This window comes from Folsomia candida, unplaced genomic scaffold (genome assembly GCF_002217175.1).
Source record: "Folsomia candida strain VU population unplaced genomic scaffold, ASM221717v1 Fcan01_Sc001, whole genome shotgun sequence".
In the NCBI taxonomy this organism is placed as follows: Eukaryota; Metazoa; Arthropoda; class Collembola; order Entomobryomorpha; family Isotomidae; genus Folsomia; species Folsomia candida.
Genome location: NW_019091193.1, coordinates 17,273,574 through 17,333,923, shown reverse-complemented (window position 1 = coordinate 17,333,923; position 60,350 = coordinate 17,273,574). Strand labels below are relative to the sequence as shown.

At 37.7% G+C, this 60,350-nt stretch overlaps 5 protein-coding genes and 2 long non-coding RNA genes across 12 annotated transcripts; 4 read left to right on the top strand and 3 right to left on the bottom strand.

Moving 5' to 3' along the window:
• Positions 1-504: 504 nt before the first annotated feature.
• On the top strand, positions 505-14,106 carry LOC118434010. Its single transcript, XR_004833711.1, has 3 exons — positions 505-659; positions 13,282-13,499; positions 13,580-14,106. It is a non-coding gene; the product is annotated as an uncharacterized LOC118434010 (long non-coding RNA).
• Positions 5,811-11,174, bottom strand: LOC118434002. 3 transcript variants are annotated; one of them, XM_035846610.1, is made up of 9 exons: positions 9,379-11,174; positions 9,205-9,282; positions 7,546-9,088; positions 7,333-7,473; positions 7,098-7,271; positions 6,804-7,026; positions 6,706-6,723; positions 6,330-6,645; positions 5,811-6,267 (listed from the first exon to the last, which is right to left on the bottom strand). In XM_035846610.1, the coding sequence occupies exons 3-9, from the start codon at positions 8,999-9,001 to the stop codon at positions 6,076-6,078; spliced, it is 2,520 nt and encodes an 839-aa protein (XP_035702503.1). In that variant the 5' UTR covers positions 9,002-9,088; positions 9,205-9,282; positions 9,379-11,174; the 3' UTR covers positions 5,811-6,075. The 3 variants fall into 3 exon arrangements, with proteins under 3 accessions (XP_035702503.1, XP_035702511.1, XP_035702500.1); XM_035846618.1 differs by having other exon boundaries at positions 6,330-6,420; positions 6,487-6,645; positions 7,546-11,174; XM_035846607.1 differs by having other exon boundaries at positions 9,205-11,174.
• A 261-nt stretch (positions 14,107-14,367) lies between the features above and the next one.
• Positions 14,368-59,942, bottom strand: LOC110843332 (sodium channel protein 60E). 4 transcript variants are annotated; one of them, XM_035846590.1, is made up of 42 exons: positions 59,667-59,942; positions 55,432-59,537; positions 36,412-36,677; positions 36,175-36,319; positions 32,921-33,014; positions 32,643-32,844; positions 31,757-31,843; positions 31,128-31,183; positions 30,977-31,065; positions 29,710-29,844; positions 28,276-28,299; positions 27,268-28,195; positions 26,893-27,009; positions 26,632-26,775; positions 26,452-26,504; positions 26,203-26,376; positions 25,922-26,127; positions 25,800-25,836; positions 25,647-25,730; positions 25,432-25,551; positions 24,859-25,311; positions 24,580-24,753; positions 24,291-24,506; positions 24,034-24,195; positions 23,788-23,946; positions 23,604-23,720; positions 23,311-23,502; positions 23,104-23,207; positions 22,988-23,038; positions 22,691-22,824; positions 22,490-22,609; positions 22,335-22,408; positions 22,116-22,229; positions 21,958-22,046; positions 21,754-21,881; positions 21,384-21,540; positions 21,250-21,290; positions 21,032-21,106; positions 20,814-20,917; positions 20,494-20,716; positions 16,829-16,929; positions 14,368-16,560 (listed from the first exon to the last, which is right to left on the bottom strand). In XM_035846590.1, exons 2-42 carry the CDS (start codon positions 55,798-55,800, stop codon positions 16,195-16,197), a joined length of 6,684 nt encoding a protein of 2,227 aa, XP_035702483.1. In that variant the 5' UTR covers positions 55,801-59,537; positions 59,667-59,942; the 3' UTR covers positions 14,368-16,194. The 4 variants fall into 4 exon arrangements, with proteins under 4 accessions (XP_035702483.1, XP_035702487.1, XP_035702490.1 ...); XM_035846594.1 differs by having other exon boundaries at positions 20,503-20,716; XM_035846597.1 differs by having other exon boundaries at positions 27,421-28,195.
• LOC118434008 lies at positions 16,928-18,180 on the top strand. Its single transcript, XM_035846636.1, has 4 exons — positions 16,928-17,293; positions 17,386-17,638; positions 17,744-17,930; positions 18,007-18,180. The coding sequence occupies exons 1-4, from the start codon at positions 17,256-17,258 to the stop codon at positions 18,069-18,071; spliced, it is 543 nt and encodes a 180-aa protein (XP_035702529.1). The 5' UTR covers positions 16,928-17,255; the 3' UTR covers positions 18,072-18,180.
• Positions 19,213-20,450, top strand: LOC118434006. The gene is made up of 3 exons (XM_035846630.1): positions 19,213-19,264; positions 19,336-19,802; positions 19,880-20,450. The coding sequence occupies exons 2-3, from the start codon at positions 19,341-19,343 to the stop codon at positions 20,282-20,284; spliced, it is 867 nt and encodes a 288-aa protein (XP_035702523.1). The 5' UTR covers positions 19,213-19,264; positions 19,336-19,340; the 3' UTR covers positions 20,285-20,450.
• Positions 33,009-35,371, bottom strand: LOC118434005 (OTU domain-containing protein 3-like). The gene is made up of 7 exons (XM_035846626.1): positions 35,215-35,371; positions 34,801-35,151; positions 34,572-34,726; positions 34,411-34,513; positions 34,025-34,346; positions 33,571-33,967; positions 33,009-33,484 (listed from the first exon to the last, which is right to left on the bottom strand). Coding segments are annotated over exons 1-7 (1,461 nt in total). The 5' UTR covers positions 35,347-35,371; the 3' UTR covers positions 33,009-33,483.
• LOC118434012 lies at positions 38,464-39,407 on the top strand. Its single transcript, XR_004833713.1, has 3 exons — positions 38,464-38,839; positions 38,943-39,212; positions 39,310-39,407. It is a non-coding gene; the product is annotated as an uncharacterized LOC118434012 (long non-coding RNA).
• Positions 59,943-60,350: the final 408 nt, after the last annotated feature.

Below are 60,350 nucleotides of genomic sequence, written 5' to 3'. Positions count from 1 at the left end.
CACAGGTCTAAAAATCTGAACATATTTACGCATTTCTCCGTTCTGGGAATTTATTTTTAAATTCCATCAGATCCATTTGTAGACCAGATCAGTACCAATTTATTAAAAATATGTACTCTAGATTTTGACAAGTTTTGAAGGAGGAGACCCAAAAAGAGTGAACACCTTCAGAAAAATTTGATCTCCTCCTTCAAAACTTGTCAAAATCTAGAGTACATATTTTTAATAAATTGGTACTGATCTGGCCTACAAATGGATCTGATGGAATTTAAAAATAAATTCCCAGAACGGAGAAATGCGTAAAAATGTTAAGATTTTTAGACCTGTGACGATGAGTCACCTAATCCTACGTTAACTCGACGGAATGATCATTCATCTGTGTACTTGAGTGTATGTATGTACCTGCAAATCCTGCTACTCAATAGTATATCAGGGCCAACTAAATCTGCCTTGCTTTAGTTTTTGCAAGGTGCAGAAAGGTATGCAGGTGGACGAAGGTAATCCCATTCGAAAGGCAGCTCAATCTCCCCAAAGCAAAACTAAGTTGGTCTGAGTTCGTCAGTATCAATCAGGTTGCATTTCAGTTGCAATCTCTTCCTCAAACTCTCCAAAAAAGTGACCAACTCGCAGTCGAATTAGGACTTTCTCCAGCCACACCGGTAAGCTAATTTCTCACTATTTTTAAATTGGCTTAAAAGTGACTGGGATGGTTGACATCTTATAATTGATTAATATTCGCATGATAAATAATCAAGATATTTAATTTTGATTTAATGCTAATTGATCTACCTTTATAAGTAATCCCATATTGCTTATTAGATATGTATTTTAGACACGTGTCAATTCGCGTTCAATTTTTGTGTGCCCTTGTCAAAAATTATTGCATACAATAGGCAAATTAGTAAATAAGACGATCTAAAATTTTGTGACGATTGGTGAATGACAGGAAAGAAAAGCAGAAAGCAATTCCCGATTAAACTATTGTCTCATGAAAAATATTTAAACTAATGTCACACATAAATCCAACTTCCAACAGAAGAAGCAACCTTACCAAACCCTGATAATTGATCTTGACTATTTGCATTTATCATTATTGCTTGATTCTTATAATTACGTAGCATAGTATAATATGCATACACATGGCATTCTACAATATTCAACCTTTGACTTGACATTGACTTTCCATTTAGTGAAATCCTACGAACCTCAATGATAATTAACTGCATTATTTATGACCTGGGTCACTTATAATAAAGCATTTCCTTATACAACAGAAATGCAATGCTGAATTTAAATATTGATTCTAAAGAACCTGTATTCAGTCATTCGAGTCAGTCGTCGGCCAGAGAGTGAGACGTGTGGAAATCATGCATTGTTTTCACTTTTCCCTGCAGGATTTAAAAATTACTTTGTCGAAAGCCCATTCATTCTGCTTTTATTTGGATAATTGTGCTGTGTGTCGTGCAAAAGTAAACAAGGTTTGCAATCCCTTCAACAGTCAAGGCAAATAAATATGTATGTACGTGGGCAACATGTAGCTATTAAATTCAATCAAGCATTCTTCTTATTGTTACGCCATGATAATCTCGTTCCATCATCTGCCCAAAATTAGGCATTAAGATGTGCAATAAATGCAATGGCCGTAAGAAAGTTTCACATATGCATTCCATCAAGTCAATCATCCAAGTAAAAAATCCAACAATAATTTATTTTATTTTGTAAACCTAGAATATTTGAATTTGTAGAAACTTATTCACAAAAATAAGTATTTATGCACACATTGAGACAAACTCAATTAGTTTTCCTTAATTAAAAATGCAAACCGACTGAACTGAGGATGAGTGTGCTGTTTAAACTTTTATATTTCGCCTATATTCTGGAGATATGTAGGTACCTCAGTTTCGCAGTGCAACAACCTTAAGCGTTGTTGTTCAGCAGTTTAAAATTTTGACCCATTAGCTACACTTTTTTAAGAATGTCTATTTCTCATCTGTTGAAGTGTAGGCGAGAATTGCATTTCCAGTTCCACACAATGTAAGATGCAGCGGATCACAAATTTTGACTAATGGCAGCAGCACAAAAAGTGTGCATGCATTGCACATCGTTTTCACCATCATATTCACAATCAAACCATTATTATCATTCCCAACAAAAAGGGTTTAAATTGTGTAACACTGCCATTTTACAAAGAAACATTGTTCAACAATGTGATTATCCCATGTATGTAAAATAGCACAAAATCTTTTACAGAAATAAATATACATATTAACTACAATCACAATAGTTGCTATAAAATGTCACCCACACCTTTATAATTTCTTCGCCATTATTGTTGATGTAATTATACGACTGATGAAGTTATGTATGTCTTCTCGATTAGCGATACATACACATCACAAACATATGTATGCAAGTTGTTTGCAACGAGGAGCAATCATCGAAATACACTAGATAACTAAAGTAGAATGGTGAGAACTAGCTGTAGTTCCCATGTTATCAAAATACATCTGATTGCATGGACTGGCCGAGATTGAAAGTGTCCTTCAAAATAGTTTAGATCACATTGACCCAATGCGATTTTAAACATAAATTCAAAACAGTTAAAATGAGATTCACATTTTCAGATGTCATATTTATAATAATATCATTTTATTTCTGTAGGTTTGGCAGATGCATTATTAAGAATTTCTATATTTATTGCGCAATTTTGGCAACTTTGAAAAACCACCTCGAATTTGTTGTTCTGTAAGGTATTTATTGAGACAAAGTTTTGTTAAAATTTAGAATAAAAATAGGTGTAAAAACAGTCGAATCATCGACCCGTAGTAAATACTTTATCCTGCGTTATTCATAAATGTATGTACAGCACTAGCTAATTTACCATTGTTTGCTGAATTTAAATATTTTTACCACAAGAATCACAAGAGTCGAATTATTTCATATGCCAAGACTGGGATAACATTTTACACGGCAAGAAGTTGAACAGACTTTTTAAAAGTAAAATAGTTGCATGATTTCATTGCATTTCTTAAAAACACTCTGCAAGCTTTGCATGCACTACTGTTCTTTCTGACTGAATGAATGACTCAAGTACAGTAATTAATAGAACTACACGGTTCAATCTGACTATAAGCGGACGGAATATTTGTTGGGTTGAAGTGGCTACAGCTTTTGTGACACATTTTAAATGATAAGAAGTTGAAGGTTAATATTCAATTGTATTGCAATTTAATGATTTGTGTGTGCTTGATTTTGCCCTGAGATAGTTCAGTTTGCTCTACGTCTCATGCCTATACTTGAAAACTAAGACTTGTCTGTCTGCCCTTCATCTTGCTTAGTTTGGAAGCAAAAAATGATTATGCATCCTGATTGTAAAACGACGTTCTGTCTGCTTCGTTAATCTGGTGCAAATACCTTGATTCGACCGTAACATTGTGTTTTTTGATACGACTCTATCTTAGCAAGCTATCGACCAGTCTCAATCATACTTATGTTATCTTGCAAAGTAGATGAATGTCTGCTAATTAAAAGTGCATAAGCTGGTTACTATTTATTTAATGACCGAACCTGAATCCCTACAAGTCGAACTAAACCGCAGTATAATTTGAGCCGATTATTTACATATTGGCTTGATTGATTAACCTTCCTTGGCGTAATAGATTTTAAATAATGAATCATTGACCTAGCTCTGCCTTATCTGGTTATTATGGTCGTCCAAGTGGGAAAATAAAATCAAATGGATTTGTACCCATAAACTTATACTACAAGATGGCCGTAACGATAATCTCATCAAAAGCATAAGTTCAATGAAAGGGGTTGTGAGATCTATGTAACTATGTAACTATGTAACTATGTGGCTCATCTGAGCATTGTGGGTTCCTTGCACCTAATTGAACATTGCAAATTTAAAGTTTGCAGTTTCCATTTTCAATTTCATTGCTCATGCAGCATGCTCATTCACGCTGTGCAGACGCTAAAATTGAAACTTATTCTGAAATCGTTGTAATAGTTGTTTGAGGTCATTGGAGAAGGGAATAAATGCATCGCCATTGGTGAGATTTACGCATATCTGCAGCAGAACATAATGCAGTTGCACTTGTTCAGCCTTACTAGCAAAATTCTTTTTTTGCGTGTGAATGAAACTGAATTTAACTTAAAGTAGGCCGACGTTAAATTCAAGTTCCTCTCAAGCAAACGCTACCATTTTTCATATTTTTGTAAATATTTTCCTGAATATGCCGTTCCATATGTATACGATATACTTTAAAATAATTCTAGTGGAATCTTTTCTGAAATTTAGGCGAAGATATTTTGCTACTACGATAAGATAAGTATTGTTGTGTTTATAATCATATTTGCTATACAAATAATTTTAAAGCCTTTCGTCGTATTAAGAACACTACCCGAGTCAGATATTAACTACAATGACACCAATGCATTGTATGCTCATTGTTCATCCGTAAAGAAACTTTGTCATAAGTAAGTACATAATCAACTTAAGACTGCCACTTTGATAGGAAAGAGAGCCAAATTCCGACAGATATGTAGGACGACAGCTTTTTACAACAAAAGCAATTTTTAGAAATATGAGGTGAGGGCCATCTTTTCGTTGAGTCGTGTTGTCGAGGGTCCAATTTCACGCAATTCTTTACACGAATCGAATAACGAGCTATCTAAATAAGAGCCGGTTGTTGTTTGGTTTTATCATGTAGTTTCTTGGTTTATACATATTATACGAAGAGAAGTACACTTTTTACCATAGAGCTTTTTACTCATGGTCGTGATTACTTATTGTACCAAAAAGAGTCGTTCGTCCAACAGATGCTATAATTTCGGGGATCAATAATTTTAATTTTGAAAGTACTATGAGCTCAAAACTCAATGTCTAATGACAGTAATTTGAGCCTCTTAAACTATATTTATACGATCTATTAATTTTATTTAACAAATATGTTATCCACAAAAACATTTAATTACATGGCATGTTTATCTGGAAATAATATGTTATACAATATATTAAACCAATCAATTTGTATGCCGAGTAAAGAGTCCACCTTGAAACAAAAATTATTATTGTAGCTCTCTCTCTCTGACTATCCTATGTCAAGGTTAAGGTCTAATAGTAACTCAATTTTATTATTTACCTATGTACAACTTTTTAACTCCAGTTTACTGTGGATGAAGTTCTAACCCTGCAGACTTATTACACCGCTTTGTAGCATTAATTTCACGACGTCACCGGTCAAAAAAATTTTTTCCTCCAAACTGGTCCAAAATAAAAGTCTAGCATGGGAATAGTATAGAAAAATTATTTTTAGCGTTCTATGACCCCTGGGTCATGAATTAAGGGCCCCTGAAGGGTCAAATAGCGTTCCCTGATAACCCCATGCAAATGGAGTATCAAATTAATCCCCTGGACCAGGGGAACCAGAAAAATATTTTTATAAATTTTTATGACCCTTGAGTCGTGAACTAGGAGCCCTTGAAGGGTTAAATATCATTCCCTCACAACTAAAGGCAAGTGGGGTATCAAATTAATCCCCTGGACAAGGGGAACCCAAAAAATATTTTTCTGGATTTTTTTGACCCTCAGGTCAAGAGTTAAGGGCCCCCGAAGGGTCAAAATAGTAACCATGGTAACCCCATGCAAGTGGGGTATCAAATTAATCCCCTGGCAAAGGGCAAGCATAAAAATATTTTCCTGAATTTTTTTGACCTATCGGGCAACAGTTAAGGGTCCCTGAAGGGTCAACATAGTAACCATGGTAACTAAGGTGAATGGGGTATCAAATTAATCCCCTGGACCAGGGGAATCAGAAAAATATTTTTTGGTTTTTGTGACGTATAGGTCAAGAGTTAAGGGCCCCTGAAGGGTCAAATAATAACTTATTGTATTTTACTAAACGGGACATTATTTTAAAGTTTTCAGTTTTGCAAGAATGTTAAGTAGAGAGGGGTAGGCATATTTTTGAAAATTTCGTACAAATTTAATGAATAATAATTCTTAACACTATGTACAAATCGGATTCACTATTTATAATATTTATTATGTATTGAATCCATTGAAGTTAAAATCTAGGTTGATTCTGGTGGGAAGGTTAATCTCCTCCTAGAAGTTGCACATTCTTCTTCAGGCAAGTCTTCTTCTTCCCCAGCCTGTGAGTATTCAATATCATTGTGTATTTGCATTCGGAATCTATCAACTACTTCGTCAACATCGTCAGGGTCCTCATCTTCGTCGTCAGACACATCATCTGCTGCTGTAATCTGTATATTATGTATAAGTTATGTATTTTTTTACTAATAGTTTACTGTCACCAAGAACTCACTCGAATGGGGTTGGCTGAAGCTACACGTGTTTGGAAGTCATCAAGGAAGTCATCAAAATGTCCATCATTTTTCCAATACTCGTCCTCCAATCTATTTACAATAATAATGTAGAAATTGCGAATTATTCCCATAATAGCGAATCTTGGTTTTACGAACCGGTGCACATGTTTGATGTGTTTCTGCCATTGTTCCTTTGTGTATGTTGTCATAATTCTCTCAGCCTCAGCTTGTGCAAACTCAGCGGTCCCCTGTGTGTTTGCAGCCCTAACTGCGTGCTTGATGTCTTTCCACACGTACTCAATTGGGTTCAAGTCGCTAAAAATAGTTATTACATGAATATTCTTATTACCGTTACCTATGATTACCAGTTCTTACCAGTTATATGGGGGTAATCTGGAAAATACGTAAATACAGTGTTTAAATAAATATTACAAATTATTAGTAAATTACCCATGAATAGAAAATAACTTTACCGGACAACAGTGTTTCCATATTTCAATGCCTCCTTATCCACAATGTAATATTCATTTCCGTTTTTAAGGTCTTGAACCATTTTCCATAATTCAGGTCGTCTCATTTGCTTTACAGGTTTTAGTTTCAGCTTTTCAGGGCCCTCTAAATTATCATTCAGCCAGTCGTATAGCTCTTGTTTTCGGGATGTAGATTTTGGGGCTTCCTTGGTGCTGTGATACGGAGCTGACAAATTTAAATAAATGAAATTCAAATTAAAATGGAATTTACAAATACAAATTATTGGATGATATTACCGTTATCAATAACAATTATGCATGGACCATAATTATCTTTTATCTTTTGATTAAGATCCTTCCACCAAGCCATGTAAGCGACACCGTTAACGTTTGCGTGGTAATCCATCTGGACTTTCTTCTTTGATACTGGATATACCTTCATAGCGCCAGGTACGAATCCATCCTCTCCACCTGTGAAGATAATTATTATTTTGAAATAATTTCCTATTTAATGTGGATAGTTGAACTGCACCTGCATGCATCACAATGATACGTGGTCCTCTAGAAATTTTCGGGTTTTGGAAGAAGTATAAAGCCGCTTCATGAAATGACTTTGGTGAATTAATAACCCAGCCTTTTCCAGTTCTAGCATAACTATCGACCCACGTTTCATCTGAATAAATATAATGCATTAATAATTATATTAAATTAAATTAAAACATTTTTGATATTTAATCAGCCAAACCTGTGTAGACAACACATTTTGGGTTCTCGGACTGACGATTTTTAATCATTACGGACAGATATTCATATCGCTTCTGCACGATGTCTGATCTCATGAGGATAACTGCTCGCTTATCAACAGTTTTGAATCTAAATCCTAATTGCTTAATGAGTTTTCTTAACGTCCACTTGGAACATTTGAACGCTGTAAGAGTTTCTCCTCGGGCTATCCGACCATCTTCTTCTTCCTTGACTTCCTCCATCAGTTTTGTGTATACGTTATGCATTGTTGGTGCTTGATTATTAGCATAGAATTGATGAATGATTCGTTTAACGTGCTCAGTTCGGAAGTCGTCAAACTGATCCATCACTGGCGTTGGTCTAATACGTTTCTTACCAGGTGTTTTTATACTATTCGTTTTGTAATTCTCCATTGTCTGATAAACTGTTCTCTCTCCAATTCCTAGAATCTGGCTAGTTTTGGTGACAGAGTTTCCTGTTAGTATTTCACACTGTACCTGGTTACTGTCAAAGAATACTTTGGCGTTGACAATTAACTTTTGAGCTGTCGCCTGTAGTGAAACACCAAGTAGTTGGAATGGGAGTTTAGTATTTGGTTGTTTACAGTCGTTTTTCGCTTTCGGTGTTGCTTTCTCAATTTCAAAGGCTAATTGTTGCATAGGAAAACTCGTAGGACTGCACCTCGAAAGACTAAGGTAAGGTTTGGTTCCATCATTCCGTCTAGGAACATCAGATAAAGGAATTCGCATTTCACCTTCCCCCAATACCTGTTCTTTAGCTCTGAGAAGGGAATAGAAATATCCACACTCAGAATCCGGACAAGGAGGACCAACAATTAGGACATCTTGAATGAACTCGTTTATAAGGTTCATCTTTTCGTCGTTTATGGGGGTTGGGAGATAGCCTACCGTGTCACTGCCGGGTGGAACATTTTGGATTAGTGAAAAAGATTGAACTGCTTGATGAAATTGCCCTTGATTGTGTCCGAAGTGAAGTAAAATTATGCAGTACGTCAATGACTCGGCAGGTAAGATTCCTTCGAGATGGTCACTAGTAATCTGGCTGTCAGAAAACAACATATCTGGTGCAACTTGTTTCGATCCGAGGACAAAGTAGAAATTTTTTATTTTGCGTTGCGTAGTTTGTTTCTCTTGTATGATTGAGAAGATCTTGTTCTGGAAAGATGCGTACATTACTTGGTGGATAGTCATCCCGCCCACAAGGATTATTTCAACGAATCCGTTAAGTGAATTAGTTTTTGGAGGACGAGCGCCTTTTGGGCAAATACGAACATGTTCAATAAACGAAATCTGGTTATCATCATTCTTGGTTGCAAATTCGTTCAAAATCATCCTACATCCCCCTTTGTAAGGGGCCGTTGGGTAAATGTCTGTTCCCACACATGTATCTTCACCTTCTGTACTCTTGGATGCATACTCTGTATTTGAAGTGTCCATTGGTGATTAACCGCCAGGAGCTGACCCTTCCCCTAACTCTTCACGTTGTCCACAGTGCCCACGTTCATCATCTCCATCACCATCCTCCTGTATTGATCAGAACAAAAACGTACATGAGCTTGTTACTACAATAACAATTTCACGATGTCCCCCACAACATCCGCGGTCGCTGCTATTTATAAATATGTTGCAATATTTCTCACAAGTGCGTCTGCATTGGTGTCCATTTCATCCACATTTGAGCATGGCATGACGAGGGAATTCATGTCAGACTGTTTTTGCTAAAAGTGATAAACTTGTATGAAATGCGTCTGTGCTCTCAGACAATAAATCGATGAATCTGAGCTAGCATTAATAGTGCAAAAATATAATCTTACATCGATATGCGGTGGATTTACATTAGTTTCTGGATCCACCGTGTAGCAGCTCCCTAGCCAAATATTTTGCAGAATACTTATCCACTTTGACTCCTGAGCTTGGCCTTCCCAGATGGCACGAGCAGTTGTTAGTGTTCCTGCTGAAGTTTTATCGTACACCGTTTCATGTGCAAAATGCAAAGTTAAACTGGGATAAAATCCTGCTGGGTAGAAATATAAGAAGGATGTATAGGACCCTCCAATTTGACTTTCGAAATATTTTTTGGCACTCATTGCGGCCGCAAAAAGTGGGAACAGATCTTTTCGATGTAATTGCACAGTAGTTAGAAGTGCCTCGTCTGCCTCTGATGGTAGAACCCCTAGCAAATAATCGACGTCATGTTTGCGGCATGCTGCATCTGTGAATAATATCAACACAAAAATTATAAAATTAATTTTCACAAATTTGACTTGGTTAGTGCATGAGCATAAATTGGGCAACAATTACCAATAGCATTTATTGGGCCACCGAGATCATCCTGCTTCTCAATATCGGTGGCAGGCCCGCAATATCTTAATTAATACCAATAATAAAATTATGTTAATAAAGAATCATTTCATAAAGATTCCAATCGCAACTTCAAAAATAAAAAAACTCATCCAAAATAACCAATTACCTATATCCAGGGAGATTGAAAGGTAATCCGCTTGGCGCCTTTTTAACTTTAGCTTTCTCCAAGGAAAGTATAATACCACGTAGGCGTCGGAGAGATCCAGGATGGAAAAATGCATCTTGACGAAGATGAAAGCAAGATGGCAATTTACCTTCGTTGGTAGGAATAAACGTGTGCTTTCTGGCAAAGAAGGCTGAATGCAGGAGACTTGTGTAGTTGAACCTGATGCATGATATTTGGTTGCACAGAATTAGAACTGTGCATGCAGAAGGAAGAGGAGTAGTGCCTTGAATAGCTTTAGTTACTGCTTGCTTGGTGGTACAGTTCTTCGTTTCAGCCGCTATATTACAATAAGTGTCACTAATTTTTTCCTGAGTTAAGTCGGATAGTTTATTGGATGGAAATGTGTGGTTGGCGTTTGAAATTGTGATGTTATTTAGTAGATAACGGCTGGCATCCACGAAACTTTTAAAATAAAAAGTTACATAGCTTTCACTTCCCCATATCCGTATCTTTTTATTTTCATACTCTACTTCTTCAATTTTGATAGTGTCACTGAAGAACATAACAGTTTCATTAATTTCCATACACATCGTTTGATTACATATCAGAAATCCACTGCAATTGGATGGTAATGTCTCCTTGAACCAGATAACCAATCCACCCAGGTCATCCGTCTCATCACACACAACTTTAACCTGTTTATCTATTTCTATTTTATCGACATTCGCGCAACTTTTACCACAAACACAATGAACTATATATAACACATACAGTGTTCCATAAATTAAGTTATGCAACGTCATCTTCAATTTTAAAAATTAATAATTGAGCGGATACCAGTAAGTACAAACTCCAAAACTTAAATTTCAAAATGTCGACTGGAGAAGCCAGCAAGGATAAGGGGTCTCCCATCACCTCATATATTTATAATGCATCAGTTTTTAGGGGATATTCATCACCCCAACCATTAACCCAATCCTTCCCCAAACAAGATGGTGCATAAAGATATGTATATGAGAAAGGGACCAGTTTATACAAACATAAGTATGCTGCCTGAGACAGGATATGAAGCCTGGTTACCATGGTTACTATGTTGACCCTTCAGGGACCCTTAACTGTTGCCCGATAGGTCAAAAAAATTCAGGAAAATATTTTTATGCTTGCCCTTTGCCAGGGGATTAATTTGATACCCCACTTGCATGGGGTTACCATGGTTACTATTTTGACCCTTCGGGGGCCCTTAACTCTTGACCTGAGGGTCAAAAAAATCCAGAAAAATATTTTTTGGGTTCCCCTTGTCCAGGGGATTAATTTGATACCCCACTTGCCTTTAGTTGTGAGGGAATGATATTTAACCCTTCAAGGGCTCCTAGTTCACGACTCAAGGGTCATAAAAATTTATAAAAATATTTTTCTGGTTCCCCTGGTCCAGGGGATTAATTTGATACCCCATTTGCATGGGGTTATCAGGGAACGCTATTTGACCCTTCAGGGGCCCTTAATTCATGACCCAGGGGTCATAGAACGCTAAAAATAATTTTTCTATACTATTCCCATGCTAGACTTTTATTTTGGACCAGTTTGGAGGAAAAAATTTTTTTGACCGGTGACGTCGTGAAATTAATGCTACAAAGCGGTGTAATAAGTCTGCAGGGTTAGAACTTCATCCACAGTACGTGTTATTGAGTTTGATGCAATAAGATTACATAATAGAAATTTAGTACCAACTAAGCACTCAAATTTTGGAGTAAATAATCTTTGCTTGCACAGTATGCATATATTTTTAGTAAGTATCAACAAATGATTTTTTTCTTGGCAATTAAGCACTTCAATTAGCATTAAAATATTAAAATGTGTAGTCCACAAACATTAAAGAAACTGCAAAGTCATAACTTTAGTCCAACAGAAAAGTCAGCCACTCATCAGACCAAAGCAAGCATTTGTTTTTCTATATTTGGACAATCAAAATTCAGAAAGTCATGAACACACAGTTCAAATGATGATTGAATTAGTAAATAGTCTACGAACGAGCTAAAGCACATTTGGCTACGTTTCAGCTATTCATATCTCATTGATTTTATTTGCCATATAATCCTTGGATTGGAATAGTATCGACCAACAAAGTCAAAATACCTCTCAACGTTGTAGTTGTCAATATTGTTTCAAATTGCAATAATAATTACGTTAGGAATAGGAAAATCGAAAACACGGAGAAAACATGATAAATTGTTAGGAGAGAACATCGAGAACTTACTGGTGCTATACATTTACATGCACTTGTATGTATGTATGGAAAATCTAGTGGTATTCAAATTTGTCACGATTTCCTGCATACTTTTTTTGTCTAATGAAAGTCAGGTCATGTCTCTCAAGGTATTAATGTTATACATGCTCACTACTTGTCATGTCATGTCCGGTTTTTGTTGTAGACTTATTTAAAAAAAACATAAGAAATTGCATTGCTAATATACATTTGCCTTTCTTGACTTCCGGGTGCTTTTCGGTCAACAATCATAATGCCAAGTTCACTGTCCTGTTCTGTACGAAATATATTCCTAAATTGCAAAACCGTCCTTAATGTTTGGACATTATTGATAATCATCTAGTATTAAGGACTATTTTGTGCTTTGCATACAATTCCTGCGCCACAAAGAAGAATATGTAAAGTTCAGACCAATTTGCGTCCAAAAACTGAGAATGTCTTTCATCCAACCCGCCTGATACCGTGTTAAAATGTAACATATAACATGAAATTTATCGGGGGAGTGACATTTGAGATTTGTTACTAGACTTTCTTCACATACTTAGTGCGCACTTTGTTCCTAGACATACTTTAGTTGGTCGAGTAGGTGTGTGGTAACGTAAATAGTTATGACGAAAAGTGTTGATCTGTTTGTTACCGGTTGTGACATTCATGCAAATATAATAGTTGGCAATAAAAGTTTACTCTTGCTTTCAATGCTAGAGATACATGAATACTTATATTCGAATTACTTGAATCTGCAATGCTCAGACTGAACCTTAAGCAATGAATGCATTCACGACTGTTCTAGTTTTCAATAATTTGAATCTCTAATATGTGTTTAGAAATTTCGTGGAATTTATTAAAGTTGAGAAATGGTTAGAAGCAATAATTGCGTCGCTGCTCTATATTTGTAGTTGGACTTGCTACTGCGCTAACAAGTGCATGTGTGTACCAGCAAGTAATTTCAACATAAATCAACTTTTCTTGTGTCACATTTCATAGAGACGAACGTCAACCAAGCGACTAGATCACAATCATGATGAAAATGCGTCTTGTTCTTGTTGTGGGGATGGTGGCCTTGATCTGCCTCTCCTCCCCCTCCGTGAAGGCCGAGGATCCCAAGGCAGAGCCCGAAGCAGCCGCTGAACCAGAGCCTGCAGCCGAACCAGAATCCACCCACGACGCCAAGCACGCAGGATCCTCAAAGAGCGAGACAAAAGGTAACGTATTACACTAATAATTTTGATTATTACAAAAAAACGAAGGTTGATGTCTGACCCTTTTTTAAATACGATTTTAGCTGCATCAAAAAATCCAGCGTCGATGCCTTCAGCAGCCTTCAGCGTTCCTGCCATCCTCTCATTGACACTGGTGGCCAAGTTCATTTTGTAACTTGAAGATTAGATTATCAGAGTATTACCAGACAGACGCTTGTCATCAGTCTGAGCTGACAAACTTAAATTATCACAGCATACAACATATATCAATGTAAATAAATGTGGCATAGGTTACAAGCATTTATATTCATTATTTTGCATTGAAATCCAACACGCCATGGCTCGTGGGTGACATAAAATTCTTGATATGAGCAAGTCAATTGTACTTATCAGTTGTTTTTAATTACCTTGATTGGAAACGTTGTCAAATTTGAAAGAAAAATTCCATAAATGCAGAACTGGAACTACCTTAAAAGTATTGTACGAAGCAGTGCCGTAATATTTCATTGTGTGTAGTGTGTAAATAGTTGCGAGTTTTAAGAAATAAAGTCATACATAACAACAAATAGGTCAGTCTTACTTAATAAATTGATTTTGATTTAAAAAATAATGCTCTGATGTCATTGCGTTTCTCCATGTCATGCATAGTAAGTAACTGAATTTCAATAATTTATCCGTATTCAGAAGTACATATACGTTATCAAAAGGAAGTTATCAATTATTTCGATATTCATATTTTTATGCATCGTCATTATTAATCCATGATGAAACCAAAAGGGATAATTTTGTACCTCATCTCGTCATCATTGAGGCCTTATCAAGCGTTGAAATGAAGTATGAAGGAAAGGATTCATCAAGACAGCAAAAGCACTTGACTTAACGTGGAAGGAAGACTCTTTATTATTCTTTTCTTAATTTTTATTTTTATTAATCTGACAATGAGTAACTGTAATAACGTTGATATTCGATTAGTTTTAGGATTGAATTCAGACAGTTCAATCAAATTTTACATTATTTATTTTACAAGGTTACGTATATAATCAATGCACAACAATGCATCCTCAGCAGCTTCGCAATGATAAGTTCTACTTACATTTTTTATTTATCTTAAAACCGAAACTGTATTGTGCTGTTGCATGGTTGTTGCATACCATCGACAATACATTTTACTAACTACCCAACTAAGGACTAAATTTGTTAAGTTGTGACATTGTTAAAAGGGGTTCGCCCACATTGGGAAGTAAAATTTGTATGTGTGTAAGGTGGTGAGCTAATGTGTAGTAATTTAATGTAGCAATGAATGTGAAAGGTGTTTATACAGATTTGATACAAGGTAGACGTAGGTACAATGTGTTTAAAAGCGTAATTAGAGTGTCTCTTACAAGTTCAAGGATAATTTCGTTTGATTCCTGTGACTTTTAAAAACGAACCGAAATGATTGTGACCATTAAGTAATGGTGCTGAAATTTCAATGTTAGGTATCACAATAATTTACCCATAAAAGCAATGACGATAACGAGTGCGTATTATGGTTTGTTGGGTAATAAGTAAGTATATTGATATAGAAAAAGTATACTTTTGGCTTCATCCACTAACGGGCAATACGATTGAATGATCTAAATACGAGTACAAACTGTATAAAAGGGTTCTACACATATTAAATTCTAGTAATTACATAGATTCAGAAACCTACAACTAACAAAACTCCTAGAGTTTTAGTAATTTTTCAATAAAGTGTAGAGGATGAGGAAGGAGATGATTGTATATAAGACTGTGAGCACGAGTCACAATTTTACCTTCAAGTCGTTAGGCCTAAGGTCAAGGCATGGATAGGTTAGCCACATGAGGAATTATTTGACTTTGTAGTCTACATATTTAGTAGTATTTTTATTAATTGTTATTGTTTATCAGTATAGCTAAGGTTAGAGTGATTTAAAGGTACTTATCAAAGTTACGGATAATATCGAGTTGTAATAATGTTATATAAATGTCGCTGAAGATGTACTTATATGAATATTAGGAATGGTAAAGATTTCATAAGAACTATAATTGTATTGTATTGTATCCAGACCTGAGTAAATATATGTCGTAGCCTGCTTTAAACCTTCTCAGGGAATATGATAATGATATTCAAGGGGACCGTTCATTTCCTTCGCGGTATTTAAGTAAATATTTAATAGTGAACATTCTTTTCCATCGTTCAGATAATTAATAAGGGGAAACTCATTACATACGTAAATACGATCGCGAGATCCATTTCAAAGCGTAGAGTGATTCCCTACTCAAAGTTTTGTTTTCTTGAAATGTCATACAATCAATGTACTTTTTATCACCTGTAATTGACGATGAGCTGTACTCAACAATTATGTATGTAATCAACATGTCTGCTCCACATGGATATTATTAAACCTCTGGCTACATAATTTTTCTAGTAAGTAATTCATAATTGAATAGTGACTTTTTAAAGCTAACTATTAACTTCACAGGGGAATGATCAACCACTTCTACATGGGAAACATTTGCTTATTCTTTGTCTTTTAAGTCGCAGATTATACATTTAGTTAAGAGATTTTCGAATGACGGTTATTACGTAAACGACCTATGTACACATATCCTAATGCATAAACGATTTAAACAAATGGCTATAGTATGATTTTGTCATTAACATATGCGCACGCAAGATGATTGCCGAAAATAATCATTGGAAATGATGCACTTGAACTGTGACATTGCTCGCGGACTCATCCGCTTCTGCTAAAGAGGACGGTGTGGTAGGACACGAGGGTAAAGGAGACGGACAATTGTTGGCTGTATTTGCATTTCGTATCACTGACAACTGATTACCAAAATTAACGGCAACATCAAAACTCCCCCCACTCAAACGGGATGGGGACAGTCGTCTTCCTCTGTTGCCATTCCCCCCCGAAGTCGCTCCATCCCCCGAACTACCCCTCCCAAAAATTAAACCACTACTTGTATCTACACGTGTTAACGGACTTGATGATGATATACTACTTTCACTGTTGCGTTGCTGTTCTTTGTGTTGACTCCTCTTGCTACGAATCTGTGGAAAACACAAAATATTTATACGCATTGTACGACACTGTTGTAATAAGACGAAAATATGTGCCTGACTATCACAGGAATTGGTCATTCTTTGCTCAAAAGAAAATGATTTGATCTAACCCAGCTCAGGTCATATTTTGAGCGTGTGGGCGTGCAGTGCAATGTGCAAGCGCGTGAGGTTTGGTTGGTGGAGTCCATGCGACACACAGAAGGGAAGAAGAGAGGAAGCCGAGGTTATGCAATGTTAGGTAAATGCCGTTACTTACGGAGCCCCTATTTGGCTGGTCTCGCAAGGCGATGGACTCACGACGACCTTTTCTCTCTTTTTGATCATGACTACCCCCGATTATTTTCCTCCACAGTTTATCTGAATTGTAAAAATTAATTTTTGGTTCAAAGAAAAATGAATTAAACTTAGCCAAGTCGTAAAATAAATAAATGAATGAAAATTTGAGACTAGCGGTAATAAACTTAATGATATTTGAGTATGCATGATAACAATGAGACAGTCCGCAAAACTGACTGAAACCGTCTCAATGTTGTTTGCTAAACAAGTTGAGACTTGTTACGCTCAAACAACGGCAAAGGAGAAGAACTTTCCGATCATTCTCAACTGGTACAGTTGAAAGTTGTAATTCAAAATACGTCTGTATTAAAAAAAATTATTATCGTTTTAAAAACAATTCCCACCACATGGAGTCGGACAGTACATCCTCTGGTTCCAATGATTGGTAAGTTAAACCTCACAGTCCAATTAATTAAGCTGTGCGAGCTTGACCGGTCAAGTTAACGTTCCTATTAATTAATAATGTTGTTTAAATAGTGATCCAGATTACGAAGGAGAAAACTATTCAGATTATATGGAGTCAGACGAAGATGTCGAGCAAGATGTGATGACGGTGAAGAGCCGAAAAAGGAAGATGTGTGCCATTGATTCTGATGAATCGGACATTGAGGAAGGAAATAAAGTTGATAATTTAGACCGGTCTAATGATGACCCTCAACCTGGGTCCTCTACTAATATTGCCGCAGATTGGAATCAACCAGAGAATTTCCATCTACGGCGTTACAAGAAGGTAGATGTAGTTATTATTCTACTTAGTACTTGACCGACCATGAATCATTGTAAATAATACAAAAAATATTCAATTGGAGCGGTCCAACATTTGTCTATATTCTAGTTGTCCGACAACCTCCTAGAACAAGAACGTCGGGAACAACTAATTGATTGGTTAAAGGAAGTTGAGAACGACCCATCAGCTGGTCGAAAAGATCTAGATCCACGGCGGAAGGACCTCGAGACTGCAGCCAACTGGGGTCAAAAAGATCAGGAGCATCTGGAAATTCGGTTCGATAAACGCATCCCTGGTTAGAATGGATAATTCTATTCACTCAATTTTCCTTGAATGCTTTTGAATCGGTTCAACATATTTATGTATTTAAGGTTCACCAGTTAAAGGATATTACATCATTAACAGCAATGGTTTACGGAATAGGCTGTCGTCATAAAGGGTGTTAATAAAGTCCGATCCCATGCATTTTTTGGAGCGTGGTTGTTACAAATTCAGCTGGAACTTTTGAACCAGTGAAGTTATTTATTTCAAATTTTTACCATGGGAGGAACAACTAAACGTGTAAGTCATGAGCATCTTAGAGTTGAGATACAAACATTGCATCAGCAGGGGCTTAAACCTACAGAAATTGTGCAAAAATTGGGCTGCAGCCGCAGAACTGTTTGGAAATGGAAGAATAAAAATTTTGTCCACGACAAAAAGCGACCAGGACGACCCAGAAAGGTGTCACCTACCACAAAAAGAATGATTAAAAACAGACTTTGCAAGAAAACCGGTAGTTCATTACGTAATTGAGCAAGGGAGTTAAATGACTCAAAACGCTATAAAGAGAAGAAGAAGCAAATTAACTGTGTGACCGTGCAAAAATTTGTGAAAACTACGAAGTGGGGTCACACAGCTTACAAACTAACCAAAAAAACCTCTCATGTCACAAAAATATATCGATGACCGTCTGAAATTTGAAGAACTCCTTCAGAAAAGTGCCCATTTGAGTGAAAAAAGACTTGGTGAAGAATTGCGCAGTCACATCCTTTGGACTGACGAATCTATTATTGAACTATATCCAAAATTGAACCAACAAAATGTTCGTTACAGGACAGAAAACAAATCGGATGTACCATCAAGAGCGATCCCAAAATTCGGGCTTAAAGTTATGGTAGCGGGTGGATTTTGTGCACGTTGCGTGACCCCTCTACATATCATACCAAAAGGCAAATCAGTCAATGCAAAGCATTATATGGAAAAAATATTACCTATCTATTTCGATAGCATGGGGAACAAGGAAATATTTCCGAATAAAAGAAAAATAGTTTTCATGCAGGATGGTGCTATAGCCCATACAGCAAAAGCGAGTTTGAGTCTCATCAAGACGCAAGTTTCAACGGTCTGGAGCAAGGGGGTGTGGGCCGCTAACGGCCCAGATTTGAATCCCCTGAAGAACCAGTGGTCCATACTTAAGGAAAATGTATACAAAGAGCCACAACCCCGGACGAGGGAAGAGCTAGTAAAAAAAAGTTCAAGATGTATGGAATTCGATTTCCAGAGGCACATTGGAAAAATTAGCACAGAGCCTTAAACAAAGAGTTGAGGGCATGGTTAAAGTAAATGGTAACAAGACCAAATACTAAGGTAAATATGTCGAACATTTTTTGTAAGTATCACGGGTAGTTTTTTTTATACTAGCCTTCACTTTTTTACAGGAAAAATGGGATCGGACTTTATTAACACCCTGTATTATGCCGCTCAAATGAGATCTACCGGTTCAGTATCAAAAGCAAATAAGAACGCTCAATACAGAGATCCTGAGCACCCCCTTTATCAAGTCATACAAGACAGTAAGAAGGCATCCAAGGAAGCCACACCCCCCATGGATATAATCTACATTGCATCGTTGATTAAACCTGAAATCATGAATGAAAACCTGGTTGAAACAATGAAGCTGATTGAACCGGTTCAAAGTGGGGACGGATTACAAGATTATATCGGAAAATACTCCGGACATAATGGTCAGTTCACAATGAGACCAGACAATTTTTATTTAAGAACAGGCAACCAGGTCATTTACAACAGAACATATGGTAGCGACAAACCAAGATGTTGTGTCGAAAAGCGGGTTGTTTTATGTGACTCCACATACACAAAAGAAATTGGGGAAGGATTTCTCATGGTAATGATTATAGATTAAAGATTTCACTACGAATCCTATTAGACCGGTCTAAATAAACATTAATTCTTTAATTCCAGTCATTTGGCCAAGAATACAACAGAGTCCATGAATGTGAGCGTTACCCTATCACGGAAGCTTCAACCCCACCAGCAGACATCATCAAGAAAGCTCACAAATACGTCAACGACAAGGTCCCGATGTTCGAATTCGTGGAAGATCTGGACCGGTGCAACCCACCGCTTTGGGCTACTGTTGACCAAGTCACCACCCTGCCGTACACTTTCTGTAAAAAGGATCTCATAATGCGATATGACCCACAATTTCCGGATGACAAAAGGCACTACAAGACTTTCAAAACTTTTGCTAAAATGGTGGAAGAATTTGGAGACCCTCCACCGAATTATTTCATCACAAAAGACCATTCAAGAGACGAGCTCCTACTTCAATTTGAGGACATTGTACGGCAACGTGGCAATAATTAATAATTATGAATGTTATCCCTGGACGTAGTCGGATAAGCTTGACTAGTAATAATTTTAATAACCTCTATAGTTAGTTATATTTTTGAACCGTTTCAACTTATTTAGTTTGTACCTGCTGAGAATTTACAACAAAATAAATGGGATAAATTAACTTTTTTATAATCTACCCCCGATATGTAATAAGTTGCCCATTTTATTTAACATATTACCAACTCCACCTTGATGACTCGAAGTAATTCCGACTTTGACTGTTTGAGTAGACTTTTGCTTCTCAGGAGGAGGGTGTTTGCGAAGTATGTACTTGCGCCATGTTCGCTGAATTATTATGGCCGAGTTGTGCTGAATCTTCCAAGTCCTCGTGGACGAAACAACGTCCAAAAGTTTGCGTGTGGGGAACTGTTTTTGAAACTTTCGTTCCATTTGATCTTGAAGCTGAAGGAAAAAAAGAAAAGAAAATTCTTTAGTCAATTACTTAAATTTATTAAATATATTTATTGTATGCATTTTAATTCTGCCTGTTTATATTTACCTTTCTAAATTCCTCGGAATCATCAATTTGACCCAAAACGTGTTTTACTAATGAGTGGAGTATATCCAAGCAATGAATCTTGTTTCCTCGAGCGATGGGAAGATCTATCATATTTAACAAAGTAACGGTTATTACCATGCCCGAGCTCTTTAATGATTTCAATATGTAATTAGAAAAGAGAAATCGATATTCATAGTTTTCTTCGTTCTTTCACTTACTAAATGCAACAATGGCCACAAGATTAGGCTTTGGCAAAGTTAAAGGTGGATCCAGGCTGGACAAAAAATCTGATACTAGAAAGAAAAGCATGGGAAAGAAAGTTAAAGCTTTTGTTTTGAAAAATTTGAACAAATTGTAAATTCTTTGTTTTTGCGAGATGTTTATAGTATAATACCCTGTAAGATAGATAATTGGAATGCAATGTTTTAGTTATTACCTTGATCAAAGTTAATAAACTGAGTGGCTTGCGGATCATAACTGTTAATAAATAAGAAATAGGTTTTAAAAATATTTTGCATTTGGACATATATTTGTAGACAAAATATGTATGTAGACTAGATGTGAGTATACCGTGACCAACGAACGTAGAACATTTCCAGATCGTCCTCCACAATTCCAACTTCTTCCTCTCGATTGGCCTCCACAAAATTTTCCAAAATTATTGCAATGTACATGTTAATCACAATAAGGAAGCTGATGATGATGTAAGTGACAATGTAGGCAACGGCTGTAATAAACATATTATTTGTACAGTAGATATTTATGAACCAATATGTAAGCATTAATTAATCGTTGTAAACGTATTCCATGATTTTCCATATGTTAATTTGAACGGAATACTTTCGAACAAGAAAATCTATGATGTCGATACTTTTGACTTTTCAGCTAATATAGTCTTAAGCTAATTAAAATAATACTCATCAATTAGTACTAAAATTACCGTATCCACGATTTGGGCACTCTGGCTCGTCATCTCGTCCGCAAATAATTTTTCTATAACTTCCGCATGTTGGTTCTTCATTGGTCAAGGCGTCCAGTACATCATTCCAACCAGCCGCAGTCATGAGTCTAAAATCACAGATTGCACTTCAAGTAACCCACTTGATGATATCAAAATGCATAAATGTATCAACAGAAGGAATACCTGAACAGCATTAAACCACTATTTACAAAGGTTTCAAAGTTAAATACGTCATCAATTGAATTGTACTTTGGAGCATCTTTGAACAAAGCCTAATAAGGAATTAAGAAATGTACATAAAAACTGATTTCTGACTTTTGAACTGCTTTTTGTAAACTTACCATTCCCAATATTGCATAAATAAATGTAATCAATCCCAAAAGTGCCCCAATATTAAAGAGAGCCGGTAGTGATACCACTAGAGCAAATAGCAGTTTCCGAATACCTTTGGCAGCCTAAAGTAGATTATTCAGATATTTAGAACAAATGACAAAATTTCACACCACAATAACCTGTGCAAAACACATCCAAAAAAGATTTAGTGCTTATAAGTCATTTACTTTAACGAGTCGAAGTACTCGACCAATACGGAAGACGCGAACAATCCTAAGCATTGTTGGTGGGATTGGAAATTCTGTTGGAAGAACAACATGTATAACCCTCTAAGATTTCTGGTGTGGGGGTTGTGCGAAAATTTTTTATCAGGACAACTCACCAACGGTCAGGTCTCCAACCATCAAATCCACAATGGACGCAAGAACGAGAACGAAGTCGAACACATTCCATGGCACGGTAAAATAGTAGTGTCTCAGTCCTATGATTTTGACTATGGCTTCTATAATTCAAAAACAGACAAAGGCTGAAATCTGAGCAACAAATTGCGTACATATAATTTAGTAAATTATAAAGTGCTAACCCAATGCGTATATTGTGGTAAAGAATGAATTGAAGCCGGCAAGAAGATGCACAAATATTTGCCGCTGACCGTAATGCTCGAATGCCATTACTACCATATTAATGAAGATCATGATGAATATTGCTATTTCAAACCTGCAATAAAAATGGGAATGAAAGAATTATCGTATACGTTATGACATCAGACCCAAAATATATTAAACAGTGTTTCGTGACATTCCAAGTGACTTTTGTTGATTTTATACTACTGTCATCCATGAAATTCAGTTTTTAGTTATCGAGCAAAACAATTACGTACCGGCGTGACATAGAGAGGTCATAGAATGGCGAAATAAAATTATTGCTTGGCCTGTGGAATAATAAAATGATGATTATTAGAGAAGGCATCGATTGAAAATGTTTGTTTATTTATACCGTTTTATAACTTTGCGAGGCTTTTTTCTTCCCAATTTTTTCATTGCTGTGTAATAATGACGCTGACTCGGTGTTAATAATACTTCGAGAAGATTGCCTTCATACTGGAGTAGATAATTTTAAATAACACATTACAAAATGATATTGGGACAATTATTTAGCTATGAGGAAGAGGAAATTAGATACACATATTGATATTTTAAATACCTTCTTTTTTAGCATGTTGAAATTATCAATGATAACACCAATGAAGAGGTTGAGGGTGAAGAAAGACCCAAATACGATGAATATTACAAAAAATATATAGTACACCAGCCCATTGTCCCGCATGGGTTGCCGACCTACTTCCGTGGAGTCCACTGCAGATCTCATCAGCTCCATCCATCCCTCAAACGTGGCCTGCAGAAACACACAGCAGTGAAGACACGACCAAACATAAATTTAAACAATGTTCCAATAAAGGCTTAATGATAATGAGTAAAGATTTGTAAAACCCGTACAATTTGAAATAATGCGAGATATCCCTCAAGGACGTTGTCAAAATTTGGGGTAGTATTTATCCAAGAATAATTCGCAATGGAGCTTTTTTCACAGCAAACCTCTCGAGTCGGAACAAGCTACGAATAATATTAGTATTGAATTGTGTATTATTGTCCATTCCAAAATTCGTCAAAATAAACTTACCTCAGCATCAAGCACTTTACCAAATGTGTCAACACATTTGTAAAATTTTCCCTTGAAGAATTGTACACCCATGATTGAAAACACCAACCAGAACAGCAAGCAGACAAGCAAGACGTTGAAAATAGAGGGGATCGCGTACATGAGTGCATTCACCACAATCTACAAGTAATTAACAAATTTGCAATGTACTCATTTATAATTTAATGTTTTCACGTAAGGCTCAAAATAGGTATACAGGTGACATACCTTCATTCCCTGCCATCTCGATATGGCTCGAAGTGGACGCATTGCACGTAACGTTCGTAAAGCTTTAAATGCCCCAATGCTATTTGACTTTCCGGCTTGTGCACCGTTTGTGGCCGCCTGTTGAAGGGCTTCAATTTCATAGTAGATGGAAATTAGGCTTATCTGAAAATTAGCCAAAATGTTGCATCGTCATACTCTGTGTGCATACATGCTATTTTCATAATACATGTATATGTATTACGACAAAAAGGACTTACAACAACAATGAAGGCATCTAAAATTGTCCAAATGTTTGTAAAATATCCCCACAATCCCATCGCCAACCATTTCAGCAGCATTTCAATGACAAATATAATTGTGAAAATTAGGTTGAGCCAAAATAGGGCAGCTTTTAAATCCGGCTTGCTATCCAAATGCTTATCCTCGAAGGCCAGAGTAATGCTGGATGCAAAGATCAAGGTGAGAATCATCCACTGGAAAAGAGTAAGAAACACAATCAACATTACAAAATCAATATCTGAAATAGAAAAGAAAATCTTTACTGACCTCGAACGTGGGGTTGCCAACAATTGTCACAGAAAACTGTCGTATTTTATCCCATGTTGTCCAATCCCATCCCCGTATCGCTTCACAGCAGCTGCAACTGGCATTCCAACATTTTTTGGGGATACAGTCGCCAGGAGCCACCATTCTATTGCTGTCCGTTAAGGTTGGAGTATTCTAGAGAAAATAATTAAACAAAAATATGCCATGAAAAACTCCTACGACTTGTAATAGTTAATTTCATAATTTTGTAAAATGTTTAAAGGCAAGTAGAGTACAAACCTCAGAGTTTAGACCATACATGCTCCCACGTCTGTTTTCCGTGGGTTTTAAAAGAAATCCAGCACGGGCATGTCGTTCTTCTAAATAGTCCTTGGCATTATCTATAGCTCGAAGTGCAATTTGCTTCCGATTGTGGAGAATGACTTTTCTCGCGCAATGTCTAAAGCGAGCTCTCGCAGGAGGAATTGGTGTAAGCTCTGATTCCGTGGAAGTTTGACGAGAATCACCAGCGTCCTGGTTTACAATAATGGATTGGTCTGGCGGTTTTGAGTCTGAGGGCGAAGATGCTGTCGGACTATTTGGGGCTGAGATAACAGAAACCTTTGGAATCGTTTTTCTTGCATCACCAGAATCGGTTGGGACACGGGATTGCTTATTTTTCTGGTCTTTTTTTAATAACATTCCGACAATTGTTTTTAAATTGTCCGACCTTCCCGTCGCTTCAATTTCTTTCTAAAATGGCATGAATTGAACACAATGTTTTAAATTGGAGTAAATAGACATGAAAACACAAACACATTCCATGCTTGGTGTTTTTACGGTACACGCAAAATCGGAATTATGACGACTTACATCCCTTTGCGCCTTGAGCTCTTCCGTATTGAAGCTATTGAGAAGCAAAGCCAAGAAGAGATTGAGGACAATAAAGTTGCCCACAATTAGGATGGGAAGAAATATTACAAAACACTTCCACTAAAAATGAAACAAAAATACGTTCAAAATTTAAAATACAATTAAATCATGTGTCATGGAAAGGAGATAGCACGGAGATCTTTATCTGATTGTACCTGTTGGTCCTTTGCCCTAAATTTGTGGGCTTGCAAGCAGTCCCACAAAGGTTCGATCCATTCTCCACAAAGAACTCGAAATACCTATAAAAAATTGCAAGTGTGTTTTTACTTGACAATACAGTTACTTACTTGATCAATTATACGACATACCATCATGAAAGCATACCAAAAGTTTTGAAAATGCCACCTGAAATTAATTGAAAATGAGTGTTAAAAAATCGATTTCATATGAAAAATAATGAAGCAACTGTTTATCAGCATAATCTGTGGACCTTGGAAAATTGGCAGGGTCTTCATCAGCATCGAATGCCATTGGACTATAACGGTTTCCTATGACTTGCATACCCATCACAGAAAAAATGTAGATGACAATGAGAAGCACCAACGTTAGATTTCCCAGAGCCCCAAAGGTGGAGAAAATTATGTTTAGCAGCACTTTCATGGTTATCCAGCTTTGAGCTAACTTGAACACTCGTAACTATAAAATTTAGTGTTGTCCCATTTAAATATGTACATATTTATGGGTAAAAGTTATCAAAGTAGGAAAATTTACCAGTCTCATCCCTCGAATTACACTGAAGCTAATGGTTATAGTTTGCAAGAGAATCTCGACGTAGCTTATCGTAACAATAATTAGGTCGAATATGTTCCATCCTGATCTAAAATAATCAGCTTGGAGAGCAAGCATCTTGACGAAGGCTTCCACCGTAAAAATAATCATGAACACCTACAACATAATAAATGCAAGGTTTTTGGCCATTTTTGGGGCTAAAATTTGAATTTATTTATTGCAATGACTGACCATATTCCCAGTTTCCATAATATATCTTTCGGATTCCTCTTGTCCGTGACGCTCTATGCCCATAACACAAACAACCAATAAATTAGTAGCTCGTAAAGATATTTCTAAAATCAGTTATGAGAATCATAACATCGCCATCATAGTGATGATCGTAATCTAATTATTGGTGTCATATCTCACCTAACGCCAAGAGTACTGTGTTGAAGATAATACAGCTGGTAACGAATACCTCGAACAAGCAGTGATTGACCATCGGCTGAAGCCGCGTCCTCATAAAAAATGCAACTCGTTGACAATGTCTCATAAACAAATGTTTCGGTTCAGCTGAAAATCGCAGAATATGATGATAATTAAAACTTTACGCATTTAATGCAAACCTTCGCTGATGCTTGTATGAAATTTATGTGTACATATTTATATAAATAAATAAATGGCTCATGCCTGGCTCAACTTCCTGAAAAGTGTCCCATTCTCCATCCTCCGGTACGCCTTCCAAGTCAGGGTCCCCGCCACTCTCAGCGCCACCCTGACCTCCGTCGATGCTTATAGCCACGGAAGCTATGAAAAAGAGCAGAGAAGGCAACGATTTCAAAATACCATAACAATTTTATATCAATCAACGTGTGGAGTGCTGACACATAAATGTGAGGAACTTATTTACACGTTAAAATGTTAGTACAAGTTAGTTGTGAAGGAAAGCTAAAATTGATATCTCACTTCATCTGATTGAAACTGATACGTGTAATTATTCATAACTTTGTGTTGCAAACTAAGGACAAGGGGATCCTTTTGGATTAAAAGCATTACAAGCGTTACCATCCGGAGCAATCATGCGAGTTGTGCTGGAAGGTGTGGCCTTGGATGTGGTGGTGGTAGAAACTGCAGGAAGGTTATGTGATGGCATCCCCAAGATACCATACGTCTGAGGGCTTTCATTCTGCAGGTTTTGCAACATCCGCGTTTCCTTACCCAGTTCGTCCTCACTGGTCTTCCTTTTTCCCAACAAGTTGAGAATGGCGTCACCAAATCGTCCCTGAGGAGTGGGCTCATCGTCAGTCTCTAAAATGAAACGATTTCGGTCTTTGTCACTGACAGTTTTGACACGTCCACTCACACGCTTCCCACCACCACTAGTCCCACTCGAACCCATCGATTTAGTCACACTTATCACACTAGCACCCCCACCAGAGGTTTTTATGCACTGTTTTTTCACTCTACACATGAGGGAGGAAGAGGAAGTTCTCTTCCCCCCCTTGCTCGCTTCACCCCTTTTACACTCAGCCGAGTCTTTTGGCTTGTTTGGCCGTTTGTCCCCAGAGGAGGAGGGGCGGGGGATTGGAGATGGTTGTTTGTTGGAGTGGTCAAAACTGACACTTCCGCGAACAAAATGGGCCACTGCACCACCACTTTCAGCGTCCCCTCCACTCCCACCACCAATCACACTCACAGCCCCACACACTGAATCACCACAAATACTTCCAGTTGCACTTTTCACATTTGGAGTGCCCATCGTCTCAGTGTCACCTGCCTCGGTCACAGTCAACTCTGCCCCTTTGTTGACATTTTGTTGTTTGCGCCTTATTGCGCGACGGGGCTTACGTTTACCTAGAGAAGAATTTCTCAGCTTCTTTGCTATCATTTCACGTTCCGACGCCGTCCGTTTGCGGTAGTGAGTCATTTCCTTTATGTTGAGCTTGGTTAAATCTTCAAAGCTGAACGTGGAATGGGTACGCACCAGAGAAAGCTGTAAAAATTAGGCTACGATTAGTAACAAATCATTCGTCAACCCAACAAAGGCAATATCCACTAATTGATACGTCTTACTTTCTGGTGTTTTGTGAGCTGACCCTGCAAAGTTATTAAAACATGTAATTAGACTTTTTACATCGCAGTTACATATTCTCACTGTCGAAAGGAGGAATTTAATGACGCATGGCTTCTCTCTCCATAAAATATTGATTGTGACTTTTTTTACTTTCTTGTAATCCATCACTTTTCTATCGTCCTGCCAGAAACATACATCTAAAAATCAATCGCATGGCTACCCATTGGACGAGTTCATCTAACCGTCACCAACTCACCGCAGATCCGAGCGATGGTCAAAGTCACATGTAGGGTTTTATACATTAGGAGTGCAAATGATATGACCGATAATGAACGGAAACCATAAGGGTACTACACCAATGGGCATAATGATGTGCGTTAATACACGAGTCAAACAGAAAGGGCAAAGGCACGCAAATTTACAAAGTTGTAAAAGTAATAATTACAAGTACGCGATAAGCTACATACAATACATTCGCAATACTGTGGGGATTTTGAGACTCAAATAACTAGAGATTCAAATAAGCACGATTTGCCAATTTTGAAGAGAGCGTTAAAAAATTTGGTGATACGTATCTGATGTATCGTAAAACTCGACTATGAGTCGACCATGTATTTATATGCCATCTATTTTTCATGCAATTGGAAAACACTCAACTCAACTGAGATTTATCCAATATACATTTTAAGGGGAAAGTGGTTATCCGAACACCTCTTTCAATCCAACCACACCGAGGACGGTGGATAAAAAATGTCGTGAATGAAATGCGAATGTAAATAAAAGACCCGAAGCCATCCCATCGAACCTATTACTTTCACTCACACGACGTAAATCTCTGCCTAAACTAACAATCTACGAGCCAACCCCTACTCCATCCATACCCTTCAATGTCGGCACTTATACCTGGCTTTAAAAACTGAAGAGCTAATGTTTTAGAAATAAGGCGATCAAGTAGAATTGTGCTTCTCGGAGAGTGGAATTTGAGACGCGGAGAAGCCTGAAGCTGTGCTGATGTGTCGAGGATGGAATGCATGCACGACGACTTGGATGACTTTCTCTCGAGGAGTCGGAGCGTCGGTGAGAGCAGGTAACTCAAGAAAACAAGGTGAGAGCAGAAAATTGATACCAGTTTAAAGCAGAAGCATACGAGACAAAATGGTTCGATACCGCAACCAACTCCACCACCATGCCCTAGCAAAACCAAGGTTGGTGCCAGTCTCCAAGGAATTATTTCACAAGAAACCTAAACCACTAATGGTCACAGACTTGTCCTTTCTCAAAAAATACTTATTTACAAGAAGGAAAGTATGGAAGTGCGATTGATTATTATTTCTCGACGACTAAATGCACTCGAAATACACGATCCGTATCAAATCGCAAAAATTCGACAAATAGATTTTTATTAAGAATTCAAACTCTTTGTGTTTTATTACCTGATCATTAACGTTTGCCTCAGCCTCGTAGCTCATTGTTACGACAGCAAGCATCAAATTTAGAAGGTAGTATGATCCAAGAAATACCACCATGGTGAAGAATAGTATACTCCATGGACCCGATGTTGACAGCACCTATTTAAAAAATATATATGAAAGACTTGTTAGATTCTTACTTTAAATTCTAATAAAACTCCAGAACATGCTATTGAAAATTACGAGTATGTACATTAAAACTTGGCAAGAAATCTAAATTGATGACCAAGGGATGATTTATTTGAATTCTCATAAAGTTACATAGGTTAGAGTAGACTCAAAAGAGTCGACGTTTGCCACATACTACGCGTTCTAAAAGAACCAATCTCCTACCCAGTTCAAGAACACCAATTCTCCAGAGTGATGAGAATAATGAAAGCTCAACTGAAGTAAAAGTTCATACAAAGTCGAGGAACAATTCAGTATTTCATTCATTTTTACAATGTAGGAGAAAAGCAGCTTTACTACGGAAGAAACAAGTTCAATAATAATAAGAGAGCTTTACTGACTAGATCTTGAACATTTTTCACACTTTTGTTCCGGATAAAAGGAAGTGTTTCTTTTGTAGCTAGAATTATTATTTTGTAAAAATCTTTCTCAAATCAACTACAAAGAAAGTGTACATATTTTTTCTGGTCAGCATTCAATGTCAAAAACTACCGGAAAGTAGGAAACCCGTCGTTAAGCCTATTTGTATGATATTTAACTGAAATTATGGGCATCGCTTGTTTGTAGCTTACATACTCCAGAAAAGCGATGTAATATATATTACAGACTTCTCTATGTATTCGAGGTGCATATTAAATTGGGGTCAAGTCGAGGGTTTCCTTGTTGAAATAGCGTGTATTGGAAGTCAAGAAATTCGAGATTGAGATCAAATATTGAAACTCGGATTGCTTAATTACTTTCCGTAAGTACTAATGATAAATCAGACCGTGAGTCCCGTAACTGGTTCCCCTTAATTCGTTTTTGAAGCCAAGCAATATAAGTTCCTGCAATACACGTAGTATTCCTACCTCGTTTCGTATATGAATGTTCATAGCATAGACGACGTGATTGCTGATATGCAGCTAAATGTTCACCACCATTTCGACTCTTTTGCATCTTCGTGCAACTTTCGCTGTGATTTACGAGTCTCGGTCTTTCTCATTGCCATGTACTGATTTCGGGAAGATGGGTTGCGATTGCGAACGTGGAATTAATTACGAGCTCCAAGACTTAACAAACTTACCAAGTCGTAGATTCGCTCCCAGTAATCAAGAGTAATGAGTTGAAACGTAGTTAACATGGATGCAAAAAAATTGTCGAAGCTAGACCAGCCTAGAAAATACAAATTTTTTTTTGCATCTCATCATCCTCACATAATTTGTAAAAGGGTTTACCATCGTCTGGATTTTCTCCTCTCATTCCCAGGCAGACAAATCCCGTGGGACACCACCTGCAACATAAATGAATTATATTATCAAAAACATAGGTGGCGAGCATTACTTAGGATTAGTTAAGTCCGTCTCTACCAAAAGTTGCTCAGAATTTAAATCAGCATAATGAATGTGTACTTGATGGACACATTCATTTAATTTGTGTCACTAAGTTCAGCATGGAAAATTAATTGGTAACCAACAATTCTAAGAATTATTTCATTTCTGCATTAAATTGTAGCGCTATTAAATCACAGGTTTACAAGAGGTCAAATACTTTGACAAAAAATGGTCATCATTCATACATAAATTACCCATCGAATTTAAATGTTTCATCGGAGAATAAGGCTCATAACTATTTACTAAGGCTTCTAGAGGTGAAAGTACAAACTAATTCGATCAAAGGACAGTGAAATCATGGAAGAATTATTCCACATTGCGACTAGTCTTGCCTGGATGGGGTGCATTTTTATAAAATTGTCACTTGTACCGCGTTTCTTACGACTAAAATGAAGCAATTCTATTCCATCCAAATTATCGTCATTCTAAAAATCATAATTACCATAAGTCACACATAACATATTTGCACTTACCGAGTTCCACTGTCATTAGAGCACATCACAAACTCATTTTCCTTTGGAAAGTCTCGTGTCAGCCAGTTTTCAGGATTATCCACCCATCTGAAATGATTGAAATAAGTGGAGAGAGCGTCAATACAAAATTTAATAACTCCATCTGCAGATTGCTACATTTTACAAGCAATCAACTTGGTTTGGCTCAGTCAGTCAGAAAGTCAAAAGTAAACTTGGTTTAATTTACAGGGATCGTTTGCACGCCACTCGCTCGCTTTCTCTCTCGCTCACTCGTAGATAGAGGAGCCCATGAAATGAGTGAAAGTTCAACAGGCGGAGATGTAAAGTGAACGCGAGGCAAATTAGGGGGGGAGCATTGTTGGAACATTGTAAGCTCTTGGGCAGATTACACACATACATCGCCCAACAACCTGTCTTCCACCAGAATAAGTAAGGCAGAATACAACTGCGAAACACAAATTGACTTATTGATCTCGACTCCGTCCCGAGTTTGCATACGTTCGCCTTACACAAAACTGTTACTCCAGGTAAATGAAAAGAGAGACTTTTAAATAACTAACAGAATTTTAAATATGAAAAGCAAGTTTATTTTTGTGTACTCCAAACTTCAACACGAACGCAATTAAACAAATTGTTTCGACCGACGCACGTACTTGTTATCAAGTAAATACTCATTATACAAATATGGGAATAGTTCGAAAGGGACATAATTTTGTTTCGTGACCAAAATATTATGGATAAATGGGTCGTAGTATGAGCCAAATAACTACAGCTTTCCTGATTTACCCGACCGTAAGTACGTATTAATTTGAAGAAAAAAACTTGCAAATATTTGTTAGATAAATGAAGTTGGTTAGTTTTGCGTCAACAAATATGAAAAACTTACTGCTTCCAGTGATAATCGCGTTCAATCTCATTCGACGGAATGTCCGCAGCTGGAATTTCTTTGACACACTTGTGACGTAATTTTCCCATGTAAACTTCTAGAGCAAACAGTGCAAAGATCATTAAGCAGAAGAGCGTAAGGGCCATGACCTCTAAGAGTTGAACGACAGAGCTAAGAAGGGCGTTGATCATCATTCGTAGGCCTGTAACAATGTCGCACATTAGTTTCCACTTGCAAATCATAGCAATGCATTGCGATAAACTACACAAGTCTCATACCGGGTAAAATTGAGATGGTTTTCACTGCTCTGAGAACTCGCAGTGTACGAAGTGCTTCCAGGTCATTTCCAGTACTCGATGCACTTGCCGATCCCTGCGTTTCAAAGTTGTCCGTCAGGAGGGAAATATATTTGGAGCTAACTACTCATATTGTATGCTAACAATTTATGATTTTATATGTAATTAGCTCAACAATTTGGTATCTTACATTACCCCATACCAAAGAATTGCTAAAATATCGATGTAAAAATGTTATGCAATATTTTTATATCATTTTTTATGTTCCCAGAGGTATGAAGTACTTATTACTTTAAAAAAATCAACCACAGAAAGAGATAATATCGAGAATGTATTTGTAATAACAAATAAAAAATTGAAATAATTCATGTATGTAAACAATAATTTGCATTTGATTCATTTACAATAAAAAGTAACAACTAAGAGTCATTCCAAGTAATCAAGAATAATGAGTTGAAACGTAGTTAACATGGAGGCAAAAAACTTGTCGAAGCTAGACCAGCCATCGTTGGCATGCCCAGACAGACGAATCCCTTAGGACACCACCTGCAACATAAATGAATTTCATGCATTTTTAAATTGAGGTTAATAATTAATTTCATGGTCAAATTAGCATATTTGTGTTTACATACTATTTCTTTTTCTTAATTTTGCACAACGCTGCCTCCGATAATGATCGACTTAATCCCAAGCTCCTGACCTTATCAGTAAGAGTAGATGGGTTAACGCTCGCAATTCTAGCAGCTTCTTGAAAGCTTTTCTTTTCTTCTACATAAAGTCGAATCGCTTTTTTGTAGTCTTCGGGGGTTCCGCTTTGTGCTTTTCGTCCTGACGTATGAGGAACAAAAGCAATTTGACGTCTTGCGATGTTATCCCTTAGAGTACAAAATGAAATTTTGGTCTTTCTTGCAAGTTCTGCCAAAGACTGATCCTCCTTTGTTTCTTCGTACGTCTTCAAGGCTTCCTCGAGTGCGTCTTTTCCATACGATCCGTAAACTCTTCCTGTTGAGTACCATTGGCAGGTTACAGCTGAAAATCAGAAAATAATCTTATTTCATGATGACCATATTTTCAATAAATGCATACCATTTTTTGCAACTAGAGGACTTCTTTCAATGAACATTGTTATTGGATTTCTCCGAGCTTCTACATCCAAAAACAAACGCTTCATGAGGTCCAGACGCGACAAATGGCTTAACGCTTTGTGTCGTTCTTGTTGATTTGCACATTTTGGATAGCTGTCCGGGTACATCTGGCTTCCAATTTCACATAATTTGATGCGGTATGCTGCAGCAAACTTAGCGGATTGTTCGGCTGCGTGAGGGTTTGATCCCGAGCATGTGTAGACCCACGATCCACGAAATTCCCATTTACCAGGCAGGCAGGACTTCTCATAATAGCCTGAGCCCTAAATCAGTATTTATGTGATAATTACTCATCAATTTTTAGTACTTCATAAAACACACACTTACATCCTTGCACTTTGACCACGTCGTACACGGCTGAGTAAATGAAGGACCACTATTCACCTTCCCCCACGTATACTCCTCTACGCCCACTTTCTTCATCTCGTACCTAGACAAAATAGACGCATTAAAATCACATACAAAGCTTGTAAGCAATTAATATTTACGTTCGATAAGTCTGAACCGCGTTCCAGTGAGTTGCTTCAAGTAAACTTTCCAACTTGTTGAATAGATCTTCATTCTTGCTTTTCATGGAGGGGACGTCAATGTCGATGTCGTGGGATTCGTGAGGATCGTCCTTCTCTTTAGATGTATCCGTGAACTAATAAGATAATTATATGACTTCAAAAATATAATACAGATTAATTTGTAACTTGAAGACAAAATGTAATTTACCTTAAATCTCTTAGGCCTCATCCCCATGTTGTGAGTGTTGTTCTTGAGATATTTCTTGTGGCCGGTGGTGTACGAGTTAAAGATGTCCATGCCATCCTCAATCTTGACCAGGCTATTGTAATGGATATTCTTATGATAAGATATGCTTATCGGTTCTCCAGAGGCCTCCGTCAGTGGAGTGACAACGATCGGGACGGGCAAGTAAGAGTAGATGCAAATATTTCTGCAGTAAAGTGCGCTGATGGCCTGAACTTCCACATGGTTTCCATACTCCCAAGCAAGGCGCTTTCGACAGACATAAGTTTCATAATCCTCCGTTATGAAAGACGAGAAGTAATCACGATGAGTAGCCTGAAAATTGCAAATATATTATGCATACTTCGATTTGTGAATAACAATTTGTGGATAACTCACAACGTAATCCATGCAATCCTCCCGGACAATGCTATGCAATTCTTGATCTCCGTAAACTTGATCTGCAACTGCACGGAAGAGACACGCGCCATCCGCACCCATTTCCTTGATCAGGAAGCCCTCCTGATACATTAGCTTAATAAAGCGACGTTCTCTCTAAAATGAACATAAATTTGAATTAAAAGACCTAAATATAATTAATTTATTATTTGGCCGACAAATGGTCGGAAAGACACATGGTACATAAAATCAGGTTCAGATTTCAAATTTGAGATTAAATTACTTACGAAATTCTGAAAGCCGACATTATCCAAATTTCCATACTCATCTTCGGAGTTGTATCCATCATAGTCCGGCTAAAAAAAGATGAAATTGTTATAAAAAACACAAAGGAATTATTATTATTCTAATTATTAAATATATAGAATTGACTTACGTTCTGTTTGTCAGCTGCCTGCTTTTTCTTCTTCCTAATGATAATAATAACAATAAGCTTGTAATAAAATTATATAGCTGATTATCGTTAACACAGAAATGAAGGTGACAAACAAACCAACAAAAACAAATATACAATTTATTTATAAATATTAGTAAAAAAAATTGAACACCTACGTTTCTGATGACGTCATACTTGGGAATATCGAGAGTCGATCGTATATTTTAGTTTGAAATTAATAAATAATCAGTGAGTTATCATTAAATTAATTTGTTACTCAACTTTTGATCGAAGTCGAACAACTGACGTGATGTGATGAGCAGTGTGTTTGAAGGGAACTTGAAAGTTTCGCTCCCTCCCACACAAATCTCAAATTGGGTTGCACAAGTGCAACCCAACCCTGGAAGATGGCGTGCGATGCCACTTCAGCCAAACTCCACCAAATTAATTTATTCAATAATATTGATGGTTTCGTTCTCACGAATATTTTCAAATTTTTAATTAGATTGATAAATTCACATTACCCGATAGGACGAGACACACGAAATCCAGACTACAAAGTCTAACATGTTCCATTTGTTCCGCAAATATGAAAATTTATTTAATACAAATCCTTTGGCAAAAATTTTAAGCATCATCTCCAGCGTATAGACTCCCAGAAAACCATACCTGTTACACAAAACACAAATTAATAAGTTCCTGAAACGGATTTTGATTGTCTTTCAGATACTTTTAATAAGGAAAAAATAAGTAGTACTTACTCGATATAATTTAACTCTGCTTCATAATTCATCTTGACTGGCTCGTACGTTTTTCCATCCTTTTGAAATTTGTTTTGTCCCATGGCGAGGGTGACGCAGTTGGCCAAAATTGTGAGTATTATGAGAATGTCAAACCATTGATGAGTCACAATGCAGATTGCCAGTCTTCTCAACGGGTTTAGAGGGCCGATTAGGAAGAGTGATTTGGAACAAGAAAACCGGTAAATGTAGTTTTTCTTGTACTTTTTGGTTATCAAGCAAAATGTCTGAAATGCAGAGAAAATAAAAAATTACATCACTTATTGTAATTTACTCAGACAGAGAGAGAGAGAGAGAGACAACGTATACACATGTCTCGTGTATGTATCGCCTCTTATACAGCGCTTATTATGCAGGAGTACGCTTTCAGAATGTGTATTTGCTTTCTGTGCTGGTGTACATACATACTTTATTTCTTTCCCTCACAACATTAAACCAGAAATATGGCAAATATTTGCATATTAAAACACAGAATGCGGAAAATGGGAGCACATACACGCCAGCATATTGTTCTTTGCTATCGATCAGCATGCATTATCATCCACACCAAACCACAGCAGAAGAAATCATGAAGGAGTGAAAATCCTAAAATTGTTACACACACTTGCGTTTCCATTAGTCTTGTGTTAAAGAGTGGAGAAGTTTTAGAAGAATTCTGTAAGTTGATACATGACGTACATCAATGTCAGTAACATTGACACTCCCATAAATTACAGTCAGCAGGCCAGCTATTTATTTATTTTGCAAATGCAACAGAAAACCCTTGTCTAATATCCGAGTCCAATTTCTCTGTTCAATAATCAATACAAATATTAATACATGTCCAACTTTCTCCATTCAACAAAAGAAATGTTTCACATCTTTGGCTCAATTTAAAGACTGAGGTTTATCAATTTAAGTAAAAAGATGAAGGCTATATAATCAACTTGGTAAATACAATGTATGGAACAACTGCCCGTCCGACAAGCTGACACATAATGACAAGAAGAGACCAAAATAAATGGAAAGCAAGCTGATATTGCACAAGAGAGAAGGATACGCATTCATCATTTTCAAATTGGCCAATGCTTAAAGCTCCTCTTAGGAAATAAGCCTCAAGAGGCGAATATTCAAGAGGGGCAGTTGTGATTCTCGTCGTCATCCCATTTATAGATCATCTCGATCAAAGGAATCAAAAGAGTTTTTATTCGTTCGTACATCTGCATGTGCTTCCTAGATTCCAAGCGATAAGGTAAGAATATAGAGAAATTATTTTGTCCATCTGTCAGATTCCCACGGATAAATCCGTCTATTAGAATTTCTGGAGGGGGGCTAATGAAATGAGAAGGCCATTGATTTTGTTGTCTGATGGTATATCAGAGCAGTGAAAGCGATTTTTTGTCACTATCACTTATGTAGAAGTGTATGTAGATAGGTGTATGCAAATATATCAACTTTAAGCCAAAAGACAGGATCTGTTTTTTTAACTGATATTGATTTCATTTCATTCTCATCGTATTTGTAGTAGGTCCACGACACGCAGTATTTTATGTGTATGATTAACAAGTGTCGCTGTGTTATACCCACTGTCATTTGTCTATGAAAAGATTACAAGCGTTGACAGCTGTAACGACACCATGAAAAACAAAAGTTACCAGAAATGTCAATTGTCAGGGACAAATGTGGAAACTCTCATAACTTATTCTGACCTTTTTTGTCATCATATTTATTCTCTAGGTATTCGCTATCTCATCATCACTGCCATCATAATCATCACCATAAGATGGGCGATAATTCGCTTGTGAATGGGTCCCCAGTGGTATGTTCACTAAATCGAGTTTTATAGATAAGAAGTATTTGTAGTTGATCCTATTTTATTTCGATCTGATCTTCATCTCCCACAAAATGAAAACTATAAAATGATGACACCATACGAAGTAAACTAATAGATCTCTGGTGGCTAGCAGTTAGCACACTCATTTTCCTAGATGCAGCAATACGTCCTAGTAATAGCTAAGTATATGTATGTATCTAAATATATGCAAGGAGTAATCGTAATATTTGCCACTTTTTGAGTTGGATTTAGAGTCTCAAATCCAAAAAAGGCTCACTCTTCAGCGGAAATTCTGTTTAGCGACTTCCGTCCCATAAAAGCATTCGATTTAACGGTGTCACATAGGAATTTCAATTTGGGCCCGATGGGTTTCTCATCGATTACGTTTGATGTGCTCCGAACTGAGGATGAACTACAAACCCAAAAGGGAGACAAGACGACCCAACTTTTCGATGGGGCAGTTTGATACTGATGTTGGTTTTCCACAATTGTGTATTGAATTAACGTCCTGCATTGTAAGTCTTCCAACCAAGGCACCCATTAATCAACTACCGCTATGAAACAAATGACAATGAGGTAAGCTTTTGTTGAGCAGCCATTTTCGGTAATAGTGGGTGGGTGACAGACGTCACAGAACGGAAGCTGTCACCTGTTCATTGATCACATTTTCTTTGAACAGACTACGATTGGAATGTTGTCCGTTTACATACATACCTCGCCACCTTCGCATTCGCACAACATATCAACGTCTACACTGACTGGGTAGTTATTGTATCAGCCAAATTGTACAACAATACGATTCATACCCCACAGTTTATTCGCCCAAGACCACATATAAATACGTTTTCGTAGCACACTCAGAAAACCGGAACTGCATGTGTGAAACATGTCCGATACATTTAATAACGCAGCCAATCACACAAATTACTTTTGACTTCCATCTCAACAGGTACGTTTTGCTAGAATAAAACTCTGGATTATTATGAATTTTTATATTTGAACGTTCTTTGCTTATAATGTAAATATTATTATTTCTTATACCAAAGTGCCAAAAAAGCATAAGGTTTGGAGTCCCCAATTAGACATAAGGTAGACTTGAAATTTGATTAATGTACACAAAAATACGATGCATAACTGAATAAATACCTACATATGCCTATCGGTAAAACATGATGGCTGCCATTCGGGTGGAGACTCTTTTTTATGACATGCTAAATAAAATTCTCTAGGTTTTCCTGTTCTGCATTCATCCAAAATTTCTTGACTGTATTCTCCCAGTCTCTTCATTTAATCTCCAAAAACCTCCTACCGCATATGTACTACTCCTACTCGAAGAATTTGGTGGCCCAATTAATAAGCAACGTCTGCATTATACACGCACATGTATATGTGCAATCAGAACCACAGCGAAGGTCGGTTAGGTTGAACTCTGGTGCAGGACGGTGATACTCGTTGTTCCAGAAATGAATTTCAAAGTCCAGGTTGGGTGGTGAATGAATAAGCGAATTTGAGAGTTGTACATGTTTAAGGGAGCCTTTGGCGTGGGTTATTATTATTATTATGTGATACCGGGCTAAGCTGCATTCACTCCTCTGTGGGCCTACCTCTTTTGTGGTTGTCTTTTGTTCCACATCTGCAAAAATCCGCGAGGAGAAAGATCAGAAGAAGTTTATATTATTCCCATCTGTTTTCCTTCCTTTCTCTCCGCTTTCACCTCGACCGACGGAGCTCGCTCTCCTCCTCGCCCGCAGCCACATACGATATGAACGTGGAGCTCCAACTGCAGTGGTGGCGGTGAGGCGGCCCAAAAGATTATGACCATCCTTCCATGAAATATATTATTATGATACGTACTCACTCGCAACATTTGTAACATGAATTTGTTAATGCAGTCAGAGAAAGTCATTTTATGCCATTTTTGATTATTATTAAAATTTATCGTTCCTCTTGCTCCTCGTCCTGTAATAGACTCCACTTGCTTCTTTGCTTTAAACGTCACTTCAAAAGATTATTGCAGTTATTATTCCTCGTACTGTGTCCTACTTCACTAGCTTCTTCTACATATGCAAGACTATGCGAGAACCTACATACATGTGTGTGTTCTTTTGCTTGTAAAAGCTCCGACCAAACCCTGACATAAACTCAAATCGTGTTCAACTGGGTCTTCTCTTTCTCATTATTATTTAGCATATCAATAAGATTCAGAGTAAAATAAAGTTCTTTTAGATTTGTCACATTACTGAACAAGCCAACGTGCGTATTTCTCGCTGAATACGAATAGCTATGCCATTCTAGGCTAGCAAAAAGTTAATGCAAATAAGTTGTACGTACATACTCCTGGTCCGTGACTGTTATTATTCTGCTGTCTCTCTGTAATGCTCACAGTTGGGAGGACGACAAGTGAATTGTCTTATTTCGTCCACTCTTGCTTGCTACACGGAGAATTTTTTATTGTGAGTGTCGAGGAGACGCAATTCTCACAATTGCAAAAGTGTGTTATCTTTATATACAAAAGAAGCGTCTGACTCGACGATGTACAAAACATCATGGAACCAGGCCCCGAATAAAACAAGGGACATTCGTTTTGACCGAGATGAATTTTAATGCGTAATGACATTGATGTTCTTCATTCTCTGTGCAATTGTTCCAAGTTCTTGTTGTACCCAGCGCTAACGGAGGAGTAGATAAAAACTACTATTGGATTTTTGTGGTACAGTTACAGTCGAGAAGAGGGCTATCCATGGCCCCTAAATTCGTACCAGGACAAATATTTATACTTCTATAAATGTACTTACTTGGGTAGAGATGTTCTTATTTTTACTTTTGCTAAGAGGATGACAACCAAGAAGATACATGCAGAAAGTCTCTGTACGATAATAATATTCTATGATCAAATAAGCGAAAGATATGAGAAAAATAAGCAAAATTAATCTCCCAATCAATTCGGCGTTACAGCAAAGAAACGAAGCGCATAACGAAAGATGAGTTCGGATTTTGTGGATCAAACTGCAGGAAGCAGACACGCCTAACCTCGTGGGAATTAATTACCGTCATTTCATCGGCCACACGGCACTACCACCAGGATCGTACATACAAAGCATTCCGTACATTTATTTGCGGTTCATTTCTTTAATCTGCTATTCATGCAGTTATGTACGAATTTGTATTGTAAATGTCAGTGCGCAGGGAAAAGTGCGAATTATCATGAAAACAAGAGAATGATATGCCATTTATATATTTTACACGTGCTTATGGCATGAATCATCCGATAATTGTTGACCAACCTCTTTGTACATACATACATACAACACATAGGCACACTTATGCATACTACGTATATATTTGTTTCGATGAATGTTTAGATACGACACACAGAAATACTCTCACTCGTATTGAATAATTCCATTTTTTGTAAGAAGCGTACTGGAATATTGTAAATTGAATCAATTATGAAAACGTCTAAAATAATTTTTATTTATTCCATTGATACATTTTTCGATTATCTGGATTATAATACTTAAGAAGAAATCGGAACCCATAAAATATTGAAAGTTTAATGATGAAAGATCCTCGAAAAATGAAATTTGGATCAAACTGGTTGTGCCGTATAAACAACATCTCAATTCACCCGATTTAGCAGGCAGTTATATCCGACTCTTCTTTTCTAGTTATTTCCCGAGTCTGAAATAAATTCCCGTTTCCAATAAGGGCGGAAATCAAAATGAGAGACCCCATTTTGGCCGACAACCAATTTCTATTTATTATTATTATTATTTAACCAAGCTTAAAAATAACAAGAGCTTGAAAGATGTTATTTCAAAGGATCGATTTGCTTTGTACTTGTGAAAGATCACAAGTACGTACCACCATCTGGATGATTTCTATACATGCAGACATATTTAGTACAAATATTTGCGTACTTCATCCTCAATTCGCAACAATTCAAATAGCAAAAACCATGGAAATCACCCCAGATTGTGGAAAAAGGACGAACATGGAGTATCTGAAGAATTATACACAATGGTCTCAATCCAACAACAATTCCTGATCCTTATATAAATAGGTAATCATTTTTGGACGCAGATTCGGCCACAGAGAAAATCTCTTACGTCTTATGGCTTCGTCAATTCATGCAGATGCGATAGGGAGAATTCTCGAGTGGTTCAACTATCTCGTCTTGGGACTCAAACAACTACATAAACCCATCTTCAACTTTTGCGTAAAACCGCAGCACAATTCATTCAATGTGGAGATCTCTATTTCCTACCTTCCACCGCACAACAAAGATCAAATGAATATTTCAGTAATGCTCCTTTTCTTCGTCGTCCTTGGGTCAAATGCATGGGATTCTCGCTGGTGGTTCTTCTCAACCTCATCTCTCCAACCATGGAATAAATTCGTACAGGAGCCATGATGTAAACCAAATTTAGAAAATATGTAGCTGCATATTTCAAACGACCTGATGGATGGTTCATTATGATGAAACCAAGGAAAGTCTCGTGATAAGCACCAGCACAAATAGCATAAAATTATTGCACATAGTTGAAAATATAGCTTTACTGCTCAAGCAAAAAGGGATTAAAGTTACCTACACATTCATGAATTGTGGATATCTACATCTTAAGAGTTTTTACCTCCATTTCTTTGTTTTAGACAAGTGTAATGCATTTGGTCATGTTGCAGTGCACTAAAAGCAGGAAAAATGATGGAACAATTATGCTTCCATTTCATTTCAAGATCATTTACGCAGATGTACGTATGCAGTTCAGTTTGCCGACTGCACTCCAATTTTTTCAAAGAAATATGCAATTATAAATGCTGAATTGAAAAAAGGATTATTTATGTTGTGGGTTCTCTGAAGTAGGGCAAGGGAGTGAAATTGCCACAATAATTGCACGGCTGGTGCACATACTTACTTTACTTGAGTTGCATGATTCACCATTTGGACATTTCGTCTGAGATAAGTTAAAACAGAACCTTTTAGACCCTGCTCCGTGTTATAAATTAATCATCAACAAGTACTCAAATTCGAACCATCTACCACAATTCCCGAGTGAATCTAGCAAGTTTTGGTTTTCTCGACTTCGATTCACAAAAAAGTGTTAATGTGTACGGTTTATAAAGTACGATAAAATATGTTTTGCACGTGTGAATGCAAACATTTTGGCTCTTTTCATCATTCAAAATGGAATGGACTCTACAGCGTTTAGAATTTTACAATTTTGCGAGCGAGCATGTTGGAGAGAACAAGAAGCCAGGCACTCATGCTGAACCAAATCCGACACTACATTTTCTGCAGTTAAGCCATTCATCTCAGACACAATCTATCCATCAGCCCATTCTTTCTGACGGGTTTATGGCACGACATGCAACATGCGGTATCTGTATACACCGCACAAGTAATACTCGACGACTACGTACGTATATAGGACGACGACTCGTGCTTTCACCCATTTCGCTAGGTTTTTGAAGCAAGTTTGTAGCCACGTATATGCTTTCTCCCTTGGTTAGCATGTTTCCGAATACCTACCTTAAGCAAACTTAGCCATGTACCATGTGTGTATGTACTAGGGATATGTTCCTGGTGGGTTTTGGCTGCTGTATTGAGCACGACATAAAGCAGGATTTTCTTCTGTGGAAAGCTACACGATACATTTTTCATTCTTTCTCCAGGACAAAACAAAATAGTGGCGAGAATTATATGGGGCAAACGTTGAGAGCAGACAACTCCAGATTCGGATACTAATGTTTTATACCATTCAACTATCAACATTCCTCTGACATCTGCCATCACAAATCATGTGAGCAGCGTTGTGAGTCATAAAATTAGCGCTCCCGATATATGTGCTTATCAAGAAATAGGGTAGTGCGGTCCAGTTCAAACAAATAGTTATAGGCCAGCAAGAACCACGTCCATAACAAAAATTATGAATTTAGTTTCATCAATTTTAATTAGGTTTGGAATCGAGATGTCTTACATTGTCTTAATCAGGGGATCAAATGTATCGACTGAAAACTATGCCATTTTTGCTGTAAGAATTAATTACATGATGAATGCACAAGTTTCGAAGTTTAATTTTAGGATGAGATGAAGAGCATGTCTTATTATTTTTGGCTGAGGCTGAAATTGTGCATTGTGCTCTGTGTACGATGTCAAAAGCCACCTTCGAATTTTGTACATTTTTTTAAAGTAACAAAGAAGGGCATAAACCTTCTTAGCCAGCACAATGCTGTGAGTGAAAGGAGCGGAGGACATCAACTCGAAAAGTGTCTCCAAGTCACCGTAATTCAATATTAGCGAAGGGTTGAAGGTAACTCGTCACTCTCGTAACTCTTTTCCCTGTCAAAATATTCTCCACCTTATTCTCCTCTTCTCCAGTCAGTCAGTCAGTCACATTCTCATGCAATATAATTCATTTTTCCTTTCACGAGTCCTGACACCCTCCGGTTTATACTTTTCTCATCCCATTGCAGCATGCGGTTCCTCGTCCTTCTCAAATAGTGGAAATGGGCGGTGGGGCACTTAAGTTGATCACTACAGAAAATACTTAACCCGGCCAGAGAGTCACCATCCAATCCAACCATTTCAAAGAATTTCAATTTCTTAGCAAGCATTTCTTAGCAAGTCAAATAAGTGCATGCTCGTCCAACGTGCACATTGAGTGAAGTCTCGTCACAAGTGTTTTATGAATCTGACGACGAGAATCCTCCTGTGTCAATATGCGCAAACGATAAACTTTTCAAAACGAACTTCATCTCGTGGAGAATGACTTTAAAAACAATTTAAATTGCAAAGCCAATGAATTTCAGTCTTCTAGAAAAGAAATCCATCAAAGCCTCTCAATAACGTCCTCACCAACATATGCAAATGTGGGATTCTTCACCAACTGTATGCATAAAATCTGCCCAATCTAGAGTGATAAATGAAAGTTTGAAAATTGTATGCACAATTAATTCTCGATCAAAATAGTCAATATCTAACAGTGCTGTAATCATTCAAAGCTCGCATACATTTTAGAAAGTTCCAACAGGATAACAGGGGCAGGGGAACCAGTAAAATCGTTGATAGGATTTTTGGTACTTATTATCCCAATTCAAATTACTCTTTCTTTTGACAAATGCATACTTAAATTGCTGTTGGATGCAGTCTTTTCCAAACTGAGAACGCAAGAATGTTGAAAATCATTTAGCCACAAGTTTGAGTGCAGAGTTTAAAAGGAACCAAAATCCGCAGTTCGCTAACATCCCCATGTCCAATGTCTCTTGCTAAGCCCATGGTCACTTATCCGACTTGGGCGTGAAAGCACTTTCCTTGTCATGCAACCCACAGACAGTATGATGTAAGTTTCTGATGGAAGCCCAGTCCTCAGTACACTCATGCACATACTGACTTACTCAACAGCTAACCAACCCTTTGAGTTAAATCATCTCCGAATTACGAATGCTCAACGCATCGCATCCTGTCGTCTTGTACGTATGTACACACGCGTGTACGTATACATACATGCTGGACAGCCAAAGGAACCCCCTATCCTAAAAAGTGCTAACTAAATAAGTGTGTCACATCGCATAACCAAAACAAAGTTTCTCAACGCCAAATACACGAGAATAACAAATGGAGAACTAAATGCCAACTACCAAAGCAAAGTTTGCTTATCGTATCATTTCATGGTGTGCTCATGGCGAGAGTAAGCAACCGTGTGCTTTGTTGTCAATGAGCTCCATTAGATAGCAAACTAGCCTTTTGTCCCGTCATGATATGAATCTATCTCTCCTCTCTCTCGTGGCCCAAGTCCATTGGTTCGAAAAAGTTGCTAAATTAAATGCGAGGGGATATCTTTAGGTGAATCCATCATTGAATGTGGGAAGTTAGTACGTTCACATTGTGCATGCCTGGAATTTTAAGTGCTTAAATTAGACAGCTCCTCCAATGTAGGAGGCTCCCATTCTGCGACTTGTTTGTGCAATACAATGTGCATGACTTTCTCTCGTTGTTTGCACATGTCAAATCAATATTTCGATTATTTTTGAACTTCTAAAGATAAACATGATTAAGTACGTATGAATATTCATTAAAAGAGTTCTTTATAGCAAAGTAACCTTTCTGCATAATTATCAATTAATTTCAGTGGCCCAATATGCTCGCTTATTATAATCAATAAATAAATGTTTAGTACATATTTAGATGGGAGTAGTCCTTTGAATTCCACATAAATTTATGTGTCTGCATTATCCAACATAATATTGCCTTGTTTGGACTTATTTATAAGAAAAAAACGAGGTAACTTAGGGTGAAATAAGAGGTCCCAGCGGTTGGTCCATTTTACCATCGTGTTTCAGTCATTGATTTATTCATACTGATATTGCTTTCCCTTCCCCAAGGGTTAAAGTTTGGCCTGATGCAAACTTCCACGAGGTAAAATTCATAAAAAGATGCATACTAGGCAAAAGACACGGTTTCTCATCCTACACTTACATTCCCGAGTATCGCATTTTACTCTGATTTTCTTGGTTACTCAACTTTTTTGAGTGAATTGCACAATAGCATCTCGCCATTCACCCGCGGAACTTGATTATACATATTTTCGTACATGCATATCGCGAATTGAGAATGAATGGACCTTGTTCACTTGAAAGTTCAGTTTGAAGCCGAGGAGAAAAGAAAGCATGGAAAGCAACAGCTCCAGGAAACAGTGGTCGTGGTGTTTGTAATATGTATAATAAAAGCTGCTTATCTTATTCGCTCTCTCAACTTGCCCACCACTCTGCCATCAACCCAGTAGGTAGCCCCACACACTTGCACGCTTTATGATCCCCCACGCCAAGCACGGCTAAACTACCAATGATGAGCCCGCTACTGTATAATCCAGTGAAATTCCAGCCCAGTTAGTGCCAACAATCTGAATCACATTTATCTGAAGGACACTGCATTTCTTAGCTTGGAGGCATTCTTACAACAAATATATGGTGTTCCTGGTTCTAGTCAGTATTTTGTTATTAGAAAAACCATACTACAAAATCCATACGCAAATACTTTCACCATGCACCCATCGTGTTACATATTTATTTATGTTGTAGCCATTGGTACAACCCATTCAAATCCATCCAAACACTCGCACACGCTGATTTTATAATAAGCCAGACATTCGTGAGCAAGTGTCATATAATAAGTAATCTTCTTGCATACTGAAGAAATGTGTCCGTCAATTCATAGGTTTCAGTCTTTATTACTCGATTTTTCACAATAATTTTTAATTTTCCCTTCCTGCTCTTCTAAATATTTAATAAGTTGTCTGAATTGCAGATATAGTTTAAAGAAAACCAGACTGGAACAATTTTACACCTGACAAGGACTAATAAGGGTCTACCTAGCGATCTACATTTCTACACACATCTTGAATGCTGGTTGTCATATTTTACAAATTAAACCCATTTGCTCAATCGTTGTGCATGTATATTTGAAACACCCAATTCTTCGCTGCACTGGATTTCTGATTCTCTTTTCTTTACGTCAGAAGCAGAAAAGATTGCATTTATAAAAAAGAGGCTGAAACGGGCCTGGCATCGAAGGTTGGGAGGGCGAAGAAAGTAAAACACAAGTAAATGTGAATTGAGCCGCAATGGAACAACGTTGCCTTTTTGCTGCAAAGTTGTTGCCCTGCCGTGTATTATTTTTTCTCTCTCGTGTATCTAATCCCAATCCAACCAACTGAGCTGAAATAAGTGAATCCAACTGCCAGCCAGGCCACTTTATAACTCCAACTGGCTCCTTGCCCAAGTCAGGTAAAATACTTTCATGGTTTTTACCTGAGCCTGACCTGACTCGGACTACATACGTAACATACTCGTATATTAGCTCAACCTGACTTGGGCCACAGTTCACCTTCGCCAGTTGGTGGTGCGATGTAATATTATTTCACTGGGAAAACATGCTAGCAATCTGACACTGCTCCATAGAAATGCCCACTATTGCCCACACACAGGTATTCGCATAGTAATAACGAAAGGGAAAGGAGCTGCAGGTAGTCGTCTACACTTTTCTTGGCCACCACCACCACCAACAGCAGTCGTCATACATACGGACGTACGTAGTCGTAGTATGAAATGGACTTGTGAACAGGCTCTGGTGAAAACCGCATTTCGGACGGGCAGCGGTAGCATACATTGAATTACTTTGCACGGAATGGGGGGAACCACCCTGTTTCTAAATATTTTGTACCCACTTGAAGCACAACACGCCCGGATTTCCTTATCTCCTGCCTGTTACAACGAATAAACTTATTATGAATATTTCGAGCAAGATAAGCTTATATCTGCTGCTAATCAATGAAGACAAGCCATCTTTCATATGCATTGAAAAATTGTAAATGATATTATTACCCTTACTTTCACTCTTGTGTAACTCTATAAAAAGTCCATGAATTTCCGTTTTGGAAAGTGATCTAAATATCCCTGTGAATGTCAGTTCAACTTATCATATTTTTCTTGCATTGAAAAATACTGCTTTTCGACTCTGATATTTTATTAGGAAGTACATACTATTCTCAAGTAATTTCTGATCCGATATATCAAATTTGCTTTCACTACCCATATTTTGCGAACTATGAGCTACAGATATTTTTCGTAATGATGATTTTTCTGCCTAGCTGTAAATAAATACCATTAAAGCCTCTATATATCTAATATCTAATATCTAACCTCTGCTAAAAGGCCGGTGAAAGTATACAAATTTGGGTACAATTTCTGCTAATTTTTTCATTCGATGAATACTTAAATATTCAGTTCCTAAATTTTCGACCCAGTTGTAAACTTTTGTCATGTGTTTTAAAGTACATTTGACTTGGATAGTTGTCATTCTTGATACAGTTTTTATAAGAGTTATATTGATTTTAAGGTGAGTGACTCCATTTCCCTTGAACAGGTACATGTCTAAAGATATTTGAGTTATGACTACTTTCAAATTCGACTGAATGAGAAACTCTACATCAATATTTCAGTATTTCAATGGCTAGTTTGTCAAAGACATAAAAAATCAAAACTCTTCACTTACAAATTGTTACTTTAATATACAACGTAGAGTGGAAATGTGATTCGTTTTGAGAAAAGTGCCGGATGCTTCGAGTCGAGAGTATCAGCAAATTGATCCAGCGTTTAGTTCAATGTACTACACAGAGCTACCATTTCATGAAATTGCTTCGCATGTCTGTCAGATCAGAAACCCGGATATCTCAACACAAAAATTTATGGTTGTCTCTTGAGAAGTAAAAAAAGGCGCTGTTACTTGACAAGAGTTCGCCCCACTATTTCATACTTCGCAGATAACATCTCCAATTCATCTATTAGCGCAAAATGGAAATATATATTTTAAATTCAATCAAAACCAAGGCCACGTATATAGACGACAACAAAGTAACAGTACGTTTTCATGCAAAAATACGTCGTTCTAAAAACTATAGGCGAGAGCACAATCTATAATTTTTGTGGAGTAAAAATTGCTCAGGACCCAGTCCTCACGTGGCTTCATTGGTGTTTGGCTTGAAATATATGTATAATGAAAATCTCTTCTCAAAATGACACTTTATTCAATCCTCTTACCTACCCACATACCTAGCTAGCTACCCGTACTACATTGTAAGGAATTATAGTCGCTCGCTACTTGTTGTGCACCACCCATCAGCACTAAGGAGAAAACACAGACAAATCATCTCCCAGCGGCGCCTGTCTCGAGCAAGGTAAGATATCACGAGGTTATACAGGTCAAAAGGGATGAAGAATAAATTAAAGTCTCAAGTCTGATGACAAAACGCCTGCCTCAAAGTTGAAATACATTCGAGTTGCTGCTGGTATATAAAAAAGCCAATCTAAGCTTCTTTTCATGTCAAATTTCCCAAAACAATAATGAAAGCAAACAAGGATTGAAACTAATCTTGTTATGTCAAACAGGGCTCCAGCTCATGAGAAAGTATAATAACTTGTACAGCAATAGCAAGCCTCAAGAAAACGTCTTGAAAGGTGAGATCAATATAATAACCTTGAGTTTGATTGGAGCCTCCAGATATTCACATCACACAAACGCTATTCTGATGTAGAGCTAGTCAGTAGAATGCCACGAACCATAATAAAATTATTTGTACTTGGCATCTTTGATTTTGATTCTGAAATGCACATGCATAGGTTTGAGTTTGGTTGGCTTCTAAATAAAATCTGTTTGAGAAACAATCAAAGTGAAACTTGAAGAAAAAATCTTTTTGCGTATTCTCCCGAGATTGAAGAAACAATGGTAACATTATTATTTGCGCACTCAAGCCGAAATATCGTATATCATGTCAAACTAGTAAAGTCGCATGGTAAAAAATTGCGATGTCTGAAACTGAGCAAAACAGTGTCGGGAAAGGAGAGTACGATTAAGTAGCATTATTATAATCAACGTTATCCCATTGAAAACTCTGTGTGCATTCGTATTCCCATTTTTGCATCCGCTTGTGAATATTTGAATTTTTTAAATGACGTAACACCACACGGTAGTAATAAAGTGAATTTATATCTAAACTATTGAATAAAATATCTTTAGATAGCTTATATAAAGTTTTTTAGTATAACGAACGTTACACATTGCAGCATATGTGTCCTGGTGATCCTCGTCTTTTCAGGATGTGTATGATAACAGAAATGCAGGATGAGAAAATAGGGCTCACAAAGTGTTGTATATTTTGTCGTCGTCAGTGGAGAGCTGGGTGAATGTGAGAAATGAGAATCGAGTAGAGCAATCCCGAGTTTATCTTATTCCCATAAAACCCATGAAAATGTGGAACTTTTCCTTTATCTGCTTTTAAAATGATCCATACAAGACACATTCCCATCTGCACATGCACATGATGAGCACGTATTTATCTATGTATAGATGACAGATATCTATGTATGATTATATCGAAAATATAACCACGCAAAAACTATGAACATGCCTATAAAATAATGACCAAGTCATGAAAATAAGTATGAAAAACGGGACAGGAAACAATGAATGTGATTCTCATTAAATATTCAGCATTAAATTGGCAGTGAGTACTGAGACGTTACAGAGGAAATAAAACACTGCTACTTATTTGTAGCTCATAGAGCAGGAAGGATATTAGATGCGGTTTAAGTGCTCTGTGAGAAGAAAAAAATGGGTTGTTTTTTTAGATCGACACTCGACAATCAGTGAAAGTAGACTGGTCTGGAAGAGAGACAAAGTAATAAAGCGGGGACTGGAGGAGAGAAATAGGGTCTCATAGCCCATGTATTAGCCAAGTTTGGTAACAAAGAGTATCAACAAGGCTACTCTTTCATTATTTCGACGTTCTGCTTTCACTTTAGCCAATTCAGTTAACTGCTGCCCTGGAGGGGGGTCTTTACACTATCCGTAGTCCCTAACCAATTCGTCCACCACCCAACCAACACCAATCTAATCTCGTGAATATAACTCTGAATTAACTGCAGTGTTGCGCTCCAAGTCTTTGCCATTGCTTGCTAGCAAAACAACCGGTATCACAAAATCAGGGAGAAATCATTCCCTACTTATTCTTGCTTCTAAAACCAGCTTACAGAGGATTGACTACGTCGTTCTTAATATCATTTCCATTGTGGCAATTTTGCTCAGCCCACTTGAGCAGCACACAGCTACGTGTAATGGGACTGACTCGAAGCAGTTTCCGAATAAAAACTATACTTGCTACAAACAGCTTCGTATAATCTGTCGCGTTGCTAAATCATCAAAGACCATGGAGCAATACTTGCGCCGAATAAAGTGTTAATTAGTTAATTGTTCCAGATGGATATTCCCCATTGTTCAACTTAACTCTGCTTTTAGATAACACACACCACCGATGAATTAGCCACTAGAGCTGAATTACTATTTAGTCGGTCAGTCTATCAAGCTCTACGTACATAGTGCTATTATTTATATTAATGACTCCTTCTACACTTTTAGCCTAGTGCAATCAAATCATGCCCTCGCATATTATTTTGCCATTTAATGAATCCATTAATATATGCAAAACGTGTAGTGTGTGTACACGTTCATGTGAGCTATGTATACTGCAGAGAGGGAAAGCAATGAGAAGAGAAATGTGTCTAGGGCATGTTTATGGAGTGCACCGTGGATATGTCGTGCTAACAAAGTTTTAAGGCTTCTTATTTGAGAATCGAAAGCAAAGGCTTTCACAAACTCGCTCGTTTTTAATCTGGGCGATGTAAAGACTGACTCGGTCGTGAAGGGTCATTCATTCAATTCGTTAAGTCCAGTCGCAGTAAAATCATTGAACATGAAATCGTATGGGATCTACGTACGGTAGAAATATGCCACACATCACGTTTGGGCATTAAAGAAATTTAGTAATTTAACTAAATTTATTTACAAGTCCTATTTTTATAAGCACTTCATACACGACAAGCTTGGTATTTTGGGTTATCTTTAGTTGAGTGTTTTGTGCACAAGTGTGTTTGTACAATGGATGGATAAGGAACGGGCAGTATGTACGAAGCTCAGTGTGCGTAAATCATGGGCTGGAGGAGAGCAGTGGGAGGAGATTGGTGCACTTAAAACCCTTTTGTGAACTCTTTTATTTCTCTTTTATTGTTATAGCCTCGGGAGTTTCAAACAGTTTCCCAGTTTGAACTTTGCCTCCGTTGGATTGCAATCCCATCAAAATGAGTTTTCATGACTCCATTACTCAGCAAAGCCTAATTCCCGGCAATTAATTATTAGATGAAGCAAAATTATAATAGGATAATTGAAAAGAAGCGATACTGACTCAATGACAATAAATATTACGGCATTATTACGGCTTTTGTCTAATATTGTCGTTTACATATAGAATACAGAATAGAATACGGAACTCTATGTCAGCTGCCAAAATTTTGAAATCTGAAATTTGTATATTTAGCCAAGGATGAAGACTTTGAAAATGTTGATGCAGATTTCGAGGAAGCACAAAACTGAAGTGTGCCAGTAGTCAGTGCAGAATGAATGAATGAATAAACTTCCACTTTGTAATTTCACCCAATACCCTTGAACTCGTGGAGGTTCGAGTTGAAGAAAACAAATGAGTCTGTCCAACCTTGTCAGGTTCTCCATTTGTGATTTCTTAACCATTCTACCGAACAAGAAGTGCCAACATGCACCAGTCTCAGACAGATAGGCAGACAGCATACGTACATAGGCAGTGACACGCCCTTTGCCGTTTCAATCCGCATTCCGTTCTTTCGCATTGGCTTTCAGGTGGAAAAAGTGGAAAGCACAACGTTTAGAATAAGAGTTTTCAAAGCAAGTCAAACTTGCATGGGTTTGGATTTGAATCTTTTGATGGACTGGAAATCGCAGATTATTGGATTGTCTAAAAGAAGCATTACGTGAAACCGAACCGGAAAGTATACCACTTCAACTTCAAGTTATTTGCATATACAACAATGATCCACTCTGCTTATACATATTTGCACAAGTGTGAAGTGGCGATCTGTGGTACTGATACAAAGTCTACATCACCACTGCAAGTAAATAAGTATGCCGCTCAATGGGGTCCATATTGTATGTAAATACCTTTATGTACGTATATCTTTGCGAAATTGAGCCTGTATATTTGATGACGCTTTTGTTGGCAAAAATGAATGACTCGGAATATAATGAATTTAATGGGTCATAAGGAGGATCACTAAACCATCTGCAGCAATTCAAGTGCTTAAAAAGGTGGACGCACATAGATTCAATTAGCTCTAATGGGAAAAGTTGGCTAGAAATAACTGTTAGCCAAAATTAATTACTCCAGTAGATCAAATCAGGGTTAAGGTGTGTCCCCAAAGAGCCCACCGAGTAAACCGGTCAATATGTGTGTCCATAAGAAAAGGGTGGTATTACAGAACGAAAGAAACAGATTTTTTACTTGGCCAAGCTACGTTATTTGTGTCCTACATACGAGTCTTGTTCTTATACTTTCTCCAAAGTGGGATCCACTTTATGGTTCTATTCTCCACTGATGAAGACAACAATAATGCGGGTTACAGCCTGAACATCGGGGCGAAGTTAATCCGTCTAGTGATTATGTATATGAAGTTGCCCCAAAACAGTTTTCAAACAATGCTGAAAGAGCTGCTTGGTTCACAAACCGATTTAACCATAGTAATTGTATGCATACAAGTCGATGCTAATGAAAAGAACCATTGTCACAGGAGTGGGACAGTGCCTGGAAGAATGATAACTCAACCAGTAGTGCGGTGTTATAAAGCACTAAAAGCATTACGAAAGTGGAGAGAGAACCTAAAATCCCAGGATGAATGAATCCAACTAGAAATGTTTTAGAAATTAGCCAAACCCCATTTTCAGAAATCAACCATCCGGCGGAATGAATGGACTGGTAAAACAAAGCACCACTATAACTTCAATCCAACGCAATAACTAACTGCTGCACGGGCATCAGCCAGCCAGATCCAACACAGGGCCACCAACCAACAAACAACAAACATGCAGTTTTTGGGAGAGATGGATGTGAAAGGAAATGGTTTTGGCCACTTGCATCCTGAGAGAAGTTTACTGGTTGGTTTGCATGGTACTTACAACCCCTGAGAGAGTCGTGTCTTGCGTATTAAGTAATTGCCCTGTATTAATTATCATATGCTCCCTCCATTCATTTTCTGTCACTGGATGCAGTATAAATATTTGCGAATCTCAAATTGGCCCAAATGAATATGTTACAAAGTCAAACCCTTCGTCCATAATAAGAACAAATCGACCAAGCAAGTATGTATCTCTAGCTTCATACCACGAATTTCAGAATAAGAGTAGAGAAGAAATGCTACATACATACACATGTGTTGGAGAGGCTTGAGGCCTGTTGGTGCAGTGCATATCAATAATAAATATGAAATAATAATAATAATACAGGTCGTCCTACCGTAAAATAATAGTGATATTACAGGAGATAAGCGATTCATTCGCAGCCGCAGTCTCATAACATATCGTATGGCATCCAGTCTCCTGGCCTGACTGAAAGTCTTACCGCAATCTCGTTGTGTATGTATGCTGGCATTGTTGTATTGTTTGCAATATTTTGCCGCAGCAAAGTAATCTGTCCGCACCGAGGTAGGAGGATGCACGAGAAGAGAAAACAAAGGAGACAATAAATTATTAAACTCACATCTGAAGGGATGAAGGGATCCACCTCTTCCAGAATGCTGCCGTACCAGGAAGGATTGATCGATTTCAGGGAGTCCGTAGGCTCGTCAACAACTAATTCGTCTCCCACACTCCCGTCCGCGTACCTCTTGGCGGATTCATGTTCTTGTTGTTCTAGATGAGGCCAAAATTTACGAAAAAATGGCATAAATTTGGCTTTAACTGGTCCTTCCACAGTTTCCTCCTCATCCAAACCCAAACCACTTTCGAGGGACTTTCTTATGGAGGAACGTCTCTCTGAGAGTTCCTCCACCGAAGATGTTCTATGTCTAATACCCAATGATTGTCGCGACTTGGACATACCGACGAGCGCTCCTGCCGCCCCTGCCATCGTGCACCAAGCTAAAGTTTGGCCTCCGCTTCTGTTCAGCCAATTTCTGTGTTTGTACAGCGAACCACGTGTAAACACAAGTTGGGTGGGATCACTTTGCAGCGTTCTCTGTTGTAGGAACGAAATGCAATGTTGGTGTTATTGTGATTCTTGTCCGATTTCTTGATGGTTTTACAGCACGAACAAAAAAATTAAACGTGTTTCGATATCTAAAACTTCACAAAAATTGACAAAATTACTTTTTTTAGTGGAGATTTTTTTTTAAATATTCTTATTTGAATCTGAATTGATTCGGCTATAGAAACAAATTATGATTTTAATTGCAGTTTCTAATTGTTTCTGTGGGACTTACACACGCAGGCCGCACTACTAAATACTGTACTGTTTATAGTGATCTGCTTGATTTTAAGGATAAGTAGCACTTATTGTGGTTGATGTTTTCTTGGGAATTGGATAAAATGTTGGGACGACTTTCCCCATTGGTCTGAATTATATGTTCAGGCCCCGGTTTGTGCCCCTGTCGGGTGAATATTTGACAAAATGTTGCAGCCGTTGATAATGAACCATTAGTGAAATGAGTGGGCTCGAGACATTGACATATCGTGGCCACGGATATCACTTTCTTTCCTCGGCGTTGAAACAAGACTGCTCCTGCAGATTTTGCACCCTTGTTTGCCACATATTTTCTATACTTGTTAAGTTGAGTTGGGATTTTGACATATATGTTCCACAAATACTTTACTAGTGTAACAAGCAGAAATAGAGTCACATAGAGTACATTCGCCTTTAGAATGATTTGGCCTGTAATTTGGGGGATGCATTCGGATGGAACAAGGAGAATTAGCTCGACCAAGCAGCAGCAGCAGAGGACAATCGAATGATCAATAATACGATGATAATTCCCACGATTACGGTCAGATGCGAAGAGTGGTCGTCGGAAGTGGAGCATCTTCTTCTTCTTGGTCACTGAGTGGCTTTCCATTAGTGAAAACATAGAGGGTTAAGTAGGAGAAGGAGCGGAGAAGGTCCGAAATCGGCATTAGCGTTTAGTGCAAACCCCACCACAACCACGAGCACTGTAACACCCAATACGTACTCCAGCATCAGCATTGTTGGCTCACATCGCCTCTCATGCTTTCACCCATTTTAGATTTTTAGATCTTCCCGTCCTCTCTTAGACACCTCTCCCCTCGTCAGAATATTTTTCGTCATGCATGTATGCATACCGCATTGAAGCGCTAATATTATGTATGGTTGTTAATGTAGTGAGGCAAAATTAGGCTTATTACAAAGATTGGAGATGATAACGTGGTATTCAGTTGGAGAGGATAAGATGCTTCACGGAGATACGTCCCGTTATTTGGACTATAGGCCTTGAAGTACTCAGCCGTTGGAGCGAATTTGGGTTCGACGCCAAGAACTCATTTAAACTTTGGCCACAAAGCCACGGGAATGAACCTGAAATGAGTCAATTTAATATTTCAAATTGTCACCAAATTGCAAACTCTTTTCCCCCACTCGGTTTGAGAAGAGGATGAAAATTTAAATCACAATATAATACGACAATAAATATGCAGTAAATATTTTACAATGAACTTGGTCAAGACGTTTGTATGTATACATGCGCAGCTGCATATGTATAAAGTTTAGTTTGGTGAGCGTAGTCCAATTTTAAATTAAATTTTACTCGTCATAGTTTTTGTCCATTCCTTTACGTAAATGAGACTCTGCTGTTTCCTACCCCACACAAATTGGAGGCATGAGTTAACTTATTTATATAAACCACACACGAAATCCAAAATTCGATTGCTGTCTGGATGTTTAAGCAATCACGCAAGATTCCAAAATGGTCAAAACCAGTGGGAAGAACTCGTTGGTGATTGGAAACCCGTATTCGGAAATTTATTTGTATGTTGTATGCATAAATGGAGAGGCCATTTCCTTTCACGGTCTCTTGGTTGTTTCCCTATCTGCCCTCATTTACACCAGCTTCTTCATCCTCCACCGGCAATTGTTTCAGTTTCAGAGTTTGGGAAATGTCACTTCTTCTTCTTCTAACGGAAATTCAGTAGTCGTACATACATAGTTCGTTAGAATATTATAAAAACCGTGTTTTTATTGCTTTTTTGTAATAGACTGAGAACAACGATGAGAGATTCTTTATCTCACGTAGTCACGTAGCAGTCATATTTCCGTAATTTTCCTCTCTGAATAGTGTAGGAACAAAGACAACTTCACTCCTCGACACATGCAGACGTAAGTGTACCCCAGTACTTAGTTTTCAACTTTGCAGTGTTTGTGATATTTTAAAAGACGTTTGCAGTGCTTTCTCATTTCCTCCTCTCAATAATGGTGGTGAAGTGGTCATTAGGCGATTCCGTTATGCGCTATCTGGACTCGACAACTTGAGAAAAAGTGAACAGACGTTGACTCAAGATGCCTCCGACAGAACTCTACCCTTCAAAAGTGTACATGCAGATCGCTGGTGTATGTAGCCTGTAGGTCGAATTGAGTTGATGCCTTTTCCGAAATTTCAGCATCTTTTTGTACGCATAATCCCGTCTCTTACAATTTCACTTGCTGGATTCAGAAAGAATGTATTAGTGCAAGGTCGTCGCTTATTGTAAAATTATTTATTTGTTGAAAGCGGCGTGAAGAAATGCTGTCAGTCCCGCTGTCAGATGGTTAAGAAACAACTTGACGTTTTGACTTTCAACTGAACAAGAGAAATCTCAAGTATTTTCCTGGAACAATCATATTGCATGTAGGTCAGTGGGTATGTATGTACAAAGGTCTGGTTTGTGAGTGGATTGTATTGTGGAGTATATTTACTGAGCAGAAGTACTGCATATGAGCATCCCCAGAGTGAAAGTATAAATCTTGAATTACACTTGTAGTTTTAGAATCACTGGGCAAAGTCAATTTATTTATTTGATCAGATGAGTGGGATGTAGTAATCGTAATCGTGCGGTTCTGAGTGCAACAACCACTTGCTTGCTACATTAATCTTTTTGTGGTTGGTCCGGACTGTTACAATAGCACTATCACGAAGAGAGACCGGGGGGAGTAGCAGAAGGAGATATTGATTCCAGATTTCAAGACAGTGATCCTTTTCTCTCTCAAACCACCCCGGATTAATACTCTTTACTTGCCTCCTGCTCGTCGTCGTCCTCGTCGTCGTCCTGTCGTTACAAGACAATGTCTCTTGGTAGTCACTTTACTCGTTATTTGACTCCGTATATATAGAAAGTTCACTGCACATGGGTCAAGTTCCACCAGGTGGAGGTCCCCTTATTATCTTAATGCATCCTTCAAGTCAACTATCAAATGTCACACAACACTACCGTGTATTTCCCTGAAAAGAGTCGTTAGACGACGTTGCAATTAAGTGACATGGTCCTTGAGGAAAATTCACGAGGTTCATAACGAACCTATGCACAAAGTCACTCAGAGTCCTAGAGGGTTGCAAACACAAGAATGGTTCGTTTGTGGGACATTCCTTAGGTGTGCTAAAGGAACACAAGTTGTAAAAGTACAATTTTTCTTTGTTCTGGTAACCTACTTGGCAATCCCTTGTTACATATTCATCCACCTGTATCTATGCAAGATTCAGACGTCCATGGGGCAACGGGGAATATCGTACTCTACTTTCATGCTGGCTGGCTTCTCCTGACTTTCGCGATGCCTCCCCTTACTTGAAGAACAACAGTGGTTTGGTATGTAAGGGAGCCCACCAACTAGGATGAATAAAAAACATATTACATGCAACACACTCACTCGGATGGAATAACCCGCCCGTCGAGTTGATTTTCTCTGTTTAATCACAATATTTTTTATTTTACTTTAATAATTTTTTGCCTACTCACTGTTTAAACTGAAATTTGTTGCCGGCCAGTCAGAGTCCTCCTCGTTAAGTATTCAGAGACAGCGAGTCGTAGCGAGGGCCTTCAGCACAGATTCGAAAGTTTAGTTGGGAGTTAAGCAGTAAAACTTTGTTAAGAAATTAGTTTTTACGAGTCCAATGTCATGGTTCATTTTAATCTGAAGACGAGACTGTTGCTTTGCCTGTACAACTGCTATGATGCCGTTCGTTGAGAAAGAGTGGTGGTTGGTGCAACTCTGTCTCTCGTTGGGTCTGCTTTCTCTGGGCTCAACCCGTGCACTGAAAATATGGTGGTGGTGGCTGGTCTCACGTCGAGACCAGCCACCACCACCACCAATGATGTTGGATCGACTCGAGACTTTCCCCACTTTCTTCCCATTCCACTTACTTGGGCAGCTCCGCCAATGCTTTCCAAGTCGGACAAACATGAACACGAAAGACGTGCACAACAACAGCAGTCTATTTCAAGGAGAGAGAAATGTAAAATGCAGAACCTCTCAAAGTGAACCAAGTTTGATATTTTTTAGTGCTTTCAACAACAAGTTCAACTTTCAGTTGTGAGTGCTGGCAAGCAAACCCGGTAATGGCCAACAAATCGAGGGCACCCAGTCCAACTTTGATTTCATTCAATCTAGTCCACTTAATCTGTCATTTCCCATCCCTTGTT

Coding starts and splice junctions, on each gene's coding strand:
- LOC118434002 (XM_035846607.1), bottom strand. CDS start 9,001: ATGGACACTTCAAATACAGAGTATGCATCCAAGAGTACAGAAGGTGAA. Junction 7,474..7,545: donor AAAATGTGTTGTCTACACAG/GTTTGGCTGATT, acceptor ATATTTATTCAG/ATGAAACGTGGGTCGATAGT. Junction 7,027..7,097: donor CATAATTGTTATTGATAACG/GTAATATCATCC, acceptor TAAATTTGTCAG/CTCCGTATCACAGCACCAAG.
- LOC118434008 (XM_035846636.1), top strand. CDS start 17,256: ATGGAGTCGGACAGTACATCCTCTGGTTCCAATGATTG. Junction 17,294..17,385: donor TCCTCTGGTTCCAATGATTG/GTAAGTTAAACC, acceptor TTGTTTAAATAG/TGATCCAGATTACGAAGGAG. Junction 17,639..17,743: donor ATCTACGGCGTTACAAGAAG/GTAGATGTAGTT, acceptor TCTATATTCTAG/TTGTCCGACAACCTCCTAGA.
- LOC118434006 (XM_035846630.1), top strand. CDS start 19,341: ATGGGATCGGACTTTATTAACACCCTGTATTATGCCGCTCAAATGAGA. Junction 19,803..19,879: donor TTGGGGAAGGATTTCTCATG/GTAATGATTATA, acceptor CTTTAATTCCAG/TCATTTGGCCAAGAATACAA.
- LOC118434005 (XM_035846626.1), bottom strand. CDS start 35,346: ATGTATCAGGAGGGCTTCCTGATCAAGGAAATGGGTGCGGATGGCGCG. Junction 35,152..35,214: donor AGGATTGCATGGATTACGTT/GTGAGTTATCCA, acceptor TGCAATTTTCAG/GCTACTCATCGTGATTACTT. Junction 33,968..34,024: donor TCCTCTAGTTGCAAAAAATG/GTATGCATTTAT, acceptor TCTGATTTTCAG/CTGTAACCTGCCAATGGTAC.
- LOC110843332 (XM_035846590.1), bottom strand. CDS start 55,800: ATGGCAGGGGCGGCAGGAGCGCTCGTCGGTATGTCCAAGTCGCGACAA. Junction 20,717..20,813: donor ATTCCGAGGAATTTAGAAAG/GTAAATATAAAC, acceptor TTTTTCCTTCAG/CTTCAAGATCAAATGGAACG. Junction 16,561..16,828: donor ACCAGCCAAATAGGGGCTCC/GTAAGTAACGGC, acceptor TGTTTTCCACAG/ATTCGTAGCAAGAGGAGTCA.